The sequence below is a fragment of the Carcharodon carcharias genome, chromosome 27, assembly GCF_017639515.1.
Source record: "Carcharodon carcharias isolate sCarCar2 chromosome 27, sCarCar2.pri, whole genome shotgun sequence".
In the NCBI taxonomy this organism is placed as follows: domain Eukaryota; kingdom Metazoa; phylum Chordata; class Chondrichthyes; order Lamniformes; family Lamnidae; genus Carcharodon; species Carcharodon carcharias.
In genome coordinates, this window is record NC_054493.1 from 16,965,520 (window position 1) to 17,037,608 (window position 72,089).

The 72,089-nt window shown below is 44.5% G+C and overlaps 1 protein-coding gene and 1 non-coding gene across 2 annotated transcripts; one reads left to right on the forward strand and one right to left on the reverse strand.

Moving 5' to 3' along the window:
* Positions 1-19,663: 19,663 nt before the first annotated feature.
* On the reverse strand, positions 19,664-45,115 carry LOC121270210 (gastrula zinc finger protein XlCGF57.1-like). The gene is made up of 3 exons (XM_041175528.1): positions 45,056-45,115; positions 41,849-43,225; positions 19,664-22,486 (listed from the first exon to the last, which is right to left on the reverse strand). Exons 2-3 carry the CDS (start codon positions 42,862-42,864, stop codon positions 21,760-21,762), a joined length of 1,743 nt encoding a protein of 580 aa, XP_041031462.1. The 5' UTR covers positions 42,865-43,225; positions 45,056-45,115; the 3' UTR covers positions 19,664-21,759.
* Positions 45,116-51,001: 5,886 nt separating this feature from the next.
* On the forward strand, positions 51,002-51,166 carry LOC121270647. The gene has a single exon (XR_005941593.1). It is a non-coding gene; the product is annotated as a U1 spliceosomal RNA (small nuclear RNA).
* Positions 51,167-72,089: the final 20,923 nt, after the last annotated feature.

Consider the following 72,089-nt stretch of genomic DNA (forward strand, 5'->3'; position numbering starts at 1 on the left):
ACCCTGCAGCCCTGGAAGTTTATTTTCTTCAAGTGCCCATCCAATTTCATTTTGAAATCATTGATCAACTCTGCTTCCACCACGCTTGTAGGCAGAAAGTTCCAGGTCATGTCCGCTCACTGCCTAAATAAAGTACGTCCCCACATGCCCTATGTATCATGCAATACAGTACTTTATACTACATTAATTTTTGTCCAATAAATATATAGAATTTGTAAGCATGGATCTGACAATCAGCATGAATTAGCACCTTCAGGAGAACTGGGAGGGTGTATATTAGTACCAGCAGAGTGAGATTGGAGGGAGAGTTTGTGGGATCAAGATTTACAGCATTTTGGGGAATGAGAGAAGAAAAAATGATCCCTAGAAACTAGAATTGTGTGTTCTGAATTTCTATCCTGTACTGACAGTTATGACTTTTGTAAACTCCTTTTACTGGATATTAGAAGGGGAGGATTTGCAGACAGATTATCAAACCAAACCTCACATCAGAATCTGACAGTCACCTGATTCATCGGGAGCTGAATGTCTTTAGCTTTTGAAACAAGAAGCAGAAATGTTTATCTGTTCTGTGTGCTTCAGAAGGTTTTAAACTTGTGTGACTGTAAAAGCACTGACACACACACACACACACACACACACACACACACATGACTGTGAGTGTTCCAGTGCACTAATAGTGGAAAGAGCTTTAACTAGTTACACAGCCTGAAAAAACACACCATTCATAGTGGAGAGGGACCATACTCATGTTGTGTGTGTGGAAACGTTTTCAACTGAGCATCGAACCTGGGGAGATACAAGGACACTGTCACCATGGAGAAAGCATGGAAATGTTGGGAGTGTGCGAAGGGATTCCGTACCCCGTCTGCACTGGAAATTCATCGATGGATTCACTCAGGGGAGGAACCGTTCATCTGCTCCATGTGTGGAAAGGGATTCACACACTCATCTCACCTGTTTACACATCAGTGAATTCACACTGGGGAGAGGCCGTTCACCTGCACTGAGTGTGGGAAGGGATTCACTTGCTCATCCCACCTGCAGACACACCAGTGAGTTCACACTGGGGAGAGGCCATTCATCTGCTCTGTGTGCAAGAAGGGATTTACTTGGTTAACCAACATACTGCGACACCAAATGGCTCACACTGAAGAGAGGCCATTTACCTGCTCTGTGTGTGGGAAGGGATTCACTCAGTCAACAAGTCCACGGACACATCGACACGTTCACAATGGAGAGAGGCCATTCAGCTGCAAGGAGTGTGGGAAGGGATTCACACAAACATCCAGCCTGTGGAAACACCAGCGAGTTCACATCGGGGAGAGGCCTTTCACCTGCTGTCTGTGTGGGAAAGGATTCAGTGAGTCATCCCACCTGCTGAGACATCAGCGAGTTCACACCAGGGAGAGGTCATTCACCTGATTCATCCTGCCTGCGAAGGCACCAGCGATCTCATACAGAGGAGAGAGACTGTTCATCTGTTCTGAGTGTGGGAAAGGATTCACTGAATCAGCCAACTGGCTGAGATCCCATGGCGGTCACACTGATTAGAGACATTTTAGATACTCCGACTGCGGGTGTTAATTGTATCAATGGAGGTTAGGTATATTCAGATGGAGGGCCTGTTTGGCTGGTTACATGAGTGCAAATAGAGAGACACTTACTGACAGAGTATGGAGTGGAGTTAGGAGGTTAATGTTTCATTCTGTGAATAAATCTATACCAAGTAAGGATTGGTTCCAGTTTCTTCCTTCACCATAAGGCTGTCAGGATTATAACACGGTAACTGAGAATGATTGTCCAATGTTTGGCAACTCAAAGAAAATAAGATTTCAGATAGAGACTTACAATCTGAGCAGTTTTTGTGAGGAATGGCTGAAAGCAAGTGGAAGTTCTCAGGGCCTGATTACCCGCTGATGTTCTCAGAGCCTGAGCCATATGACCAGCGGAAGAATGAAGTGGATATGTGGACACGGGTTATGTCCCAACCAAGGAGGAAACAAAGTCTGGCCTTGGCATTGTCACTTCCTAACTAAAGTAAAATCAGAAGCAGAAGTATTTTGTGAGCTAGATACCCATCAGTTGGATAATAATGAAGGGTTAGCTCTACTATTGGGGTTCTGGAAGAGATTTACAAGAAAGATGATCAAATTGGATGCCAATGAAGCATAGTCAGACCTGGACAGATTTCGAATGAGGTTGAAAGCACCTTTAGCAGATCTGGATTGGAACAGTACTAATGGGTGAATGAACCCCAGGAATGACACTGGGAACAACTAACAGGTGTTAGAGGTCTGACTCAAGATATGATGATTATTATGCCACTGGACACAGAGTGAGATAAGGCAACTAACATTTTGGAAAGTCAGCAGATCTGCAGCCTATTCAAACAGGACATTATCATATCCCCTTAACAGTACCTGATGTTTCTAATCAGAGTGTTTGAGAAGGATTAATGGAATCAGGTGATAAGAATCAGAGAGAGAGAGAAAAAACAAATTGTCTTAAAGCTGCACAGACAATTTGCTCACCCTTCCTGTCAAAGATTAAAAATCCTTGTAAAGGATGCAAGGGTGGTTGATGAAGAGTATACGAGGCTCAGAAAAGAGATTAGTGCAAAGTGTGAGATGTGTAAAAAGTATCGGAGGACACCATCACATTCTATTGTAAACCTTCACTTGGCACGTGACTTTAACAACGTAGTTGCCATGGATCCAAAGGTGTGGGATAAAGACAGGAATGTTTTCATCCTACACTTTATAGACATGGTCACCCGATTTAGTCTTTCTCCAATAATACATGGCAAGGACAAAAGAGTGATTATAGACCAAATCATGGGAAATGGATAGGTACTGGACCTGGCCACCAGCTAAGTTTCTGACTGATAATGGAGGGGAATTTGCTAATGACAAATTTAGATATGAACATTATGGTCATGGACACCGCAGTTGACAGTCCTTTCAGCAATGGGCTCTGTGAAAGGAATCACTCAGTGATCCATGAAATGCTGCATAAAGTTTTAGCTGATCAGCCAAACTGCAAGTTGACAACTGAACTGGCATGGATGATTCATGTAAAGAATTCATTTCAGATGGTTGGAAGGTATAGTCCCTATCAATTGGTCTGTGGGACAAATCCCAAATTACCCTCTGTGTTGGGCGACAGCCCTCCTGCTTTACAAGGGACTACAAATAGTTCCAATTTTAATCATCAGTTATCGGATTGTTTCATGAAAGGAAGACCGCAAACGAGGAAATTATTGGGGATCCTAGAAAAGGGGTGTCTTATAAGGTAATGCTTTGTACAAAATAAGGAAAATTATCTTTTTTTCTTTTTCAACTTTTGAAATGTTGTTTGTGCGTGCTATGATCCCAGTCAAAACCGTTAAAGTTTAAAGAGAAATTGAAATGCCCAGTGATTAACTGAAAGAGTTATGTCACAAGATTCCATGTTTTTAAAGAAAACCAAACTTTACTCTACATAGAAAAGAATATTAAAAACCAGAACCATGAACTTAACACTATAGTTTATAAAGACTTATGCTGTAAACCCAGTTCTACTTTTTAACTTGCGCCCAAGAGTTTCCTTATACTGAACGATATCTTGAAGGTTCATTTACTTCTGTTCCTGCGACCATCCCAAAGGTATACCAAAGCTCTCCAGAATTCACTTTAATTCACCAAGCTCCAAGATTTTACGGTGGTCCTTCTATTAGCTTTTGACTAAACAACCCTCCAATTTTCCTTTAAGACCTCAAAACTCTGGATTCCTCAGTCCAAGTGTGGGCTTCACTGCTTTCCTGCTGAGGGATTTGAACATTAGGAACACCCCTAGTTCCTAATGACCCTTTAGGCTTCCAATCCCACAGCTGGTTCACAGCTCCTGGTCCCACAGCTGACTGCTTCCAAGCGAACTGCAGACTGCCTGCTTTCTGTGAAGAACACACAGAAATCCCAACCAAGGCTTCACCCTGAATCACTTATCTCCATGGTAACAGAGACCAGTTGGGATGTCCAACTGATATTTAAATTTATTAACTTTTAGTTTCAAAACCAAACCTTTTTTCCCTGAGGTCTGCATGAAGAATTCATCTCTCTAACAAAGACAGGACAATAATTCTCAGACCCAATGTTTCCTGGTCTCCAGATAAAAGACCCCATCTGCCATTTTACAGCTCTTACCCTTCGAGCTTTGGCTTCTTAAATCAACATGAGCCACACCTTGTGATTGTGAATTCCCTTAGGGTGTTTCTTTCAGATTCTCAACCCAGGTTTTCCATTTATCGTACATTTCAAAAACCAATACAATTCCTAAACTAAAAGTTATATTTCTAAAACATGAATTAAGAAACTAGATCTTCACAACATCTTCCCCAGGAAGAAATGAAAATGTCTCACCCTCGTAATATCCCATTTAGAATATTACAACTTACAACCTGCTGTATATCTTAACAACAGCCATGATCTTATCGAATGGTGGAGCAGGCTCGAGGGGCCAAGTGGCCGACTCCTGCTCCTGAGTCGTATGTTTCCCTATGTTCAACTATCTTATAACCTGCAATACACATAATAATCCCTGAAGGGTGACCTGATGGAAATATGAAAGATTCTGAAGCGGTTCAATTAGCCAATAGGGCTTTCATGAGAAATCTCTTTACCAAGTGAGTGGGAGAATGTGGAACTCGCTACCACAGTGCATGGTTGAGGTGAACAGCATGGATATATTTAAGGGGAAGCTAGGTACATACATGAAGGAGAAGGAATAGAAGGATATGCTGATGGAGTGGGGGGGGGGGGGTGGTGCAAGGAGAAGAAGAGGGGTGGGTGGAGGCTCATGTGGAGCATAAATACTGACATAGACTAATTGAGCTGACTGGCCTGGCCCATGCTGTAGACTCAATGGAACAGAGACAAATGTATTTAATTGAGATCTACCTGTAGTGGTAGGAAAATTACTATTTACTGTCCAGGATAAAATAAATGTACTTCATCAGCTTTTGTGGGTCATTTTTAAAAATTCATTCACGGCATGTGGGCTTCGCTGGCTGAGCCAGCATTTACTGCCCATCCCTAGTTGTCCTTGGGAAGGTGTTGGTGAGCTGCCTTCTTGAACCGCTGCAGTCCCTATGGTGCAGGTACATCCACAGTGCTGTTAGGGAGGGAGTTCCAGGATTTTGACCCAGTGACAATGAAGGAACGGCGAGATATTTCCAAATCAGGATGGCGAGTGAAATTTCAGTGGAAAAGTGCACTCCCACATTCAAAGGGCATCAGCTCACTGGAAGCAAAGTCATGAAACCGTCCAGTCCAGCAGAAAGAAACCCTCCAACCCTCCCACTTCACCAACTGTCAGAATGAACATGGTTCAGTCCTGGATGTGATTAACAGCAGCAAAAGCAGCAGAATCTAACCCCTGTAACTACTTGTGAACTCGCTGGTGTCTCAGCAAGCTGGATGACTGAGTGAATCCCTTCCCATACATGGAGCAGATGAATGACCCTTTGCAGATGTGAACTTGTCAGTGTGACAACAGGTGGGATGACTGAGCGAATCTGTTCCCACACTCAGGGCAGGTGAACGGCCTTTCCCCGGTGTGAACTTGCTGGTGTCTCAGCAGTGTGGATGAAGCACTGAATCCCTTCCCGTTTAGAGCAGCTGAATGGCCTCTCCTTGGTGTGAACTTGATGGTGTCGCAGCAGATTGGACAACTGAGTGAATCCCTTCTCACAGACAGGGCAGGTGCAGGGTTTCTCCCCTGTGTGAATTTGCTGGTGTGTCAGCAGATGGGAGGATTGAGTGAATCCTTTCCCGCAGTCAGAGCTGATGAATGGCCTCTCCCCAGTGTGGAGACGTTGATGTGTCTGCAGCGTGGATGAAGCATTGAATCCCTGCCCACACTCAGAGCAAGTGAACAATCTCTCTGCAGTGTGAGCTCGCTGGTGCTTCAGGAGGGTGGATGAATCAGTGAATCCTTTCCCACACTCAGAGCAGGTGAATGGCCTCTCCCCAGTGTGAACTTTCTGGTGTCGCAGGAGGTTGCATAACTGAGTGAATCCAACCCCACACTTGGAACAGGTGAATGGCTTCTCTTCTGTGTGAACTCACTGGTGTTGCTGGTGTTGCAGCAGTTTGGATGACTGAGTAAATCCCTTCCCACACTCAGAGCAGGTGAAAGGCCTCTCCACAGTGTGAATACGACAATGAGTTTCTAGCGCAGATGGGGAAGGGAATCCCTTCCCACAATCCCCACATTTCCATGGTTTCTCCAATGGTGTGGGTGTCCTTTTGTCTTTCCACGTTTGAGGATCAGTTGGAGCCTCGTCCATACACAGAACATGTGTACTGTCTCTCCACGCTGTGAATGGTGCCCTGTTTTTTCAGGCTGTGTACCTGGTTAAAGCTTTTTCTACAGTCAGTCCACTGGAGCACTGTAACCAGGGTGAGTGCATGTGTGTGTGCTTTTCCAGTTACAATGATATTCAAAACATTTAGAAGCTGACAGAACAGTCAAACGTTTCTCCTTCTAGATTCAAATTTCCAATGATATTCAGATCCTGATGAATCAAGTGACTGTCAGACGTTGACATGTTCTTCGGTTTGAGATTTCTGTCAGCAAGTCCTCCGCTTCTAATATCCTGTGTGAAAGGAGTTCACAAAAGCCATCACTGTCAGTCCAGGATCCTAGTTCCCAAGAAATAAACATTTATCTTGGCTTGATAAGCCAAGCTGTTCCAGTACAGCTACAGCACTGGTATCTACCCCACAATGTGGAAAATTGCCCAGGTATGTCCTGTTCACAAAACGTATGACAAATCCAATCTTGCCAATTACCGTCCATTCACTGGATAATTAGCAAAGTAATCAAAAGTGTCATTGAAAGTGCTATCAAATGGCATGTACTCAGCAATAACTTTTGAAAAGAACGAAAATGATAAGGCACAGAGTTAAAGTAATTGCTAAAAGAAGCAAAGGTGATGAGGAATTTTTTTCACAGAGTGTGGTTAAAGTCTGGAATGAGCTACCTGAGAGTTTGGAGGAGGCAGGTTCAATTGAGGCATTCAAAAGGGAATTAGACTGTTATCTGGAAAGAAATATTGTGCAGGGTTACGGGGAAGAGGCTGGAGAATGTTACGAAGTGATTTGTTCATTCGGAGAGCCGGTACAGACATGATGGGTCCAATGGCCTCCTGCATGGTACCAATTCTGTGATCTGTGAATCCTGGGCACTTCAGAAACTGCTCTTACTGCGGGTTGGCCAGGTGGATTGTGAATGCTCGGAGGGGCCTCGGGCCCTTGGTTTATTATAGAGCCAGAGAGACCTGCTGAGCTTTTCCAGTTTTTCCTTTCAGATTTCCATGGTTTTTCAGGACAATAGATTTCCTCAGTGAATTAATCAATCATCAAACTAGCTTTAAAATTCCACCTTTGAACCTATGTCCACAGAACATGATAAAAGCAAAAAACTGCGGAAGCTGGAAATCCAAAACAAAAACAAAAATAAAAATACCTGGAAAAACTCAGCAGGTCTGACAGCATCTGCAGAGAGGAATACAGTTAATGTTTCGAGTCCGTATGTCTCTTCAACAGAACTAAGGAAAAATAGAAGAGAGTTGAAATATAAGCTGGTTTAAGGGGGGTGGGACAGGTAGACCTGGATAGAGGGCCAGTGATAGGTGGAGATTGCCAAACCATGTCATAGACAAAAGGACAAAGAGGTATTGACGGTGGTGATAACAGCTAAGAAATAGGAGACATTAAGGGTAGAAAGCAGGACGAGCAAGGTACATATAGCCCTAGTGGGGGTGGGGTGGGGGGAAGGGATCGAAATAGGCTAAAACGTAGAGATAAAACAATGCATGGAAATACATTTTAAAATAATGGAAATAGGAAGGAAAAGAAAAATATATATAAATTATTGGAAAAAAGGGGGATCAGAAAGGGGGTGGGGATGGAGGAGAGAGTTCAGGATCTAAAATTGTTGAACTCAATATTCAGTCTGGAAGGCTGTAAAGTGCCTCGTCGGAAGATGAGGTGCTGTTCCTCCAGTTTGCATTGAGCTTCACTGGAACATTGCAGCAGCCCAAGGATGGACATATACTTAAAGTATATATTCATATACTTTTAATCTGCATGCTGTATAAAGTATAGTGGGAAGGGTCACTTTTTAAAAGGCTTACTTCCAGTAATGTAAACTACCATGAATGTGCTAAATCCCTGTAAAACAATTAGAAAATGAAAGTAATGTTTGTAGCTGGACTTTGTGTTTGGATTACTGTGGGAAATAAGGGACAGAGACATGATGGGTCTGAGCAGGATGTGTGAGGCAGTTTAGGGTTAGATGCTGATCACACTGCACTGCACAGGAACATCACAAACTTCCCTTCCTGGTGCATCTCAAGGACAGACACTGAAGTTACTGCACCCCAAGGGGACATCACAAACTGCCCCAGGGTTGGATGTTGAACAAACTGCCCCTCAGGGATATCCCAAACTGGTCCCACTCTGAGATAATCATTGCTGGAGGGACAGCAGTCAGGACATAGGAACAAGATGAGGCCATTCAGTCCCACAAGTCTGCTCCCCCATTCAATTAGATCATAGTTGATCTGCACCTCAGCTCCATTTTCCCATCTTCAATCCATTTTCTTTGAGATCTTTATTTAACAAGAATCTATTGATTCCCATCTTGAAAATTTCAATCGATCCCTGGCCTTTTGTGGAGATTGGTCCAGATTTGCATCACCTTTTATGTGAACAAGTTGTTTCTGATTTCACTGCATTGGTTGGGTATCAAACAATGACTCAATGTCTAACACAGGCACCATGGACACAAATCCAGTTACCCTGTGAGAATACATGCAGCTGGCCTGGCCTAAATAGCCAAGTGGTTATGGTACAGGGCTTGTAACCCCAAGATCAAGAGTTCAAATCTCACAATGGCAAACTATGAAACAATGTAACTTCATCTGAATAGGAACAGATGGAAACGTGTTTGTACTCGGAAGAGTTACATGCAGCTGGACAGGGGTCACTGAACTGACAAGCAAAACCAGGCTGAACATGAAGATAAGGCAGAAACACAAGCAGATGTGATAGTTCACAATTAACCAAACTGAATTAGAATGAACATTGGAGGAGCTTGATTAGATTCATAAACTGAGACAATTCATTTAAGGATAATGGAAAATCCTGGATAAAGATAGGAATGATTTCATTCTGAGAGGATAAGGAGAGGCTTGGTAGAGGATAGATAAGGATGTGGTTTCTGCAGCTACTGTAGTTAAGCATTTTCACAAGGAAGGAGGCGGTTAGATGAAGTAAGTGCCACTATTAAGCTGCAAGAGTAAAACAAAACTTAATTTGGACAATGAAGTGGACAGAAAAAGGAGAAGATCTGTTAGTTCGGTGGCAGTTGTAACTTTTAGGGTTATTAATAAAAAGTAACTTCGCATTCCGAAGCCTCTGTCAATCACTCGCCGGGTGTTGTGACCTGGAGCATGCGCTGTGCGGGTGATGTTCATGAACAGACACAGACGCTTGTTTGTCTCATCTTCAGGGGGAAGGAGGCGGAGAAGCGGAGGCAGCGTTAGGGGCAGTGGGTGGGAGGGGAGGCTTCACAAACACCCAGTGGAGGCCTCAACGCCATAAAGAAGAAGCTGCAGGTACTTTGGTTGCATTAACGGAGCGGTATCTTTCTCGGTGAAAGGCCCGGGTTAACGGCCGCCAGTGTCATGGGGGTGCGCATGCGCTGTCACCACTCTCCTTGTCAGCAGGAATGACAGAGACAGAGTGAAACTGGCACAGAAACAGCCCCTTCGGCCCATCGTGTCCGTGCCGGCCATCAAGCAGCCAGATTCCAACCACCCTCTGGGTGGAATTTTTTTGTCAAATCCCCTCTCAGCCTCCTGCCCCTTACCTTAAATCTACGCCCTCTGGTTATTGACACCTCCGCTAAAGGGAGAAGTTTCTTCCTATCTACCCTATCGATGCCCCTTATTATTTTGTATACCAATGTTGTCAATTTCTATCTCGGACTGACATGGATGGATTTTGGAAACTCCTTTTATAGTTGTTAAGAAGAGGGTTTTGAGACAAAAATCTCAAACCAAACATAACATTAAGTCTTGATTAATCAGAACCTGAATATTATCGGCCTTTGAGTTTAAGCACCAAGTTCCAGATCATTACCACTCACTGTGTAAAATAAGTTCTTACTCTCATTCCCCCTGTATCTCTTGCTTAAAATCTTCAATTTATGTTCATAATCCTTTTACAATCAGATAATGGGAACAATTTTTCTTTACCTACCTTATCTAAACCTCTTATAAGGTGTATATCTTGTACACCTCTATCAACTCTCTCCTCAACCTCCTTTGCATCAAGGAGAACAACCCCAGTTTCTCCAACCTAACATTGCAACTGAAGCCCCTCATCCCTGGAACCATTCTGGTAAATCTCCTCTGCACCCTCTCAAGGAACTTCACATCCTTCATAATGTGTGGTGACCACTGGTTTGCACAGACCCAGATGTTCTGTGTTCGTGTCTGTGATGTCATCACACACCGACAATTGCTCAGTGACATCACCCTGCTCCCCGGGTATTTCCTCAACTGGGAGATTTTTCTCTGACTCCAGTGCTTCTGATATATTTCCAGCTGCAGGAGATTTTAAGATTGAACACAGTGGATTTGTTACAGAGGGGAGTAATATTGAGCATGCATCTACAATTTAGAGCTTTTGGTGCTATGCTCTGTTATCAGTGAGAGATTCCATGGCTTAGGGCTGGTGTGACTCTTTTACTGTGGATCTGAATCCATGTCCATCCATTGCTCTTTTTCACCTCTGCCCTCACTGATCACCTCTCTGCTATTGTCAAACTAATGGGTGCATTTTAGTTTTGTTTAGTATTTTACTGTTACTTTTACTGATCATGTAAAAATGCATTTTCCATGGCCGCCCATCCCTCAACCATGTGCTGCCGGCTTATCAGTTTTATCTTTCAATCAGGAATTGTTATCCCTATTCTATAGTCCATTTCTCTTCCATTTCTGAGCTTATGTTGACCATCAAATTCGGCACCATTTTTATTCATTAACACACTGAAATGTTAACTCTGTTTCTCTCTCCACAGATATTGCCTGACCTGCCGAGTGTGCGTCGGCACATGGACAACAGAATTTTGAGTGTACTCAAGATTACAAGAAGATTGAATGTAGGAGGCCGGCTGGGAGCGTGTTAGGGGAGTTTAGTCTATAGGTAACAAAGGAATGGATGAGAATTTCAGCAGCAGATGAGCTGAGACTAGGGTGGAGTCAGGCGATGTTACTGAGTTGGAAATAGGCAGTCTTGGTGATAACACTGATATGTGATTAAAGCTCATTTTGGTGCTAATCAGTGGAACCTGTCAAATAGTGAATTTTAGATTTTGCAATGGCCAGTAAAAGTTCATAATTTGATTGTAAATAAGTTCCTGTTGAGAGTTCTTGAATTAAGGGGAAAGATCACAGATGGTGTTTTTAAAAAGGGTCACTGCAGTCTCAAAGATCAGTGACATCTCCAGAATTTTAAACTCCAGCCAGTTATAGGGGTTGTTACTAACAGCAGAAACAAACCTCATAATGTCAGACTATCAATTCTGGGTGTGATTAACAGCAGAATCCAACCCCAAGAATTACTCATAAACTCGCTGATGTGTTAGCAAGTACTGTGACTGAATGAATCCCTTCCCACACGTGGAGCAGGTGAATGACTTCTCCCCAGTGTGAGTGCGTTCATGTAAATGCAGGCTGCCAGACTGAGTGAATGCCTTCCCACACACACAGCAGGTGAATGGCTTCTAATGATTGTGAGTGCGCTCATTTAACAGATAAGAGCTCATGGTGTTAGAGGCAAGATAGCATAGATAGAAGATTAGTTGTCTGGCAGGAGGCAGAGAGTGGGGATAAGGGGGTCCTTCTCAGAATGGCAGCCAGTGACCAGTGGAGTTCTGCAAGGGTCAGTTTTGGGACCACAACTTTTCATTTTATACATTAATGATCTAGATGAAGGAACTGAGGGCATTCTGGCTAAGTTTGCAGATGATACAAAGATAGGTGGAGGGACAGGTGGTATTGAGGAGGTGGGGAGGCTGCAGAAGGATCTAGACAGATTAGGAGAATGGGCAAAGAAGTGGCAGATAGAATACCACATGGGGAATTGTGAGGTCATGCACTTTGGTAGGAAGAATAGAGGCATAGACTATTTTCTAAATGGGGAGAGAATTCAGAAATCTGGAGTGCAAAAGGACTTGGGAGTCCTAGTCCAGGATACTCTTAAGGTTAATTTTCAGGTTGAATCAGTAGTTAGGAAGGCAAATGCAATGTTGGCATTTATTTCGAGAGGACTAGAATATAAAAGCAGGGCTGTGCTGCTGAGGCTTTATAAGGCTCTGGTCAGACCACATTTAGAATATTGTGAGCAATTTTGGGCCCCGTATCTCAGGAAGGATGTTCTGGCCCTGGAGAGAGTCCAGAGGAGGTTCACGAGAATGATCCCAGGAATGAAAGGCTTAACATATGAGGAACATTTGAGGTCTGTGGGTCTATACTCGATGGAGTTTAGAAGGAGTTTGGAAGGGGGGAATCTGATTGAAACTTACAGAATACTGAAAGGCCTGGATAGAGTGGACATGGGGAAGATGTTTCCATTACTAGGGGAGACTTGGACCCAAGGGCACAACCTTAGAGTAAAGGAAAGACCTTTTAGAACAGAGATGTGGAGAAACTTCTTTAGCCAGAGAGTGGTGAATCTATGAAATTCATTGCCACAGAAGGATGTGGAGGCCAGGTCATTGAGTGTAATTAAGGCCAAGATAGATAGGTTCTTGATTGGTAAGGGGATCAAAGGTTATGGGGAGAAGGCAGGAGAATGGGATTGAGAAACTTAAAAGCCATGATTGAATGGTGGAGCAGACTCGATGGACTGAATGGCCTAATTTCTGCTCCTCGGTCTTATGGTCTTATGGACTGAGTGAATCCCTTGCCATACACAGAGCAGATGAGTGATCTCTCCCCAGTGTGTGTGCGTTGGTGAGCAGTGAGGGCAGATGACAGCCTGAAATTCTTCCCACATGAAGTGCAGCTGAATGGCTTCTCCTCAGTATGAATTCGCTGGTGTTTTAGAAGGTTGGATGAATTAGAGAATTCCTTCCCACACACAGAACAAGTGAACGGCCACTCCCCAGTATGAACTCGCTTATGTGAATTGAGGTTGGCTGAACACTTGAACCTCATTACACAGCAAGTGCAGCTGAACGGCTTCTCCCCAGTGTGAAGTCGCTGGTGTGACAGCCGGGTGGATAACTGAGTGAATCCCTTCCCACACTTGGAGCAGGTGAATGGCCTCTCCACAGTGTGAATTCGCTGGTGTGTCAGCAAGATGGATGACTGCCTGAACATCTTTCCACAATATGTGTAGCTGAACAGCATCTCATCAATGTGAATTGGCTGGTGTAATATGAGGCAGGATGACTTCATAAATCCCTTCCCACACATGGAACAGATGAATGGCTTCCCCCCAGTGTGACTGTGCCAATGGTTTTCCAGCAGGGATGGATAACTAAATCCTTTACCACAGTCTCCACATTTCCACAGTTCTCTCCATGTTGTGATACTTTTTCAGGCTGTGTAACTGGTCTTTCCACAGTCAGTTCACTGGAACACTCTGGGTGTGGTTAACAGCAGAATGCAATCCCAAGATTGTGGGTGTGTGTCAGTGCTTTTCCTGTCACACTGATGTTTGAAATCTTTTCCCAGAGACAGAACAGCAAACATTTCTCCTTCCATATTCAAAGGCCGATGGTATTCAGGTCCTGATGAATCGAGTGAGTCAGCCAGACTGTGATATGACATTTGGTTTGAATTTCACATCTGCAAATCCTTCCTTCGCGTATTCTGTAAAAGCAGTTTACAAAAGTCATCTCTGTCACTCCAGGATAGAAATTCAGAACAGAAAATTCTAGTTTCCATGGAACATTTTCCAGAACTCACAAGTGAACTCGCTGGTGTTTCAGTAGGGTGGATGACACAGTGAATCCCTTCCCACACACAGAACAGGTGAACGGCCTCTTCCCAGTGTGAATTCGCTGGTGGACGATGAGTTGAGATGATTGCCTGAACCCAGTTCCACAGTGAGAGCACCTGAATGGTCTCTCCTCAGTATGAACACGTTGATGTCGCATCAGTTCCCCGGAACTTTTATAGCACTTTCCACAGTCTGGACATTGAAAGGGTCTCGCGTCAGTGTGAACATGTTGGTGAGGTACAAGTTCCCTGGAACTTTTAAAGCACTTATCGCAGTCTGGACATTTAAAAGGTCACTCCTCAGTGTGAACACGTTGATGGGACATCAGTTCCCTGGAACTTTTATAGCACTTTCCACAGTGCAGACATTTAAAAGGTCTCTCGTCAGTGTGAACTCGCTGGTGTGTTACCAGGATGGATATCTGAGTAAATCCCTTTCCACATTCGGAGCAGGCGAATGGCCTCTCCCCAGTGTGAGCTCGATGGTGTCTCAGCAGAATTGATGACTGAGTAAATCCCTTCCCACAAACCGAGCAGGTGAACAGTCTTTCCCCGGTGTGACTGTGTCGATGAATTTTCAACTTTGACAGGTTATTGAATTCCTTCCCACAGTCCCCACATTTCCAAGGTGTCTGTCCAGTGTGACTGCATTTATGGTTTGTGAGCCCAGATGATTGGCTGAAGCCTCATCCACACACAGAACATATGTACGTTTTGTCCCCACTGTGAATGGTTTTTCCTTCCATGTTCAGAATCTGATGATATTCAGGTTACAATAAATTGGGTGGCTCTGTCAGATCCTGATGTGATGTTTGATGTGAGTTTCCCAAATTCAGATCCTCCGCTTCTAATACCCTGTGAAATTGATTTAAAATAGAAAAAAAGGATTGTGAAAGTAAGGCAGGTTGTGAGACTGAACTGAATGAATCTGATAATTCGTGGTCTGAGACTAGGAAAAAGTGAAAGCTGCCAGATGGTCACTGATGTCCTTCATTGAAGGGAACCTGCTACCCAGCCTGGACCTACACAAGACACTGCCCTCTATGGGAGGAGAGAGATACATGGAAGAGGCAGGAACGAAGGAGAGGGATGTTATATATCTACAACTCGGCCAGAACTTTGGCAGAATTTCCCAAACTCTGATCCTCCATCAGCTAAAGGACCAGGGTAGCAGGTGTAAGCAAATACCATTGCCTCCAAGTTCCTCTCCACGTCACACACCATCCTGACTTGTCTGACATCCAGTTCTGGGCGAACAGAAATTTCCTCCAATTAAATACTGAGAAGATGAAAAGCATTGTCTTCATTCACCGCTACGAACTCCACTCCCTGACCACTGACTCCATCCCTCTCCTCGGCAACTGTCTGAGGCTGAACCATGCTGTTTACAATCTCAGTGTCATGTTTCTCCAAACAGAGTTCTGACCACATATCTGCGTAAACACCAAGACCGTCCACTTTCATCTCAGTAACATCACCTGACTCTGTCCTTGTCTCTGCTCATCTGCTTCTGAAACACTCATCTATTCCTTTATTACTTCTGGGCTTAACTATTCTAAGGCACTCTTGGCCAGCCTCCCACATTTCGCTTCCTTGTAACCTTGAGGTCATGTAAATCACTGCTGCCTGTATCCTTACTCACACCAAGTATTGTTCACCCATCATGCCTGGGCTCACTGACCCACAAAGGTTCCTGTTTAAGCACCAAAATTTGAAAATTCACTTCCCTGTTTTCAAATCCCTACACCAGATGGACTGCAGTGGTTCATGGAGGAAGCTCACCCCCACCTTCAAAGGGCAATTAGGGATGGGAAATAAATGCTAGCCAGCCAGGGATGTCCACATCCCATGAATGAATTAAACAAAACTGGGGGATGGGCACCAGTGGAAACCTGATTTGGTAGAAATAACAGTAAATTACCAAATGGTTAAAATAAGCCCACTATTGGAGACAGAGGAAGTTAGACAATGACAGAGAGGTGATCAGGGAGGGTAGAGGTGAAGCAGAGCAATTGATGGACATGGATTCAGATTCACAGTAAAGGACCCACACCAGTCCCAGAGCCATGGAACCACAGCACAGCACTAAAAGCTCTAAAATGTACATGAATGTTCAATAATAGTCACTTCTGAACCTGTTGGAGCCTGCAGCTGAAAATATATCAGAAGCACTGGAGTCAGAGAAAAATCTCACAATCTTCTAACTCCTTGTAAAAGGAGATTACAAAAGTCATAAGTCTCAGTTGAGGTTAGAAATTCAGAAAGACAAACATTTCACTTGGTTTGAGTTTGCTGTGTGTAAACCCTCCCCTTCTAACCCCCTGTAAAAGGAGTTTCCAAAATCCATCCCTATCAGTCCAGGATAGAAATTCACAATGTCTCTCCTCCTGTTCCTGACCCAGGATTACTTGAGCAGGGACACATTTGCAATGAAAGCAGTTCAGAGAAGATTCATTTGGCTGATTCCTGGGGAAAGGATGAGCAGGTTGGATCTATACTTATAGGAGTTTAAAAGAACGAGGGGTGATCTCATTGAAACATGTAAGATTCTGAGGGTGCTTGACATGGTAGATGCTGAGAGGATGTTTCCCCTCAAGGAGGAATCTGGAACTAGAGAACACGGTTTAAAAACAAGGCATCTCCCATGTAAAACTGAGATGAAGAGAAATTTATTCTCTTCGCAAGGATGTGAATTTTCAAATTTTCGTGCTTAAACAGTAAACTTAAGAATTTTATGTCTTTGGAATTCTCTTCCCCAGTGAGCAGTGCAGACTGGGTCATTGTATTTATTCAAGGCTGTGTCAAAGAGAGTTTTGAGCTACAAGGAAATCAAGTATTATGGGGGTAGGGGGACGGCAGCAGAAATGTGGAATTAAGGCCATCAGATCAGCCATGATCTTATTGAATGGAGAAGGCTTGATGGGCCAAATGCTTACTGCTTATTCTGCTGCTTTTGTTCTCGTGCTTCAGACGACCGTGCAGGCTCCCTGCAACACCTTGCCCCTCTAAAGTTGACTGCCATTAACCCAAGCCTGTCACCAGCTCCTGTGTGCAGAATGAGAATGAAATCAATGATTCAATGATTTTCTCTCTCCTGGTCACCGGGACCCTGAAGACCACTCTGTTGCGTCACTAAGGTATTCGCGCATGCGCCATCCTACACGCAGAACCAAGATGGCGACGGTTAACCTGGGCCTGTTCCCGGTAATAAACCCCGTTGCTGCAAACGCGAGACTTGCAAGGTCACATTCAGGATTTGGGGCCGACATCAGTTATGTATAAAGTCTCCTCTTCCTCCCCATTCCTCCATCCAATTCCCGACTCCCTTCCTCTGTCCTGACTCTCATCCATGGCAAAAAGCGTCTCCAGCACTGGCAGAATTCTCATCAAACTGATACTGCGCATGTTCCAGATACTGTCCAGGACTGCGGCTGCGCAATAGGCCCCTATAGAGGGAATAGGGCATGTTCGCATCTGCAGGGAATGTTGGGTAAGGGCAGCGCCATTGCTGCTCCAAGTAAGAACCAGAAAAAAATACTATCAAATAGAGATAGATTAAAAGAAAGTACACACAAATCTCCACGCTCCATTTTTCGAATTGATTTAAACTGCTGCTCTCCTCTGGAAATACACGGAAATGTTAAAGATTTTCCCACTGTTTCTCCTCTCCCCTTTCCTGAAGGTGCTGCTGATTCTGGCTGAGTTCAATCCCACAGTCACTGGTTCCTCGCTCTCTCTCTGTATCCCCAATGCTGAATATTCACAATCATTGGCACCTGTATGACAGACTCCAGTTAAAACTGATTTAAAAAATTTTCAGGACCCTGATGTGACTCAGGTCAAAGAGGTCGTACAACGCAGGGAAGAATTCCCCTCATCCCTCACAGCAAGAAGGATTGATTCGTCCTACATGATGAGGTTTTCTATCACAAGGATAGAATTTGACTTCGATGCCTGCAAAAATAGTTATTTTTGTTTAGGGATCAAACTGGGGGAGTGTTTCTCATTCCAGCCCTTCACATGTTCATAATTGCTATTGATGGCTGAGAATGCACCAGGATGTTCGTCACTAGCCCTGTGAAATGAAAGTTCCCATTGGACATGTCCCATCTGAATGATGTCCCTGTGAAATATCGAAGATTGATTCTGCAATTTCCTGACTTTCACTAGAGTGGACATGGATACCGGAAGGAATATATCTCTTTATTTTCTGTTGGACCATTGTAAATAACATTTCATTTATTATCTTGGATTGTGGCTTTAAAACTACCAGTGCTGCAGGATGTGAAATATACAAAGTTGCGATTCCCAGGAACAGAGTGCCAGATTGGACAGTATGTAGCTGGAAAGGAGAACTGCCTAGCAACAATGTTTTAATTGGCTCCTGATCAGGTGATCAAGGTTTTGTATGAAAGCACAGTGAGCAGAGAGAATAGCTCCTAGCCTGCAAAGAGGACACGCCTGAAACCTCTCTCTCCTATTTGAAAGATTTCAGTAATTCTGCCATAACAGATAGCTGGCTTTTCTTAATATCCCTGTGACCTGATTGCTTTGAAAACCCCAAGCCAGATGGAAAGGAGGAAAATCACCAGTAGAGACAATGAAAAGCAAGTTTTCAACCAGTGAACGATAGTCAGAAAGTGATGGAAGATCATCTCGTGTCATTAACAATGAACTGCAAGGAATTTCTGAAGACATCATTCAAAATCAATCCATCTAATCCCATACTCCAGATTGGTGCCATTGAACTGTTTTTACCTCACCCTTAAAGCCCATGTTTTGTATGTCTTGTATGTGTACGTGTGTGTGTGTGTGTGTATAGGGGATAAGAAGGGGTCGAGTTTAAGTTATGGAGTTAAAAGCAGTTCATTTTTCTTCCTATTGCCACTGGTTACATATAATTTGTTTAATAAACAGTTGGTAATTTTACAAACTTGCTGCTCGTATTCTGTTAATCTAAATTAAATTACAGTTCAGTAAAATTGGGGCAATTTGGTGGTCTAATCAAACATCTCACCTTTGTCTCAGCTCAGGGACCAGTGGGGCTTGCTATTACAGTGAACTATCCCCAGTGAGTCGTGACAATACCAGGTTGATCTTTTCTATTGAACTGTACTCAGTGAGTCATTCCAATTCCCATTTGGTGTTGTGATTTTTCTCTTTTATTCTAAGTGCAGCATCCCATTAATTACCATTCCATCTCATTCAGGGATAGTGGAGGAATGTTACCGTCCAATGTAACATTCACATAATATGATGTTTTTACATCAGACACAGAAGCATTTGCAATCAGGTTGGAGATAACTCTCATTTCTCCTGTTCTCAAACACTTTGTCTTGAGAGATACAAATGGGAATAAGCCAAACCTTTAAAAGGCAAAGTCTTTAGTTCAAATTGTCACGATGCTGTCAGTGGAAAGGGGTAACTTCTCTGATTGTTTGCAAATGGTGGAAAAAACAGTCATAAATGCACAGAATTGTGTCAACTTTACGTAACTTCATTTTCAGATCAAAGATGAATCAAACACATTTTGAGCCTCGCTTTTCCAATTAATTTGCTTTTCTATTCAGCTTTGATTTTGTTTTTATTTTGCTCTTTCTTCAGACACCTTTTCAAATGGTAATGAAACTAAAGAAAAATAAAACTAAAAAAGTTAGCATTCACAGAAAAGGAGAAGCTTCAACCTTCTTAGATCTGTTATGATCCTACACACCAGAAACCCAAGTTGTTGGCAAGATCCAGTTAGAGAGAAATAATGTTTTGTTTAAAGTGGACAAGGTTTGATATTCAAGACAGTTGTCAGAGAATAAATCCATAAGATTCCATGGGTTTTGAACACACAAAAATACACTTTCAGAACAACCTATTTTGTACTTTAACAGTCAGAGTTAATATGAGGTACATGTGAATTAACAGGCAAATGGTGGTCGAACACACCACCCTACATAATAAATGGAAAATGTGACCAAAACAGAGTCCACCAATTTCTCAATATGCATCCAGATGTCAGTAAACACTCTTAAGTCAACCAATCTCATTGAAATTCTGTCTCTCTCACTGCTGTCTTTGTCTTCAAAGATCTCATTATGGAATTCTCTCCACAAGTCACTCCAACTCGGACAGCATCAATGGCAACCTCTCATGGTTTCAATATCATCTGCCAAGATTCTTTTCCCTTGGATTCCAGAGTCCTCACTCAAGCACCAACTCATAAGCACTACAGCTCTTTGGCTGTGATGAGAGAACACTACTGCTCCAAGGCCAGCAGCAAAGAGTCACCAACCTTCTACTGTCTTCTTGGATATTCAGGGCTTCTCCTGAGCACTCTTCATTAATGTCTCCTAACTTCAGCCCTTTTCCTATTTGGTGTCTCTTTCTCTGCTCTTCTCTTTCTATCTTAACTGGGACCTCTCCCTCTCCCCTGCCAGGGCACTTGTCATCAATGGTCTCCACTCCCATTCACATGACATGGGTTTTCGCACCTTATTCCTTTATGCACAGGTGCACTGGGCCGGTCCTTGGCCCAAAGAACTCAAAATGCCAAACTGCGCATGTGCAGCGCACTCCCAGCCTGCACATGTGCGGACACTCTGATGCCTGTTGGGACTTGGAGTTCCTGGCCCCAGCTCCCAACTCCAAGGTAAGTCTGACTTTCATAACAGACCCAAAAGAGATAAAGAGGGTGGAGCTTCCCACAGTTTCTGAGATAGGATCATAAACTCAAGACTGAAGCTTTTCTTCAGGGAATCAAACCTTCCAGTACTGTTTACAATTGTACAAATACATTGTAATTCATAGTTAAAAGATTTATTTTCACTCAGTAGTTAAAATGTTTCACTTTTCACAGCACAGAAGCTGGCAGCATTTTAGATTAAATACCAATCATACACTTCTCTTGTAGCTGACGTATGGAAAAGATCATGTCCACTGTAGATCTGCCAGCACAGAAACCACACTGTGCTTCTGGACACATTCAGTCTGCAAGTTTCTGAAGTCTTTTAAGCATGATCCCAGTGACACTGGGAAGTGAGATGTCCCCGTAGTTGTTTCAATCTCCTCTGTCACCTTTGTTTTTGTTTATTGTGATGATTGTTGTGTCACGCATCTCCTGTGGAACAGATCCCACCTCCTAACAGAGAAGGGCACGAGGTTGTGGCAGTAGATGGGACTTTCCAGGTTTGAGCAGCACAGCTGGAAATCCATCCTGGCCGGGTGCCTTTCTGCACGCTAAGCAATCAATGGACTTTGAGCTGAAATGATGAGGGTTCCTCATCAAACTCAGCCATGGCAGAAAGCTGCAGGAGAGCATGAAACAAGACTGGGAGATGTCCGTCCCATAGGAGTACAGCAGTGTGACATCTGTTTACTTCTGTCAGAGAGTACTTCACCATCTGCAAACTTCAGGGGGGCAACACTGGTGATGGTCGGACCAAGCGCCCTCTTAATCCCATCATACATTGCATGGAGACTTCTGTTATCATCGACAGTTTTGATTGCCTGAAGTTGGCTGATCTAATATTTATTTGCTCACCATCTTCCTGTCTTCTTCAGAATATTAAACTCCAGCCAGTTATAGGGATCGTTAACAATAGCAGAAATAAATCAAATGTTGTCAGACTATCAGTCCTGGATGTGATTAACAGCAGCAATAACAGCAGAATACAACCCCTGCAGTCACTTATAAATTTGCTGCTGTCTCAGCAGATATCATTACTGAGTGAATCCCTTCCCACACACTGAGTAGGTGATTGGTCTCTTCCAGTGTGAACTTGTTGGTGTGCACTGAACATGGATAACTTCCTGCACCTCTTTCCACTGGAAATGCAGCTGAATGGCTTCTCCTCAGTGTGACCTCGCTGGTGTCTCAGCAGGTTGGATGACTGGTTGAATCCCTTCCCACAGTCAGAGCAGGTGAATGGTCTCTCCTCAGTGTGAACTCGCTGGTGTGCCCTGAGATTAGATTGAGATTTGAGTCTCTTTCCACAGGAATTGCAACTGAATGGTCTCTCCTCAGAGTGGATTCTCTGGTGTAACTTGAGGCTGGCTGACTGAGTGAATCCCTTCCCACACACACAGCAGGTAAACGGCCTCTCACCAGTGTGAACTCGCTGGTGTGCAATGAGGGTGGAAGAATGCTTGAAACTCTTTCCACAGGAAGTGCAGCTGAATGGCCTCTCCTCGGTGTGAATTCGCTGGTGTGATATGAGGCAGGTTGTCTGAGCGAATCCCTTCCCACATACAGGGCAGATGAATGGTCTCTCCTCAGTGTGAATTTGCTGGTGTGTCAGCAGGTGGGATGAGCGAGTGAATCCTTTCCCGCACTTGGAGCAGGTGAACGGCCTCTCTCCAGTGTGAATTCGTTGATGTGTCAGCAGGTTGAATGACTGAGTAAATCCCTTCCCACAAACGGAGCAGGTGAATGGTCTCTCCTCAGTGTGAATTCGCTGGTGGGTCAGCAGGTTGAATGACTGAGTGAATCCCTTCCCGCACACGGAACAGGTGAAGGGTCTCTCTTCATTGTGAACTCGCTGGTGTCTCAGCAGATTAGATGATTGGTTGAATCCCTTCCTACACACAGGACAGGTGAATGGCTTCTCCCCAGTGTGAATCCGTTGATGAGTTTCCAGCTGGGATGGCGATCTGAATGCCTTCCCACAGCCCCTGCATTTCCAAGGTTTCTCCATAGTTTGGGTGTTCTTGTGTCCCTCCAGTTTGGATGATCAGTTGAAACCTCATCCACAGACAGAACATGTGTACAGTTTCTCCCAGCTGTGAATGGCCTGTTGTTTTTTCAGGCTGTTAAAGCTATTTCCACAGTCAGTGCACTGGAACAATCTCACTCCAATATATGTGTGTCTTGGTGCTTTTCCAGTCACACTGATGTTTGAAATGTTCTCCCACAGAACAAACAAACATTTCTCCTTCCACATTCAAAGGATGATGATTTTTAGACCCTGATGAATTGAGTGACTCTGTTAGATGTTGATGTGATGTTTGGTTCAGTTTTCCTGTCTGTAAGTCCTCCCCTTCTGATTACCCTGTAAAATGTATTTACAGAAGTTATCATTGTCGGCACAGCGTAGAAATTCAGAACAGACTATTCTAATTTCTATGGAACATTTCTTCTTTTCCATTTGCCCCAAAGCTGTCAATCCCCTTCCCACAAACGCTCCCCTTCAACATGCCGAGATCCAAACCCATCACATCGCTTCCACCCTCCACTCCCAGTTTTCACCCTCTTTCTACTCCTGCCCGAGTTTAGTTCCTCAGCCCCTGTGTGCAGAGTGCGACTAAAATTAATGAATCAACCATTTTCTCTCCTGATCACTGGGACCCTGAAGTCCCGCCCAATCCGTTACGTCGCCAAGATGGCGGCTATTGACTTCTGGGAAAAGCCCTGAAGCTGCAAACACGGGACCTGCAGGTTCTAATTCGGAGTTTGCGACCTTCACCGGGTTTTAATGAACCCTCTCCGCCCTCCCGCCGGTTCCTCGCCGCTGCCTCTGCCTAGCTGCCGAGTGACAATCCCCAGCGTTCGCTGCAATAAATGGAGAAATTGTTGGAAATACCGAGCAGTTCCGGCAGCATCTATACACAGAGAGAGAGAGAGTTAATGTTTCAGGTCTCTGACCTTCCGTAAGTCTGTAATAAACCCCCTCCCTCCAAGCCGCTTTCATTCAGCCCCAGGAGCGGCACTCGCTTCACTGAGGCTGCGCACGACCCCGCTCAGCCGGAACCGTAATGCGCATGCTCAGGGCAGTCAGGCGGGCTGTGGGTGGGGGCTTCTGGCGCTTGCGCGCTGCGGCCCTTCTGGTGGAGATGAGCCACATCCACATATGTGGTGTATTGTGGGTAGGACCGTCCGCCATTGATTGAATCAGCAGAAGAATATTAATCTGTCAGAATCATTGAAAAATAGCATTGGAGAAAACAGTGAACATTATCTACTCCCACTCTCCATCAGTCTCTCCAAATGAATATGTTACTACAAATAATTAATTTGATAATTATAAAAGGTGTTTTCCTTCATGTTTATCTAATTGTGTTCCTGCTAATTCATGGCCAGTTTATTTCTTCCTCCCAGCCCCTGAACGTGGAATATTGGTGAGTGGTGAACAATTGTCCTGGGAACCAACAGGAAATGGAATTCAGAGGCTGGAGGATCAATGGAGAAGCAGCTTCTGCGTAAAATTACAGGGCTTGACGGCTGGAACCTGAGTTTACGAGTTAAATGGGTCTGTATGAATACCGATAAACAAATTATCTTTTAAAAATTTATTCCAGATTTCTTTCATTAAAAAACAGCTTAACTGTTGTTGGTATTTTGTTTTTCTGGTGTCAGATTCTTCATCAATAGTTGGATCTGATGTTTAAAGATAATTCCTTTAAAGGTGATTCACCTTTCCATATTGCTGTTAATTAAAGATACGGGGATTCATTTGTCCCTCATTATGCATCCATATGTGATTTTAGAGGGATAATTTCTCACCTTTCTACATGTTTAGTCGTTACATAAGCATCCTTTCCATAATTAGTGATCCATATTCCGTATTGGGGGAGATGCATGGTGTCTTCAGCCTTTAAACTTCTTGTCCGTTTGTTTAATTCTCTCCATGACCTCACCCCTCCCTATCTCTGTGACGTCCTGGAGACTCCAACTCTCTTAATAAGGAACAACTAGTTCCAGTGTAAGAAGGATTGGTGAATAGTCAGCTCAGGTTTAAGTTAACATTGAAAAGAGCATGAGTGGATATGAGACATTATTACAGACATGATCTGGAATCCACTGCCTGAAATGATGGCGGAAATAAATTCAATAGTAACTTTCATAAAGTGATAAATTCTTGAATTGGAAAAAATTGCACATCAGCAGACAAAAGGCAGTAAAGTGGAGCCAGAATGAGCATGATGTGCTGGATGCCCTCTGTCTGAATTGTATCACTTTCTGAACTCATTGTTTCTCTAGTTCTGGTTTTTTACTCATAAAAAACCTACTCACTGATTCTCAGTTTCAGTTCCACCAGGGCCACAGTGCTCCAGCTCTCATTACAGCCCTTGGTAAAAACATGGACAAAAGAGTTGAATTCCAGACGTGAGGTGAGGGTGACTGCCTCTAACATTATAGCAGCATTTGACCAAGCGAGGCATCAAGAACCACAGTAAAATTGAACTCAATTGGAATCAGTGTGGAAAACTCTGCTTGGAAATATATATAGCACAAAGACAGATGATTATGTTTGTTGGAGGCCAATCATCTCAGTCTCAGAACACTTCTGCAGGAGTTCCTCAGGATGGTGTCCTAAGTCCAACCATCTTCAGCTGCTTCATCATAACCTTTCTCTTGTCAGAGTTCATTCCTTCACTGTCACTGCATGTACACCACATAGACTGCAGCAGTTCCAGAACTGGATCACGATTACCTTCCAAGGGCAATTAGAAATGGGCAACAAATATTGTCCTTGCCAGTGATGTCCACATCCCATGAACAAATTATAAAAATGAATTAAACTAGAATTGTCTGTTCTGAATTTCTATCCTGTACTGGCTTTTGTAAACACCTTTTAGAGGATATTTGAAAAGTAGGATTTCCCCACTAAGGCTGGAAATTCAACACAGTCAAAGTAGGGTGAGGCCATACACCAGCTCTGTGTTTGGGAAGGGATTCCCTAATTCATCATCCCTGCTGATGCACCAACGCATTCACACAAGGGAGAGTCCACTTGTCTGTTCCCCATATCAGGAGGGATTTAATTGACTATCCAGACTTTTGAAACACCTGTGCATTTACTCTGGGGAAAGTCTGTTCACCTACTTTGTCTGTGGGAAGAGATTTAATTGGCCATCCAAACTACTGACACACTAGCGAGTTCACATTGGGGAGAAGCCATTCGCCTGCTCTATGTGAAGGAAAGGGATTCAGTAATTCATATGACCTGCTGACACACCAGTGAATTCACACTGGGGAAAGGCCATTCACCTGCACTGCATGTGGAAAGGGACTCATTTGGTCATCCCACCTTCTGACACTTCAGCTTGTTAACACTGATAAAAGACCTTTTAAATATACTGACTGCGAGAAGACCTTTAAAACTAAAAAGGATCTCTACACACACCAGCGTGTTCACACAGTGGAGAGGCCGTTCACCTGCTCCTTGTGTGGGGAGGGATTCACTCAGTTAGGCTCCTGGCTGACACACCAGCGAGTTCACAAGTGGCTGTAGGGGTTGGATTCTGCATGCTTTGCTGCTGTTAATCATGATCAGGATTGAATTATTTTATTCTGACAGTTGGCTTTGTTTCTGCTGATGTTAATGAACCATATAAACGGGCCGCTCTTTAATATTGCAGATTGTTGTACATTTTTGTCTTTCCCATCTGAGTGTTTAGCCTCATCTGATTGGAACTCAGAAAGGACAATATGGGGGAGGATCATATGGCAGGAACAGAACTTCAGCCTGGACACAGTTCTTCAGGGTCACACTGAGAGGGACAAACGGCACTTCGATCTTTCTTATCTCGCTTCACTGACAGCAAAACCCAAAGGTGGGTGAATCCTGAGGTGTGTAAGAAATGTGTCCCAGACCTTTCTGTGCAGTATGTACAGTCTAAAGATGACAAAGGTCAGGCTGTGAGGAGTCCAAGGCCACATAGAAAAATGGATGGAAAAATACAAATTCCCTGTAAATCTAACCCTCTTTTTTTATATAACCATCGTGTTTCAAATCTCCGATGCACCGAGTAGAAGGCTGTTTTACAACTGTGGTTGTACAACCTGAATCAGGCAATCTGGAAACATGCCATTAAATCAGAGATTGATGTAAAACAGTGTCCTGTTCCTGACAGAAACTAAAGCGACAAGATTAAGTCACCAGTTTAAAAGTGACTGTGGTGATTATTCTGTGAAATTTTTAATGTGCTGTCCTGAGTCCACTACTTTAAGCCAATATTACCAACAACTTGTATTGCCATAGCAACTTTAAGTTAAATGTAGTTAAAAATAAGTAGTTTAAAGTCTGTATCAAAATAACACATGGAGAAGTTCACAGGTTCTGTTTAGCTGTTGGGACAATTACAAAATAGTCATTTACCTCTAAATAGAGAGGGACTTGCAGCAATTTCGAGAAATGTCTTATTTTAATGATGTTTACATGTTGGATACAAGGATTTTGTTGCAATTTTCTTCAGCATTAGCTGAATTTGATAATCAATTAATTAATAAATATATCACTTAATCACTTCCCGTGTCATTATTCAGTCTACTATTGAATTAAAGATTTAATGAACTGTGCTACAAAGTTTTGTTTCTTGGGAATTCTTATCTGCGATTTACTGTAATTCTGCTCCCAAATTTTTAAATTAGAGTTCCAACCAGGTCCACCCTTTTATCAGTCTGAGTAGCTACTCTTAACATCTTCTGTTTTCTGTTTTGTAACCAACTTGCTATCCACAACATTAAGTACAAAGTATTTTTCCTTAGTTCTGATAAACAGTCATTCAGACTTGAAACATTAACTGTATTCCTCCCGCAGATGCTGTCAGACCTGCTGAGTTTTTCCACGTACTTTTGTTTTTGTTTTGGATTTCCAGCATTCGCAGTTCTTTGCTTTTATTAAGTACAATCTACAAGATGGCCAAAATCAGGCCATGTGGAGTGAAGGGCCAGGGAGCAGAATGGATGGAAAGATGGCAACAAAACCGAAATCAGAGGGCTAGATTTACAGGGAGTTTGTAGCCATCTTTCCATCTATGGTGCTCTGTGGCCTGACCTTCAACCAGACCATCAATATAAGGGGAATTAGCATCATCTCTACTACCAGGAGGAAAGTAGAATCTGTAATTTATCCCGGAATGTTAACTGTATTTTTCACTATCTCCCGGGGGAGGGAGGGGGTGGTTGGGGGGCGGGGAGGATGGTGCTGATCACCCAGAGTGACAGCTCATTGTTAACGCTTTGTTATTGATTCTGTCCCAAATGTTGTTCACTGTAGATTTAAAGTTCAGAGAAAGGGATGGAACTGGATGGCCAAAACTGCTTGCAGTCCCTGCAGGGTAATGCTTAGTTGAATTTCTAGAATATTGTGGCCCATACCCCAATATCCGTCAGGTTGGTTGGTGTCAGGCAAAATGTTATCCGCCTGATCAGATAGGTAGTGTCCCACTGTATGTCTGTGAGTGTGTGCATGTGAGTGTTGTGTAAAACCTGATATCAATACAACCAGTCTCCATTTATTTTGTAATAACATGAAGTGTCTGCTGCTTTCCAGACCCCTTCCTTTCTCCTCAATATTATCCTCAGATAGTTCACAAATTCCTGTGTATGTCATCCTCCAACATGTCTATGGTCTCCATCGAGAGTTCCATCTGTCTTATCAACAGATAACAATGAGATTGGTGCTATCACAGGATTAGTTCTGACATACTGTCAGTCTGATTTTAAGGCTTTATGGATTAATACATTGATCCAGATCTTCCCATTTAACACTAATCCATATTCACATTTGAGTTCCAGTTTTTTTTTAACATGACTCTCTAATGTAGTAAATATTTAACCCCTTACAACCCGATTCAGCACACTCCCTCCACACATACTACATAAGATTTTCTTTGACGTAGTTATTTCTTCATAGTCTGTGTTCAGAATGATGACAGTATTAAGCTTCTCTCTAACCTTTTTTTTTGCAAAAATATACTTTATTCATAAAATATCTTCAACCATGTTCCAAACCATTTCAAAATCGCCATTACAAGGGTACAATCAGGTTCAACTTTTATAACATGTATCACAAGGTGTATCAGTACAAACAATTAATATTACTATCATTGGCAGACATTCATTTTAAGCTGTACAGCCTGAGGGGCTCTACACAGTTCCCAGTCCCTCAGTGCACTATGGCAGAAGGTCTTAGGCAGCGACCCTTCCCCATTGTGCCTTTGTGGCGGCTGTCCCAAGCTTAACTGTGTCCCTCAGCACGTAGTCCTGGACTTTGGAATGTGCCAGTCTGTGACACTCGGTCGGGGACAACTCTTTGCGCTGGAAAACCAAAAAGTTTCGGGCAGACCAAAGAGCATCTTTCACCAAGTCTGCAGTTGATGTTTGTCTCAGTGTGTGTCCCTGGGAACAGCCCGTAGAGCACAGAGTCCTGTGTCACAGAACTGCTCGGGATGAACCTCTGCATCTCTCTCCAGACCTTCTTTGCAAAGGCACAATCTACAAGGAGGTGAATGTGAACAACGGTCTCTTCCCCACCACAGCCACCTCGAGGGCAAAGTGTCGAGGGGGTGAGACTCTTTTTTTTGCAAAAATATACTTTATTCATAAATCTTCAACAACATTTCAAACCATTTCAAAATCACCATCACAAAAATACAATCAGGTTCAACTTTTACAACATGAATCGCAAGTTGTATCAGTACAAACAAAGGATACTACAATCATTGGCAGACATTCATTTTGAGCTGTACAGCCTGAGGGGCTCTTTACAGTTCCCAGCCCCTCGGTGCACTGTGGCGGAAAGGTCTTAGGCAGCGACCCTTCCCCATTGCGCCTTTGCGGCGGCTGCCCCAAACTTTAGTGCGTCCCTCAGTACATAGTCCTGGACTTTGGAATGTGCCAGTCCGCAACACTCGGTCGGGGACAACTCTTTGCGCTGGAAGACTAACAAGTTACGGGCAGACCAAAGAGCATCTTTTACTGAGTTAATGATCCTCCAGCTGCAGTTGATGTTTGTCTCGGTGTGTGTCCCTGGGAACAGCCTGTAGAGCACAGAGTCTTGTGTCACAGAACTGCTCGGGACGAACCTCTACGGAAACCACTGCATCTCTCTCCAGACCTTCTTTCCAAAGGCACAATCTACAAGGAGATGAACAACGGTCTCGTCCCCACCACAGCCACCTCGAGGGGAACGTGCCGAGGGGGTGAGACTCCTGGCGTGTAGGAAGGATCTGACAGGGAGGGCTTTTCTCACCACCAGCCAAGCTACATCTTGGTGCTTGTTGGAAAGTTCTGGTGATGAGGCATTCTGCCAAATGACTTTGTCAGTCTGCTCAGGGAACCATCCCACAGGATCCACCCTCTCCTTTTCCCTCAGGGCCTTTAAGACCACGTAAGACATTACGTGCCGACCACTGCCTGAGGGACTTGTGGTCAAAGGTGTTTCTCTGCATAAATTTTCCCTCGAGGGACAGGTGGTACGGCACGGTCCAACTACTTGGAGTGTTCCGCAGCAGCATGGCCAGACCCATCCTTCGCAACACCGGGGACAGGTAGAACCTCAGCATGTAGTGACACTTGGTGTTTGCATACTGAGGGTCTAAGCACCGCTTGATGCAGCCGCACACAAAGGTGGCCATGAGTATGAGGGCGATGTTGCGCACGTTTTTTCCCCCTTTATCTAGAGGCTTGTACATCGTGTCCCTGCGGACACGATCCATTTTCAACCTCCAGATAAAGCGGAAGATGGCTCGGGTGATCATCACCACACAGGAGTGTGAAATGGGCCAGACCAGCGCCATGTACAGCAACAGCGAGAGTGCCTCACACCTGATGACCAGGTTCTTACCCACAATGGAGAGGGAGCGTCGCTCCCACATGCCCAGTTTCCTTTTCACCATAGACACTCGCTCCTTCCAGTTTCTAACGTGTGCCCTGGTCCCTCCGAACCATATCCCCAGCACCTTCAGGCCATCAGCCCTGACAGTGAAGGGGACAAAGGATCGGTCAGCCCATTTCCCAAAGAACATGGCCTCTCTCTTCCCATGATTTACCTTGGCTCCCGAGGCCAGTTCGAACTGGTCACAGATGTGGATAAGTCTGTGCACCAACAGCGGATCTGAGCAGAAAACGGTGACATCATCCATGTACAGGGAGACTTTGATCTGAGTGCCTCCACTACCTGGGATCGTCACTCCTCTTATGCCCGGATCCTTCCTGATGGACTCAGCAAAGGGTTCTATGCAATACACAAACAGGACAGGGGAGAGAGGGCAGCCCTGCCTGACTCCAGATTTAATAGGAAAGCTATCTGATTCCCACCCATTGATTGAGACTGCACTACTGATGTTAGTGTAGAGCAGTTGGATCCAATTGCGAATTCCCTCCCCAAACCCCATTTTGGAGAGCACATCCACCATGTAGGTGTGTGATATTCTGTCAAAGGCCTTCTCCTGATCCAGGCTGATGAGGCAGGTGTCCACACCCCTGTCCTGCACATAGGAAAACATATCCCTGAGCAGTACGAGGCTGTCAGAGATCTTCCTGCCCGGCACAGTGCAGGTCTAGTCAGGGTAGATCACCAATTCCAGAGCGGATTTGACCCGATTGGCGATGACCTTGGACAGAATCTTATAGTCCACATTCAACAGTGAAATGGGTCGCCAATTTCTAATTTCCTCCCTTTCCCCCTTGTGCTTGTAGATGAGGGTGATAATGCCTTTCCTCATGGATTCTGACATACTGCCGGCCAGGAGCATACTCTCGTACACTTCTAGCAGGTCCGGGCCAAACCAGTCCTACAGAGCCAAATACAACTCCGCCGGCAAGCCGTCGTTTCCTGGTTTTACTCTTCTCGAAGGACACAAGGGCCTCAGTCAGTTCATCAGGAGTTAACGCTTTGTCCAGGCTTTCCCGTGTACTGTCGTCTAAGACCTCCGTGATAGACGACAGGAAGGACTGGGAGGCCGTGCTGTCTGTGGGCTTCACGTCATATAATCCGGCATAAAAGGATTTGCTGATCCTCAAAATGTCGGACTGTGATGACTTTACTGAGCCATCTTCTTCCTTCAGGCTGCTGATCATAGAGCTCTCTCTGTGTACCTTTTGGAAGAAGAAACGTGAGCATATCTCGTCCTGCTCCACGGAACGGACTCTGGAACGGAAGATGATCTTGGAGGCCTCCAAGGCAAAGAGCGAGGCTTGCTGGCTCTTCACCTCTTGGAGTTCCTCCTTGACATCGACACCCATCGACCACACCTGGAGCAGATTCTGCATGTTTTTCTGGAGTCGGGACATTTCCTTCTGTTCCTTTCTAGCTTTCTGGGTGCCTTTGAGGATGAAAAACCTCTTGATGTTTCTCTTGATTGCTTCCCTCCAGTGTGTCAATGACTCAAAGTGGGGTTTCATGGTTCTCCAACCTTTGTAATCCCTCTTGAGCTCCTCAATGTTCTCTGGGGTCAGCAGTTTCACGTTTAGCTTCCATGCCCCCCTGCCAACCCTCTGGTCTTCCTCGAAGTGACAGTCAGCCAGTAGGAGACAGTGGTCAGAGAAGAACACCGGCTTTACGTCGGTGGATCTGACTGTGAATGCATGGGACACAAACAGGAAATCTAACCTGGAACGGACGGACCCGTCAGGCCGCGACCAGGTGTATCTTTGCTGCGCTCCATCTGCAGGGTTGCTGAAGACGTCGTGCAGCTTGGCATCCTTTACTGTTTCCATCAGGGATCTGGACGTTGCGTCCAATCTGATGTCGGCCCTGCCGGATCATCCAGCCGCATCGATGATGCAGTTGAAGTCACCGCCCAGAATGACTGGCCTGGATGTTGCCAGCAGCAGTGGGAGCTACTGAAAAACCTCCAGCTGCTCAGCCCCTTGAGACGGGGCGTAGATGTTAATTAACTGGAGTGGAGCATTCTTGTACATTACATCTGCTACGAGCAGTAAGTAAGGTTTGGTAAGCGACTAACTGCTTTAAAATGGGTGTAAATATTGTATCCATAAATGTGCGTAGCATTAAATCTACTACACGATGTGTTGCGACCTTGGATTACCTTGCCAAGGTCAAAGCTGACCTGTTGTTTCTGCAGGAGTGTGCGATACCGCACCTCAGCTCCTACAGGCAATGGTCACGAGAGTGGTCCCACGGGCCATCAATCTGGTCGGGAGGAAACAACTCTCGTTCCTCCGGCCTGGGTATTCTGCTGCGGGGAGCCAACTTCACCGTCTCCCAGGTTAAGGAGGTGGTGGGCGGGCGCCTCCTCGTAGCAGACGTAATGTACAAGAATGCTCCACTCCGGTTAATTAACATCTACGCCCCGTCACAAGGGGCTGAGCGGGTGGAGGTTTTTCAGCAGCTCCCACTGCTGCTGGCAACCTCCAGGCCGGTCATTCTGGGCGGTGACTTCAACTGCATCATCGATGCGGCTGGACGATCCGGCAGGGCCGACAGCAGATTGGACGCTACATCCAGATCCCTGATGGAAACAGTAAAGGATGCCAAGCTGCACAACGTCTTCAGCAACCCTGCAGACGGAGCGCAGCGTAGATACACCGGGTCGCGGCCTGACGGGTCCATCTGTTCCAGGATAGATTTCCTGTTTGTGTCCCGTGCATTCGCAGTCAGATCCACCTACATCAAGCCTGTATTCTTCTCTGACCACTGCCTCCTACTGGCTGACTGTCACTTCGAGGAAGACCAGAGGGTTGGCGGGGGGCATGGAAGCTAAACGTGAAACTGCTGACCCCAGAGAACATTGAGGAGCTCAAGAGGGATTACAAAGGTTGGAGAACCATGAAACCCCACTTTGAGTCACTGACACACTGGTGGGAAGCGATCAAGGGAAATATCAAGAGGTTTTTCATCCTCAAAGGCACCCAGAAAGCTAGAAAGGAACAGAAGGAAATGTCCCGACTCCAGAAAAACATGCAGTATCTGCTCCTGCTGCAGTCGATGGGGGTCGATGTCAAGGAGGAACTCCAAGATGTGAAGAGCCAGCAAGCCTTGCTCTTTGCCTTGGAGGCCTCCAAGATCATCTTCCGTTCCAGAGTCCGCTCCGTGGAGCAGGATGAGACATGCTCACGTTTCTTCTTCCAAAAGGTACACAGAGAGAGCTCTATGATCAGCAGCCTGAAGGAAGAAGATGGCTCAGTAAAGTCATCACAGTCCAACATTTTGAGGACCAACAAATCCTTTTATGCCGGATTGTATGACGTGAAGCCCACAGACAGCACGGCCTCCCAGTCCTTCCTGTCCTCTGTCATGGAGGTCTTAGATGACAGTACACGGGAGAGCCTGGACAAAGCGCTAACTCCTGACGAACTGACTAAGGCCCTTGAGTCCTTCGAGAAGAGTAAAACTCCCAGAAGCGACGGCTTGCCGGCGGAGTTGTATTCGGCTCTGTAGGACATGATCGGACCGGACCTGCTAGAAGTGTACAAGAGTATGCTCCTGGCCGGCAGTATGTCAGAATCCATGAGGAAAGGCATTATCACCCTCATCTACAAGCACAAGGGGGAAAGGGAGGAAATTAGAAATTGGCGACCCATTTCACTGTTGAATGTGGACTATAAGATTCTGTCCAAGGTCATCGCCAGTCGGGTCAAATCCGCTCTGGAATTGGTGATTCACCCTGACCAGACCTGCACTGTGCTGGGCAGGAAGATCTCTGACAGCCTCGCGCTGCTCAGGGATACGATTACCTATGTACAGGACAGGGGTGTGGATACCTGCCTCATCAGCCTGGATCAGGAGAAGGCCTTTGACAGAATATCGCACACATACATGGTGGATGTGCTCTCCAAAATGGGGTTTGGGGAGGGAATTCGCAATTGGATCCAACTGCTCTACACTAACATCAGTGGTGCGGTCTCTATCAATGGGTGCGAATCAGATAGATTTCCTATTAAATCTGGAGTCAGAGAGGGCTGCCCTCTCTCGCCTGTTCTTTTCATGTGTTGCATAGAACCCTTTGCTGAGTCCATCAGGAAGGATCCGGGCATGAGGAGTGACGATTCCAGGCAGTGGAGGCACTCAGGTCAAAGCCTCCCTGTACATGGACGATGTCGCCGTCTTCTGCTCGGATCCGCTGTCGGTGCATAGACTGATCCACATCTGCGACCAGTTCGAACTGGCCTCGGGAGCCAAGGTAAATCATGGGAAGAGCGAGGCCATGTTCTTTGGGAACTGGGCTGAACGGTCCCCTTCACTGTCAGGGCTGACGGGATATGGTTCGGGGGGACCAGGGCACGCGTTAGAAACTGGATGGAGAGAGTGTCTATGGTGAAAAGGAAACTGGGCATGTGGGAGCGACGCTCCCTCTCCATTGAATTCAGACTTATTTGTGCATTGCTTCATCATGTTCCCACATTTCACTTAAGTATGTTGAAATGTTTGCTCCTCACCCACAGGGTTTCATCTGTTTAAAGCCACAAACAGAAATGTCCAGTTTTCTCCTGGAGTTTGAGACAAATCAGTTTTCAAAATGATGCACAGTTTCAGCCAATGAGGGAGATCCAGACTCAACCCCGCCTCTCGTTCATTCCATTTGATTGGAGGACCAGCCGCTCATGCTCGAGCCTCCAGTTCCTATTGGTGAAAGACAGCTGTCAATCAACCAGGCATCTTGAGCTGGAGCATGCGAGTGCCAATGGACACCAGCACGCAGGCGTAGTGTCAGGAGGTCTGGAGCATGCGCAGTGCGATTGATGGACTGGCGGGGAGAGGCCCCTGTTTGTCCAGGAGAAGCGGAGTCAGAGCGAGGCAGTGGGTGGGAGGGTTTGGAAACACTTTGTGGATCCACAGACCCTGAGGAATAATTGTCAGCTCCTGGTTTGCAGCTGCGGGTCTTCTCCCTCCCGGGAACAGGCCCAGGTTAACGGCCGCCATCCTGGGTCAGCGAGTGGAGGATGGTTCACATCAGAGGATGGGGGAGGGGGGGCAATAAATAAGAGGTTACACTTTGGGCTCAAATCAATGAGCAATCTGATCTGTAGGAAGGAAGGAAACCCTGGGAGGTGGGCGAGGAGGATTCAGAAACACCGCTGGAGGCCCCAAATCCCCAATAAGACTCATTGATTTTATTGTCAGTCTGCAGACATGAGCTGGAGAACTGAACCCAGGCAGAGGAGAGGGAGGGAGAAAACTGGGAGTGGAGGAAAGAAATGGTGGAGATGGTGAGATGGGTTTGGATTTCAGCTCAGGGAGGAGGGAGAGTGTGTGGGATGGGGATATACAGCTTTGAGGGAACAAGAGAGGAAAATATGTTCCATCGAAAATAGAATTGTCTTTTCTGAATTTCTGTCCTGGACTGATTGTGGTGATTTTTGCAAACTCCTTTTACAGGTTAGATGAGAGTTTGCAGATGGGAAACTCGAATCAAACATCACGTCAAATCTGACAAGAGTCACTCAATTGATTTGAACCTGAGCATCATCGGCCTTCGAATGTGGAAGGATAAATGTTTGTCTCTTCAGTCTGGGGGGGAAGGTTTCAAACATTTGTGTGACTAGAAAAGTAGCAAGACACACACACCCGAGTGAGAGTGTTCCAGTGCACTGACTGTGGAAAGATCTTTAACCGGTTACACAGCCTGAAAAAGCATCACATTGTAGTGGGGAGAAACCATAAACGTGTTCTTTGTGTGGATGAGACTTCAACTGATCATCCAGCCTCGAGAAATACAAGGACACCGGCACAATGGGGAAACCATGGAAATGTGGGGACTGTGGGAAGGGATTCAAATGCCCATCCACGCTAGAAACTCATCGACGCAGTCACACAGGGGAGAGACCATTCACCTGCTCTGTGTGCAGGAAGGGATTCACAGTATTATCCAGTCTCCAGTCACACCAACTCATTCACACTCAGGAGAAGCCATTCAGCTGCACTTTCTGTGGAAAGAGCTTCAGGCAGTCAGGCACTCTCATTACACACTGGCGAGTTCACACAGGTGAAAGGCCATTCACCTGCTCTGTGTGTGGGAAGGGATTCACTAAGTTATCCAACCTGCTGACACACCAGCGAATTCACACTGGGGAGAGACCATTCACCTGCACTGTGTGTAGGGAGGGATTCACACGGTCATCCCACCTGCTGATACACCAACAAGTTCACACTGGGGAGAGACCGTTCATTTGCTCCATATGTGGAAAAGGATTTACTAATTCATCCTGCCTCCTGTCACATCAACAAACTCACACTGAGGAGAGACTGTTCAGCTGCACTTATTGTGGAAAGAGGTTCAGGAGTTCATCACACCTCATTGCACATCGACGAGTTCATACTGGGGAGAGGCCGTTCACCTGCTCCGAGTGTGGGAAGGGATTCATTAATTCATCCAACCTTTTGGCACACCAGCGAGTTCACAAGTGACTTCAGGGACCGGATTATTCTGTTAATCACATCCAGGACTGAATCATTCTGACAGTTGAGGTTTGGTTCTGCTGATGTTAATACTCCCGGTAACTGGGCTTGAGCTTAATATTTGTAACTGTAGCTAATTGTGTTCTAGGGGCTGCAATTTTTAAGAACTGCTGTCGGAGACCTTCCCTGTAGTTCAGGAACTTGCATCAGTCATTAGTTCAGAATAATATTATGAATTTTTACTTCAATCCTAAATTGATATTTGGCAAGAACTCTACAATTCAGTGACTGATTAACATCTCCAATTAGAAAGTGCTGATTAATCCTTGCTGACAATTCTTACTGACATACATATTACACACAACTCTATTATCTATCAGAAAGAAGGGGAATGGGAATTGGTGGAGAATCAAGAGTCCCCAAATATTACCCCTCCCATCTGGTACAGAAATCCCTTGAGTGGGAATGGAGACAAGTCCAATCCATGTAACAGGCTGTAGGAAATCACCATCTATTAACCGTAAGAAATCTAAAGTAAGTTGTTGAATATTGTAGAAATAACTCTCTTTCTTATGAAGAAAAACTCCATAGCAGCTTGGTGCTGACAAGCAAGGATAGGGCTGTTGTCTAAGGACATGTCTCTAGCACAGGCCCTAAAGCAAGACATTTCTAACCCTGATACAACTGGATCCCATGATCCAGATGTAAAGCAGTTGTCTGTGGTTTTTTAAATTCAATTCATTCATAGGATGGAGACATTGCTGGCTCAGCCAGCATTTATTGCTCTTGTTCAGAGGGCATGTTAAGAATCAACCACATCACTGTGGGTCAGGTGTCACATGTAGGCCAGACCACGTAAGGACGGCAGATTTCCTTCCCTAAAGGACATTAGTGAACTAGATGGGTTTTTTATGACAATGATTTCATGGGCATCAGTTTTTTTTTTAATGAATTCAAATGTCACCATCTGCCATAGTGGGATTCAAACCCAGGTCCCCAGAGCATTAATCTGGCTCTCTGGAATACCAGTCCAGTGACTGTGTAAAGATTAACACAGATTCTTGAGAGGAAAAAAAAAATCTCTTTGACCAGGAAGAAAATTCCAAACTGATCCATATTGGCTCCAGTACAACACCCACACTTTGGTTCACACCAGCAAACTGTTCAGAAAAGACCACTGCCAAAAGCTACAGAGTCCAGCACTTACTCTGCATCATCCATCTGTTTGTTGTCTGGGACCAGTAAACTGTTCTCACTCCTTCAGTTTCAAGGGTCTTTTTCTGAAAGGTCTCCAGCCATGAGTCTGTAGCATGTGGGGTGTTTATGACATTATGACAATGACTTGGGACGAGTTGTTTCAACATTCCCATAGGTCCATGAACAGATCCGTGATAACTCCACTAGCACCCACGAAGAGAAAGACCCTTGCCTGGCCAGAAATCTGGACCATTCAGGAACTTGATGCCAGGAAGGGATGACTCGGTGCATTGTCCTAATTGTAACCGCCTGGGCCACTATGCCCGTCACCGTCATGATAAGTGCAGTGTGGAGACTGACAGTAACAGTGAGTCCTGCTTTCCCCCTCCCCCTGCACAGGAAAGTCCTGATCCTGTTGATCAGTGGATGGAAAGAATGGAGGCAGCGATAGAGATTAGGTGAATTAGTAATAGAGTTTTGCTGGCTGTCACGGTGTCTCAGGTACCCCAGGCACATATCTCTAGACTCCCAGTGACTTCAGCAGGGCTCCCACAGAGTTGTTTCCCCTCTCTGACACGATAATGGGAGACGGTATTCTGTACTATTGATAATGAAGGCCATCAATAATCCACGATCTTCCCCCCCCCGACCCCATGAAAGGTGTGCCCCAAGTTTTATCAGGCTTTGCAGAAGAGTACGAACCCGTCACCTCTGATGATCCTGAGGTCCGGGCAGTTCTCGAATCTGTGCCAGGTGCATTCACATGGTTGTGGAGACTTGACCAAACCGGAAGATATTAGCAGACTGATACATCCTCCCATGAAGCAGTGTCCTTACCCTGCTGAGAGTACACCATACATTTGAAACAACGTCCAGTCATTGTTAATGCAGGGCATCGCAACGCTCAAAGATTCATAAATTCTTTCAAGGAAGAAGCTAAAAAATTTGGAACCAATTGGCATTTAAGCGAAAATGCCACCAACTTCGGTGCTGAGAGAAGTGAAACGTTATAATTACAAATAAAAGTAAATCTTTAAGTACGAATTACTTGTACGATTGTAAAAGGCATTGAAAGGTTTGCTTCATGGAAGAAACACTTTAGGTTTCAGGTTATGTTTCAGAGTTGAAACATAACCAGTGGGAAGCTCCACCTCCTTTAACTCTTGTTGGTCTAAGAAGGTTGAATCTTTTGTTTAACAGTAAAAGCTAGCTTTTTAAATTTTATTTTTCCTCAGTTTTAACACAGTTATTTGGAAAAATACTTGAAGAGAGAATCAAACAAAAGAATAAAATTTGGGCAAAGATAAAAAACAAAATTAGAAAAATAAGTTTAAAATGGTAGTTTCATTCAGCTTTGATCTGGAGAAGTTATGTAACGTTTCCATGTGCACATTTGAGAATGTTTGCTCTGTGCTTTTGCAAACATGCAGAAAAGTTAACCCTTTCCAATGACGTGATGTTTTGAACTAAAAATCTGGCTTTATCCCATTTGTTATTTTAAAGACAAAGTACTTGAGAATGGGAGTTATCTCCAAACTGATTGCAAGTGCCTAGACTTCTTTCTCTGATCCAATGACACCATATTATGAGAATATTAAATTGGATGGCAAAGTTCCTCCATGGCTCATGAATGAGATAGAATGGTAATTAATGCGATGCCCCACTGAGAATAAAAGATAGAGTAAATTATACCACCAAATGGGAATTGGAATAACCCCCTCTCCCTACCTTGGGTATAGTTCAATAGAATAGATCAATCTGGTGGCCATGTACATTCTAATGAAACTCAGAGAAGGTCTGGCCACTACCCAAGGCATCAGAACCATAAGCAAAGATCTTCAGTCAGATTCTCCTTTTGATCCTTCAATAAGATCACTTGAAAGTTCAAGAGTAGTTTGTATCAGATGGAGCATATGTGGCATGATACTAGCATACCGATGTGAGTGTGCAGGTGTGATTTGTAACATTTGAAAAAATTCTGAGGAGCCTGTGATCTCCAGCCACGGAGATCAGCATCCCCCTGATCCGGGACCCGTAAACCATTCCGAGGAGACTGTCACCTCCAGCCATGGAGATCAACATCCCCCTGATCCAGGACCAGTAAACCATTCCGAGGAGACGGCCATCTCCAGCCACGGAGATCAGCATCCCCCTGATCTGGGGCCAGTAAACCATTCCGAGGAAACTGTCACCTCCAGCCACAGAGATCAGCATCCCCCTGATCCGGGACCCGTAAACCATTTCGAGGAGAGTGCCACCTCCAGCTATGGAGACAACATCCCACTGATCCAGGACCAGTAAACCATTCCGAGGAGACTGTCACCTCCAACCATGGAGATCAGGATCTCCCTGATCTGGGACCCATAAACCATTCCGAGGAGACTGTCACCTCCAGCCATGGAGAGCAGGTTCCCCCCCTGCATCTCCCCATCCATTTGTCCACACTGGGACCAGTAAACTATTCTCACCTGTTATGGGCTGTATGTTCTTTCTGCCTATTTAACTGATATATCATATCTAAACTGTTGCTTCTTAATAAAATGCTTTAAGATCACCTAGGACTTCGACCCACTTTTTGGGTAATCTGTGACTCCCAGAGTAAAATCTTCCACTCGTCCATGAAGGTAACCGAAGGTATGAGGACTGAAATAATCTGGAGTAATGATGAGGTGTTAGTTGTGGCTCAGTGATTGTATTTTTATATATGAGTCAGGGGGTTGTGGGTTCAAATCCAGAAACATGAGCATAAAATCCAGGTTGATATTTTGATGTAGTTCTGAGGGAGGACTGCATTGTTAGAGGTCCCATCTTCCAGATGGGACATTCAACAACGGCTCCATCTGTCCTCTCAGTTGGTGTAAAAGTTCCAATAGTGTTATTCCAAAGAGCAGGGGAGTTCTCCCCTGGTGTACTGCTTCATATTTATCCCTCAACAAACATCACTGAACAGATTACTTGGTCAAAGTCACATTTCTATTAGTGGGATCTTGGTGTGCATAATTTGGCGACTGCACTTTCTCCATTACAGCAGTGATTACGCTTCAAAAGAACTCAGTTGGCTGCAAAGCACTTTGGGACATCCTGAAGTTGTGAAAGGTGCTACATAAATACAAGTCTCCATTAACAAAGGAGAAAAGGCCCAAAAAATGGAACAGTCGGTAACGGGATATCAATCAGTCTCCTCTTAGAGAAATCAAGGACTCGAACACTGTGTTTGACACAAAGCTGATTTATTTAACCTATATCCAGAATATTAAACTCCAACCTAGTTACAGAGATTATTAACATCAACTGAAACAAACTCCACTGTCAGAATGAACATGTAATAACAGCAGAACCCAACTCCTGCAGTCACTTATGAACTTGCTGGTGTCTCAGCAGGTACGATGAACAAGTGAATCCCTTCCCACAGACGGAGCAGGTGAACGGTCTCTCCCCAGTGTGAGTGTGTTGGTGTCTCTGCAGGTGAGATAACTGAGTGAATCCCTTTGCACACACGGAGCAGGTGAATGGCCTCTCCCCAGTGTGAATTCGCTGGTGATTCAGCAGGGTAGATGACTGAGTGAATCCCTTCCCACAGGCGGAGCAGGTGAATGGCCTATCTCCAGTGTGAGTGCGCTGGTGAATCTGCAGATCCAACTTGCCTTTAAAGCTCTTCCCACAGTCGGAACATTTAAAAGGTCTCGTGTCAGAGTGAACTCGCTGGTGTCTCAGCAGGTGGGCTGAAATGGTGAATCCTTTCCCACACTCAGAGCAGGCGAATGGTCTCTCCCCATTATGAGTTCTCCGGTGTTTCAGCAGGCTGGATGACTGAGTGAATCCCTTTGCACACACGGAGCAGGTGAATGGCCTCTCCCCAGTGTGAATTCGCTGGTGATTCAGCAGGGTAGATGACTGAGTGAATCCCTTCCCACAGGCGGAGCAGGTGAATGGCCTATCTCCAGTGTGAGTGCGCTGGTGAATCTGCAGATCCAACTTGCCTTTAAAGCTCTTCCCACAGTCGGAACATTTAAAAGGTCTCCTGTCAGAGTGAACTCGCCGGTGTCTCAGCAGGTGGGCTGAAATGGTGAATCCTTTCCCACACTCAGAGCAGGCGAATGGTCTCTCCCCAGTATGAGTTCTCTGGTGTTTCAGCAGGCTGGATGACTGAGTGAATCCCTTCCCACACACGGAGCAGGTGAATGGCCTCTCCTTGGTGTGAATTTGTTGGTGCATCAGCAAAACCTTTTTGCTTTTAAAACTCTTCTCACAGTCAGCACATTTGAAAGGTCTCACGTCAGAATGAATAAGATGGTGTGATGTGAGGTCAGTTACTTGACTGAATCCCTTCCCACACTCGGAGCAGGTGAATGGTTTCTCCCCAGTGTGAGTTCTCTGGTGTTTTTGTAAGCTGGATGACTGAGTGAATCCCTTCCCACATACAGAGCAGGTGAACGGTCTCTCCCCGGTGTGACTGCGTCGATGAATTTCCAGCACGGATGGGGATCTGAAGCCCTTCCCACAGTCGCCACATTTCCACGGTTTCTCCATGGTGCCAGTGTCCTCGTGTCTCTCTAGGTTGAATGATCAATGGAAGCCTCGTCCACACATAGAACACGTGCACGTTTTCTCCCCGCTGTGAATGGTGTGATTTTTTTTTCAGGCTGTGGAGCTGGTCAAAGCTCTTTCCATGGTCTGTGCACTTGGACACTCACGCGGATGTGTGTGTGTCTTGGTACTTTTCCAGTCACGCTGATGGTTGAAGTCTTTTCCGACAGACAGAACAGACAAACATTTCTCCTTCCACATTCAATGGCCAATGATATTCAGGTCCTGATGAACCGAGTGACTGTCAGATCTTGAGGATGTTTGATTTGAAAGTTCTCTCTGCAAGTCCTCCCATTCTAATATCCTGTAAAAGGAGTTTACGAAAGTCATCACTGTCAGTGCAGGATAGAAATTCAGAACAGATTATTTTAGTTTCTATGGAACATTTTTCCTCTTCCTTGTTTCCTCCAAGCATGTTGCCCAATCAAACTAAAAGAAACCAAAATCAGCAAAAAAGTCCCAACAAAAGCAAAGGGAACTTTCCCAGCTAAACCAGAATGTTGTTTCCAGTGTCTGAGACACTCTGTACCCTGAGGTGCCCACCAGTTGTGGAATGTACCAAGCGTACCAGTGGACATTGTTCCCTCTCCAGGGCCACCTGGGCACAGCCAAGACCACGGAAAATAGGTTGGTGGCCAGAGTGATTCCCCTCCACCGCCCTCCCCATGGGACTCATCCATCCTGGATCTACAAATGACTGTTTTAACCAGGTCCAGGACGTCACTCAGTACAAGCATGAGATATTGGATATTAGAGACTGTAAGATCATACTTTGTGAAACTGGCCACAAAACTCTGTTAAGATGGCTGCAACTTAACATGAAACTACGGACATTAAACTGTGGACAGCGTTCGATTCCATGGCCAATATTTAATTAAACATGGACCTGAATAAGGGAACTTCACAGGCACCTGTGAAGTTTAAACATCTCACTGTGTAAGGATGAACAGGCATGTGGGAATATGAAGTCTCTATACTGTCGGTCTCTGGGTGCCATATCAAACAAAGGAGGATATTTGAGCTCAAGGATGGGCAGAGATAAGAGTGAATGACCATTATCAACTTCTTTTGTTTCATGGTGGTCTGGACCCCAGAAGTGTTCACCCTGCAGTCTTGCGACTGGAATTAACTGTCAGTGACTTAAGTATAATACAACCTCAACAAAGCAAATCTGTGTCTGAAAGACATCTGAAGCACCAGGAAACATCTGAAACAACTGAACCATCATAGCTGAAATCTACCAATGCAGCCAAAGTACTGTACTTGTTCCAGCTTCCAAATCTACCTGAGAACCAATCTCCTGGCTGTTCATTGACAAAAGGATGCACAGTTTGATGAGAATTATTTGCTTCTAAAAGACCTTCGCTCCAACTAAATGATCAGTTCAGCCAAGAAGACAACAGGCCCATATTGATATAAAGACTGAGTTATAAATTCCATTTTTATAATTACAGCTTTAATTTCATCTGTATCTAACTTGTGTGTGTGAGATACTGTGAGTGAGAAGAGTGATTGAGATGTTGCATTTAAACATCCAGGGCAAGAGTGTGACAATAAATAACCTATTTTACTTTTAAAAATCACCAGAAAGCCTGCTGCTGGAATTTATTTTAAATTAAGAAAAATCACTCAGAAGGTAAGGAGATGACACACAAACATCCTGATTATGGACTGGAAGGGACCACCTGAATTCTGTCTGTAACAATGAGAAGATCCTCTGACTTACCCACCCGCACCCCTCCACACTGGGCAGTCAAAGATTAGAAGCCTGGGGCTGAAGTGTAACCAAAAGTTGTGTTTAATCATTGCAGTAACAATACGGGGACTGCAGCCTCTCACACTGAACATGTCCATGCTCCTTACAACGCAATTAGCATTAGGACCCGGTTGGGAGCACAAAGTCTGAAACCCCGCCCACTTTATTACATCACCAAGATGGCCGCGCATTCACTCTGCCCCCTTGAATTAAGATGGCGGCCGTTAACCTGGACTTGTTCTCGGGAAATAGTCTAAAAGCTGCAAACGCGGGAGCTGCAGGTCCGTATTCCAGATTTGAGGGCTTCACCAGGCGTTTAAAAACCCTCCCTGTCCACCCGCCGACTCCACCGCTGCCTCTGCGTTTCCGTATTCTTACCGGCTGCAGATGAGAAGAAGTATCTCTCCCCATCGCCATCCCTCGTGTTGCGCATGCTCCTGACACTGCGCCTGCGCACCGCTCTCCTGAGGCGTGGATAGGGGACAATCATTAACGCTCGGAATGCTGGGTATAGACCCAGCCTTCGAAAATCAAATAAGCGAATAGTAATTTTTCGCTGTGATGTCGAGATTGGGGCAGGTTATCGCAATAACATTCGGATCAAATCCCACTGCATTTCTGTCTCTGGCCACCGCATCTTTCCATCTGGTCTTAGACCTTCCTCTTCTTCCTGACAGTCCCATGTCCATTACTCGCCTCACCACATTTCCTCTCTGTCTCTCCACAATGGATGACCAGACCATTTCAATCTCTTCTCAGCGAATTCCTTTGATGTTTCCACAATCTTTACTGACCCCCTGATGTACTGGTTCCTGATTTTATCCTTTCTTGTCACTCCACACATCCATCTCAGTATCTTTAACTCATTAGTATCCAGGCATTGTTCGTCTCTTCTTGAGATTGCCCAAGTTTCAGCCCTGTATAACAAGGCCGGTCTCACAACTGCCCTGTAGCTTCTTCTTTTTCAATTTCAGTGACAATTTTCTATCAAATCACACTGCAATCACACTGCACTGCACTCCTTCCAATTACTCCAACCAGAGCTAATCCAGTTTCTAATGTCCATACTTCCATCTCCTGCCATCACTGACCCAGATACTTGAAGCTATTCACATTCTCCAAGCCTTTGCCCCTAATGTTACACCTTCACTCTGATTCTCTTCCCTAGACTCGAACTGACAGCCCATAGATAAAAACAAAATACTGCCGATGTTGGAAATCTGAAACAAAAATAGAAAATGCTGGAAAACTCAGCAAGTCTAGCAGCATCTGTGAAGAGAGAAACAGAGTTAATGTTTCAAGTCCGAATGACCCTTCTTCAGAGCTCTTCTGACAGACCATATATTGGGTCTTTGGTTCACTCATGTCCTTTAGGAAAGAAAATCTGCTGTCCTTACCCAGTTTGGCTTACATGTGACTCCAGTCCCACAGCAATGTGGTTGACTCTTAACTGCCCTCTGCAATGACCGAGCAAGTCAGTCAGATCAAAGGCAATTAGAGATGGGCAACAAATGCTGGTCTTGTCAGCGACTCCCACATCCCGTGAAAGAATAAAAATGAAACTAATCATCATAGCTGTGTCTTCCAGTGCATTTCTCCAGTTCTCCAGATATTGATACAAACATGTGAATTAGGGGCAGGAGTAGGCCACTTAGCCCATCGAGACTGCTCTGCCATTCAAAAAGATTTTGGCTGATCTGAATGTAACCTCACCTCCACATTCCCACCTAGAACCCCCCGCCTCCCAAGATAACCTGTCACCCCCTTGTTAATCAAGAATCTATCTAACTCTGCCTTAAACATATTCCACTGCATTTAGAGGAAGAGCATTCCAAAGATTCACTACCCTCTAAAAGAAAAAAAATTCTCCTTATCTCTGACTTAAATGAGCGACCCCTTATTTTTAAACAGTGACCCCTAGTTTTGATTCTCCCACAAGAGAAAACATCCTTCTACATCCATCCTGTCAACACCCCTCAGGATCCTGTATGTTTCAGTCAAGTCACCTCTTACTCTTTTACACTCCAGTGGATACAAGCTCACTCTGTCCAATCTTTCCTTATAAGATGACCTGTCCATTCCTCATATTAGTCCAGTAAACCTCCTTTGTACTGCTTCAATTTACATCTTTCCTTAAAAAGGAGACCAATACTACACACAGTACTCAAGATGTGGTATCCCCAGTGCCCTGTATAATTGGACAATAACCTCCTTACTTTTGTATTCAATTCCCCACACAATAAACAATAACATTCTATTAGCTTTCCTAATTGCTTGGTGTACCTGCTTATTAACCTTCACTGTTTTATATTCGGGTCGGGGTATAATGTTCACCGTTTTATTTTGGGTCTGGGGTATAATGTTCACCGTTTTATATTCGGGTCTGGGGATAATGTTCACTGTTTTATATTCGGGTCTGGGGGATAATGGTCACTGTTTTATATTCGGGTCTGGGGTATAATGTTCACTGTTTTATATTCGGGTTTGGGGGATAATGTTCAGTGTTTTATATTCTAGCTTGGGGGATAATGTTCACTGTTTTATATTCGGGTCTGGGGGATAATGTTCACTGTTTTATATTCGGGTCTGGGGGATAATGTTCACTGTTTTATATTCGGGTCTGGGGGATAATGTTCACTGTTTTATATTCGGGTCTGGGGGTAACGTTCACTGTTTTATATTTGGGCCTGGGGCGATAATATTCACTGATTTATATTCGGACCTGGGGAGATAACATTCACTGTTTTATATTCAGGTCCGGGAATAATGTTCACTGTTTTATATTCGGCTCTGGGGGATAATGTTCTTTGTTTTATATTTGGGTCTGGGGATAACATTCACTGTTTTATATTCGGGTCTGTGGGGTGGGGGATGGATGGATGGATACCTGGTTCGTATTTACACAAAAGCTTTGCAGTTAACGATTCCCTGCTGCATTCTCCAAGGCAATGCCTCTGCCAATCAGAGTCCATTTGCCAACCTCAGCACTCTCTGCTCATGCAGTATAAATTTTTGTTCCCTTTACTATTGGTTTTCTTGCAAATCTGTCCTGATGAGCAGAAAACGAAAAGCTTCAACAGCATGTCTCCTTTTTCAGCAATATTCCCTGGACAGTACTTTACGTTCCTCCGCCGATGGTTTGTAGTCAGGACTCACCATCATGTTTCTCTGTTTCTCAGATAGTCTTCCCACCAGTCTCCCACCCAATCCGACCTCTCGCCCTATCCGACCTCTCCACAATTTTATGCTTGGACTGACGAGGCCCAGGCTGGCCTGCCTGCCCTTACATCTATTGAGGCCCTTAAATGGCCAATTATGGACCATTTGAGAGCCTTTTCCTGCACAGCCTCAACTATCAGGCTGGTGGGCGGTGTTCAGAGGTGAGGGGCAAGCCTGAAAATGAACCATTTTCGGTTCTTGGGTGGGAAGGTGCAGGGGGTCACCTCCATCAGCAGCCCCCTTCTAACATTGGCTGCCCGCTCAAAAGGTCTGACTCTGTGGGGCTTCCCTCCCCAACTGGCTTCTATACCAAGACCTGCACCCTCCCCCCTCAGCTCCCCTTGGTCTGAACTTCCCCTCCCCACCCTGAGACACCACATTTACCTTGTCCCGAACTCCTGGGACTTTGACTCCAGGAACAGCATGCAGTCCCAATCTTGTCCACTGCAGCTTCATACGCTGAAGGCTCAGGAGAGCTGCTGGCCACAGATTAGTCTCTGTGGCGGGACTTTCTCCCTAGTGAGGGGCAGAAGTTCCGTCTCCAGCTAATTAACACATGTTAGAGCGTGGAATCACTGCAGGGCAGGCAGTATAGCGGGGATGTGTTCTCCAGCGACTTTTCGGTTGGAGGTAGGGAAACTGGGGAGAAGCGGAAAATGAAGTTGAACACAGATAAATGTGAGGTAGTAGATTTTGGTCAGAAGAATGAGGAGGTAATTTATTACTTGGAAGGTGTGAGTTTGGGTGGAAAAGAGGTACAAAGAGATCTCTGAGTATAATTGTATCATTCAGAGCAAGGCCATAAAATGAGCAAATTGAGCACTAGGTTTTATTTCTTGAGGAATGGAATTGGAATGTAGGGAAGTTCTGCTAAAGCTGCCTGGAACCCTGGTCAAACCACACTGAGAGTAATGAGTACAGCTCTGGTCACCATTTTATAAAACGAATAAAGAGACATTAGAGATGGAGCAGAGAAGATTTACAAGGATGATACCAGAAATACATATGAGGAAAGGATTGACAGACTGGGTCTCTTCTCTCTGAAAAAAAGCAGGCTGAAGGGTGACCTAATAGAGATGTTTTAAATTGTGAAAGATTTCGATAGAGAGGAAACAGAGAGAATGTTTTCTCTCATGGGATAGAGAATAACCGGAGGTCTTCAACAGAAGATGGTGTAAAATTATTAACACTGAACTCTGTTAAAACTCCTTTTGTGTTATAGTGAGGAAGGAAAATTGAGAAATAGGGCAGAATATAAATTAATTCCAAGGGAGAAAGATTCTGGGAAATAATGACAATCTTTAAAACACTTACTGCAGCTAAAAGCTAAAGTTCTTGAAGATTGTTTGTGTGAGTCAAAGGCAGGAATGTAGGGGCCTCTCTGAGATAAGTGGCAACAGGATGTAGCAGCCTGCAGATACGAGGAAATAGAAGCATGGTGAATACATGGAATATTATATGATTAACCAAGGCTAACATTCCTGACATGAACTGTGAATACAATAAATTTAGGTGATTAACTAAGGCTAACATTGCTGACATGAACTATACCTGATTGGTTAAGAGAAACATTCTCAGGGCATGATCACCACAGGGATGAATATTGATTAGGAAGGGGCAGAGGTTAATTGGATAAGAGGCAACATGAAAGAGATCCTCTTGAGCAAGGCCATATGGAGGAGAAGAAGCTGAGACCAGCAGCCAAGAGGAGGAGAAGCAGAGAAGAAACAGATTTGACACAGGTAGAATAACCCACATTAAACTGTAAATCACTGCCAGAGCTTGTTGCTGTAGTTTACATGAAACTTGATAAACTTGTCCTGACTTTGTCTCCATAAAGTTGTTTCACAATTGAACTTTGTTACTATTTCTGTTTCTGTTGATAAATGAGGAATTAAAACCTCCCAAAAGCACAGATTGAGTCATTGTTTATATTAAAATAGACTGTATCGGTATTTTTGTTGAAGTAGAATGTATCTCTGATTACATTACTGAAGACACTGTCTCAGATTCTTGCAGTAAGCCAATGTCACTGTTTATATTACACCAGGCCCTGTCTTAGTTATAACTGCACGAGCCCCTGAATCTGTATATGTTAAATTAGACTCCTCTGTCCGTTATTTTTACAATTCAGCATGATTATATTTAAATTAACAAGGCAATCTCTGTTTATATTACAATATACCCTTCCTCAGTTGTTAATGCATTACACCATGTCTCTATTTATAACATACTAGGATCTACCTCAGTTATTACAGCATTGTACCATATTTCTCCTTATATTACAATAGGCTATATTCAAGATATTACTGCACTAGACCCTATCTGATTATAACCAGACTCGACCATGTCTCTCTTTATATTACACATTACTCTGCCTCAGTTCACAAAACTGTTACGGTGCAGAAAGAGGCCATTTGGCCCATCGTGTCTGCACCGGCTCTCTGAGCATTGTAACTTGGTGCCACTCTCCTGCCTTTTCCCCGTAACCCTGCACATTGTTTCTATATAAAGAATCATCTATTGACCTCTTGAATGCCTCAGTTGAACCTGCCTCCACCACACTTCCAGGCAGTGCATTCCCGACTCGAACCAGTCGCTGTGTGAAAAAGTTTTTTTTCTTTTACTTAGACCATAAGACATAGGAGCAGAAATTAGGCCATTCGGCCCATCGAGTCTGCTCCGCCATTCAATCATGGCTATAAGTTTCTCAACCTCCTCTGCACTTTCTCCAATGCGATCACATCCTTCCTATAATGTGGCGCCAAGAACTGTACACAATATTCCAGCTGAGGCCGAACGAGTATCTCTTTTTGAGGGAACAGCGCCACTAATTGGAGAATATCCATATTACAGCCAGTGGCCCAGGAAGGCCATTTGTCTCCTTTTAAGGCATTATGCAAATATAAATGGAGGACAGTATATCAGCTTCCTTTGCTCCATCTAGAGGGACATTTAAGCATATTCTACAATAGATGAGAAAAACGGAGCTATTTAATGGAAAAATGTAATGAACAGATTGACGTTATAATTTTTAAAAATGAGTGTATGTGACTATGAGAGGTAGTGCTTGATGCCGGCTGGCAGCATATGAGAGTTTTGAACATATTTTCCTGATAGGGCAGAGACAATGTTGTTGGAGGCTGTTTTCTCAAGAATGAGGTTATCACATTGCTCTTTACGTCCGCTGATGCTTGCGATGTTTTCATATGTGGGTTACTCGCCTGCAAAAGTTATAGTAGTGGAGGACTGTGTTCGCGCTTTCCCTTAATTAACTATTGGAAAAATAGATTCCAGCGTATATTTTCGTCAAAGATCTTTATTATGCCTTATCCAATACAAGGAATATATAGGCCACAAAATATTCTTCCCAAATCGAGACATTTTTGCTTTCCCTCCCGCAACTATCCAGCCCCATCACAAGGGGCTGAGCGGCTGGAGGTTTTTCAGCAGCTCCCAATGCTTCTGGCAACCTCCAGGCCGGTCATTCTGGGTGGTGACTTGAACTGCATCATCGATGCGGCTGGACGATCCGGCAGGGCCGAAAGCAGATTGGACGCTACCCTTTTCCTCACTTATAACCCCACCAGCCTCCGCATTCAAAGGATCATCCTCCGCCATTTCCGCCAACTCCAGCATGATGCCACTACCAAACACATCTTCCCTTCACCCCTCCGGGACACCCTGGTCCACTCCTCCATCACCCCCTACTCCCCAACCCCATCCTATGGCACCACCCCATGCCCACGCAAAAGATGTAACACCTGCCCCTTCACTTCTTCTCTCCTCACCGTCCAAGGGCCCAAACACTCCTTTCAAGTGAAGCAACATTTCACTTGCATTTCCCCCAACTTAGTCTACTGCATTTGTTGCTCCCAATGCGGTCTCCTCTACATTGGAGAGACCAAACGTAAACTGGGCGACCGCTTTGCAGAACACCTGCGGTCTGTCCGCAAGAATGACCCAAACCTCCATGTCACTTGCCATTTCAACACTCCACCCTGCTCGCTTGCCCACATGTCTGTCCTTGGCTTGCTGCATTGTTCCAGTGAAGCCCAATGCAAACTGGAGGAACAACACCTCATCTTCCGACTAGGCACTTTACAGCCTTCCGGACTGAATATTGAATTCAACAACTTTAGGTCTTGAGCTCCCTCCCCCATCCCCACCCCCTTTCTGTTTCCCCCTTCCTTTTTTTGCCAATAATTTATATAGATTTTTCTTTTCCCACCTATTTCCATTATTTTAAAATATTTTTAACTCTTTTATGCTCTCCCCACCCCCACTAGAGCTATACCTTGAGTGCCCTACCATCCATTCTTAATTAGCACATTCGTTTAGATAATATCACCAACTTTAACACCTATGTGTTCTTTTGTTCTATTGTTGTTGACATCTTTTGATGATCTGCTTCTATCACTGCTTGTTTGTCCCTACAACCACACCAACACCCTCCACTTCTCTTTCTCTCTCTCTCTCCGCCACCACCTCCCCCCCCCCCCACCCCCCACCCACCACACACACACCTTAAACCAGCTTATATTTCAACTCTTTCTTGGACTCGAACTCAAGTTCTGTCGAAGGGTCATGAGGACTCGAAACGTCAACTCTTCTTCTCCGCCGATGCTGCCAGACCTGCTGAGTTTTTCCAGGTAATTCTGTTTTTGTTTTGGATTTCCAGCATCCGCAGTTTTTTTGTTTTTATCTTTTTTTTTTGTTTTTTTATTTATTATTTTAAACAGTATGTTGTTTACTGTCGACTTGGGAACGATGTGTTCCCTGTGTGCTTTCCTGATAATAATGGTCGTGCTGCCCCGTGAGCCTGAGCTAACATCCCCTGTCTGTGTTTCATGGTTTATATTTGCTCACAGATTTTTGACACATTCCATGTGCTGTTTCAGGAACAAGTGGCCAAGATTCAGTTACCCAGGACCCACCTGAATTAACGCTTCAGGAAGGACTGACGGTAATATTGAACTCTAGTTACAGAGCAAAATACCCTTCAGCGACTCTCTTCTGGCACATCCAGCATCCTGGAGAAGCTTCGAGATATTTACTGAAGAAATACAGCACGGGGAAGGAGAATAGTCTCCAGATTTCCCTGACCGGCTTTCTGCTGATTTGAACCAAGGCAAGAAAACAGTTCCTTTAATTATCGCCGGGGCTCGTGTGTCTGACTCTGCCGTGTATCACTGTGCACTGAGTCCCACACTGTTACAAAGACGCAGTCAGTCTGTTCAAAAAGCAGAAGGCAATCTCACCTCCTTGTACTAAATTCGATGGGTGGTCTGTATTGTGAACCGCTAATATAACCAAAACCTCATTATGCAGGCCAACTTTCCCGAATGATCACCTTCTGTGATACTAAATTTGTGTCACTCTATGAAAAATTCCTCTTTACAGTAATTTTCATGGTCTGCAAGCAGCTCTCCGAATGGGAGACTCTGGCACTGTTACCTAAACAACATGAACTATTACCCTTCACCGTCTCATCTCAAAGACTGACTCCGTTAAAGGAACAAAATACATTTTAATTCCAGTCCTACTATTATTGACTACCTCAGAGAGTAGTTGTTGTTCAGCAGCTGAGTTTCTTGAAGGGCGGTGTAGATAGATTTGCGTGCATATGGGGAGAGATTTGTGGATAGTGCCAGAAGGTAGATGTGAGAGAGATCATCCATGGTCTTATTGAATGGCGGAGCAGGTTCGAAGGACTAATTGATCTACTCCAGCTCCTATTTCTTATTCTGTTATGTTCTTCAGCTCAGCTTGCTATTGTGAATGGTTTCAAGTGGTTCAATGCTCCTCGCTCTGACGTCATGGATTGGCGAACTAAGGAACTACGATCTCATTGGATGAAGTGAGGAGCCGTGAGCTGATTTGTTGTCACATGTTAATTTTGTTAGGAACGAACCAATTGGGCGGATATGAGTCAAAATCTTGTCAAGTGAAACAATTCAGCTTTAACTCATTGCATTCAAATCCACCATGAGCTCTGCAAACATGTTGGCTGTTACCTTTTACACAATCCTCACAGCTACGGCTCTCTTAAATGATAAGTTCCACAATTTTTACCTTGTTGGAGATACTGACATACTAATCTTCCAGTTAACTTTGTTTCCGTTATATTTTCCATTACCTTGATAGCTTTGATTATAATAAAACAATCTTAAAAAATGAAAGTTCTGTATTTTTGAATTTCTGCAGGTGTCCGTGCTGCAGGTTCTCACAGGACCCAGTTACAGCGATAGAGTTTGTAAGAGACTCGGGGACCTTTAATTTCACCTATTCGACCACAGCTTTTACCTATTCCATACAACTATACCGTCATGACCGGGACCAGGCTGCCAATTTTTTGATCTTCATCCATTCTGCTGAGGATGTTTTCCGAGCAGAGGGTGCGGGGGCTCGATTTTCTGCATCTCTGGACACTTCGAAGAGTGAGGGTAATTTCACCATCCGTGACCTGTGGCTGTCTGACAGCGCGTTGTTTTACTGCGGGCTGAGAGACACAGTGACAGGAACCAGAGGGAACCCCGTACAAAAGCATTGCCGCAATGTGACAAAGTGAACGGAAATTTGGGCAGGGTGTGCTAACTTAAATAAACCAAATTATTACCAAGTCGAGAGCAGCAGGTGCAGCACTGGGGAAAGTTTCCTCTGTTCCTTTAACATGAAAACATGTTGAACATAATGGAAAAATGTGTTCAGGGAATTTATATCATTTTGTAAAATGAAGATATTGTGTCAGAAAAGCTGCCCAAAATATTTGATACTGTGTTGCAGCCGTTACAGGAGGTACACACAATGCAGCAGCAGGTATGTAACACTGCGGGATGCACATGAAAAAGAACAAAGGCTTTGTATTTGCTTAAAGACTTACCCGGTGTGATTTTAATTTTCACTTTCTGATTCTATTTTCAATTAGGCTTTTGTATTCAGTCGGGTTTGTTGCTGTGCCTCGATCACACCAACCTATCCTTACTGATTATTTACTGTTTATCGTTGTTCATCAGCTTCTAGTCATGTCTTGAAACTAACGTTTTTGTAGCTGTTTATATTATTGATTCTTAGTTTGAATATAAGTGAGTTCAACATTGGGAAGTGTTTAATCAGGTTATTATAATTGTTAAGATTTTTCTCAGCTGGTGGGCTTCGCTTTACCCTATTTTTCAAACCGAAAATTATTTGTTGCTTTGAGGCGAGTTCTTTCCGAAACAGCGGTGTCCGGATAAATCTAGTTCCAGGCCAACTGCAGGGGTTTGTATTCTGAGTGGGAGTGGCGAGTTCCCAGAGACCCTCAACTAAGCAGCTGACAATTCTTCCCCCAAACAGTTAATACATCTTACAGGCGGAATCAATATTCAATGTGAGTGATTTTAGATGCTGTTGTTGTGGATTGTGCTCGGGGTTTGTGCGCACAGGAATAGATTCACGCGTCATTGTCTGATCCGCTGTTACAAACAATCCTCAGCAGACAGCAGCTGTGAACCAGAAACCTGCGGCTGTACGAGGCTTTCACTCATTTCCCTCACTGTGAGACTCTGTGCACAGGAATAGACCGCGGCGACAGACAGCCGCAGATTCGAAATAGTCAATCGCCACGACCCTTGATTGAGGACTTGCTTGGCCATTTCAGAGTAAATCACGCACGTTGCTGTGGGTCCGGAGTCACATGTAGGCCAGACCAGGTAAGGAGAGCAGATTTCCTGAAGGGCACTAGTGAATCAGATGGGTTTTTAACTACAATCGATGGTCAATAATTTCTGTTGTTGTCTCAACGAACTGCTGATGAGTGTGCCGAGTCAAAATATAAACACCCTTTCCTGCTTAGTGTGTCATAAAACTTCACCCCTTCCGGTTTTTCTGATAACATTTTGCGACATGAGTAAAGAATGAGTTTATTGCAGCTGTTGACAACTCTATTCACTTCATCTTCCCCACCAGGGAAACCAACAGGCCGCTTTCCAAAGGAACTGATCATCATCTCTTTACCCATTGCTGCCCTTCAGCTTACTGACATTACAGACAGGTTTTTCACACAAAATGGTTTGTTTGGTTAACCTTTGGTTACCTGCCATTGAGCCCGGGCCGTGATGATAAAAGCATTGACTCCGAACCACCTGGGTCCACCATCACCGTCTCAGTGCTGCCTTGCTCATTATTCTTTTTGTCAGTTAATCCATCCTGCTGGATTGTCGCTGAAAACTGGTTCCAAGCGAAATTCGACTTGAAGACCTTCGCTCTTGCGCCTCCGAACTGCAAACTCGGGCTGTCTGCCTAGGTATTGGCGGTACCAGAATAAGTAATAAGTATCGTCGATATAGGCGCAGGTTAAAGTGAGATCTTTTCACTCCGTGTTGTTCTTAATTGATTCACGGGATGTGGGCATCGCTGGAGAGGCCAGCATTCATTGCGCATCCCTAGTTGCCCTTGAAAATATGGTGGTGAGCTGCCTTCTTGAACCGCTGCTTTGTTCTGGATGGTGTCAAGCTTCTTGAATGTTGTTGGAGCTGCACTCACCTAGGCAAGTGGAGAGTATTCCATCACACTCCTGAACTGTGGCTTTTCAATGGTGGGACGGGCTTTGGGGAGTCAGGAGGTGAGTAACTCGTCGCAGGATTCCAAGCCTCTGACCTGCTCCTGTCGCCACAGTATTTATATGGCTAGTCCAGTTCAGTTTCTCGTCATTGGTAGCCCCCAGGGCGTTGATAATGATTCAGTGATGGCAATTCCATTGAAGGTCAAGGTGCGATAGTTAGATTCTCTCTTTTTGGAGATGGTCATTGCCTGGCACTTGTGTGGCACAAATGTTACTTGCCTCTCGTCAGCCCAAACCTGGATATTTTCCAGGTCTTGCTTCATTTGGACATGGACTGCACTGGTATCTGAGGAGTGACGAATGGTGTTGAATATCAGCGACATCCACACTTCTGACCTTATGATGGAAGGAAGGTCATTGATGAGGCAGCTGAAGTTGGTTGGGCATAGGACACTATCCTGCGGAACTCCTGCAGTGATGTCCTGGAGCTGAGATGACTGACTGCTAATAACAAGAACCATTTTGCTTTGTGCTTGGTACGATTCCAACCAGCAGGGAGTTTCCCCCCTGATTCCCATTGATTCCAGTTTTTCTAGGGCTCCTTGATGCCACCCTCGGTCAAATGCTGCTTTGATGTCAAGGGCAGTTACTCTCACCTCACCTCTGAAGTTCAGCTCTTTTGTCCATGTTTGAACCAAGGCTGTAATGAGGTCAGGAGTTGAATGACCCTGGCGAACCCAAACTGGGTGTTAGTGAGCAGGCTATTGCTAAGCTTGATAGCACTGTTGATAACCCCTTCCATTACTTTATTGATGATTGAGAGTAGACTAATGGGGTGGTGATTGGCCGGGTTGGATGTGTACAGGACATAGCTGGGCAATTTTCCACATAGCCTGGTAGAGTCCAGTACTGGAACAGCTTGACAAGGGGTGCAGCAACTTTTTTAGTACTATTTCCGGAATATTGTCAGCGCCCTTGGCCTTTGCAGTATCCAGTCCCTTCAGCCTTTTCATGATATCACGTGGAGTCAATTTAATTTGCTGAAGATTGGCATCTGTGATGCTAGTGACCCCTGGAAGAGGCTGAGATGAAACAACCACTCGGCACCTCTGGCTGAAAATTGTAGCAAATGCTTCAGCTTTATTTTTTGCACTGATGTGCTGGGCTCCTCCATCTTTGAGGATAGGGATATTTGTGGAGCTTCCTCCTCCAGCAAGTTGTTTAATTGCCCAACACCTTTCACAACTGAATGTGGCAGGACTGCAGGGGTTACGTATGATCCGTTGGTTGTGGGATCCCTTTTCCCTGTCTATAACATGCTGCTTGTGTTGTTTGGCATGCACGTAAACTTGTGTTATAGCTTCACCAGGTTGACATCCATTTTTAGGTATGCCTGGTGCTGCTTCTGGCATGCCCTCCTGCATTCTTCATTGACCCAGGATTGATCTTCTCGCTTGATGGGAATGGTAGGGTGGGGATATGCCGGGCCATGAGATTGTGTTCGAGTACAATTCTGCTGCTGCTGATGGTCCACAGTGCCTCATGGATGCCCAGTCTTCAGTTGCTAGATGTATTCGAAATCTATCCCATTTAGCACGGGGGTAGTGCCACACAACACGATGGAGGGTATTCTCCATGTGAAGGAGGGGCTTCGTTCCCTCGGTGACTGAGAGGTGGTTACTCTGACTGATACTGTCATGGACAGATGCATCGCGGCAGGTAGGTAGGTGAGGATGAGGTCAAGTATGTTTATGAGTCACCACCTGCCACAGAACCAGTCTTGCAGATACATAATTTAGGACTTGGCCAGTAGTGGTGTTACCGAGCCATTCTTGGTAATGGGCATTGAAATTCCCTATCCAGAGCACATTCTGTACCTTGCCACCCTCAGCGCTTCTTCCAAGCGGTGTTCAACATGGAAGAAGGGGGTGGGGGGGGGGGGGGGGGTGTGGGGGTGGGTGGGTGGCTGTGGTGTGGTGCGAAACATCGTAACTAACAGGAGGATTCCTTGCCTATGTTCGACTTGATGCCATGAGACTTCTTGGGGTCTGGAGTCTATGTTGAGGACTCCCAGGACAAATCCCCCTCAACTATATACCACTGTGCCACCACCTCTGCTGGTTCTGCCCTGCTTGTGGGACAGCACATACCCAGGGATGGTGATGGTGGTGTCTGGGACATTATCTGTACATATGGTTCCATGAAGATGATGATGTCTGGCTGTTTCTTGACCAGTTTGTGAGACAGCTCTCCCAATTTTGGCAGTAGTCTCCAGATGTCAGTAAGGAGGACTTTGCGGGGTCTGCAAAACTGAGTTTGCCATTGTCGTTTTCGGTGCCTAGGTCGACGCCCACTGGTCAGTCCAGTTTCTTACCTTTTTTCAGGCTTTGTAAAGGTTTGATACAACTAGGCCAATTCAGAGGGCATTTGGATCTGGAGTCACATCCCTAAATTGCATTATTTACCCAGGTTTTTTTTTACAACAATCTGTGATGGTTTCATAGTTATCAATAGACTTCTAATTCCAGATTTTTATTGAATTCAAATTCCACCAACTACCGTGGCGGGACTCGAACCCAGGTACCCAGAGAATTGCTCTGGTTTTGTAGATGACTGGTCCAACGACAATGCTATCGTTTCCCCCTTCTACCCTTTTAAAAATCAGAACAAACTGAGACGTCAGATGGAAACCAATATTCTCTCCATGTATTCAGGGATTTGAAGTCTGATTCATGCATGCCTGGTTGCTTCAGTCAGTGGAGCATGAGCCTCTTAATCTCAGGATCCTGCTTTCGAGCTCCACTTAGATATTATTAATTTTAAACATTGCTGTTGTTTTCAGGAATGAAGCTTTCCATTCCTCTGCTAGCGTCACTGCATTTAAGCGGAGTCTGTCTCCATCCCACTTTGTTAACATCATAATTGTTGGACTATGAGTGGAAACTGCCCACTGCTTCAACAGAAATGTGGGAGACCAGTTTGTAGGTGCCGGTCTAATGTGCAATGAATGATGACACTTTAAAAGTGGCAAATTCCACTCACGCCCCTGTACTAACTGCTCGGAGTCACTGAAATAGAATGGTCGCTTCCTGAAAAACTGATAACATCGGGTCCACATCCGGTGGTACCCAGATGAGAATGGTCTAATTCATAAGATTACAGGAGGGAAGTTAGGGAACTGCGTCTGAACATTATCCAAGTCACAATGAAGGTTTTTCTTCCTGTGTGACTTGGTTCAATGAAATGCTTATTCCAGTAGGGGAAGGATCGAGAGTTTTAAGTGTGGGACAGAAGTAAGAGAGATTGATGCAGTAATTGCTCTCCCCTTACCTGCTTCTTTAGTTGCTTCATTAACATCTCCTCTGCCTTCATCCTTTTTGTGTGTTCATTATTCATTCATGGAATGTGGGTGGTGTTAGCTGGGCTAATATTTTAGCCATTCCCAACGACCCTTGATTGAGGACTTGCTTGGCCATTTCAGAGTAAATCACGCACGTTGCTGTGGGTCCGGAGTCACATGTAGGCCAGACCAGGTAAGGAAAGCAGATTTCCTGAAGGGCACTAGTGAATCAGATGGGTTTTTAACTACAATTGATGGTGACTTTTAATTCCAGAATTTTATTAAATTCAAACTTGGCTATCTGTTGTGGTGGGATTCGAACATCATCCTGTATCTCTGGAGTATTAACCCACTACACCACTATCTCCACCTCTTCTGTTTTCCATCCTATCACAGACCTTCCGTTTTGCTCTTTCCTCCTCTCCCCCTTTCTCTGTCTCTGTATTTGTTTCAAACCTGTTACATCTCGAACATCTACCAGTTCTGATGGAAGGTCATCGATCAGAGAAATTAACTCTGTTTCTCTCTCCACAGATGCTGCCTGACCTGTTGAGCTTTTCCAGAATTTTCTGATTGTAAAATCAGGAGTCAGTCCGTACAAAGAACAAAAGGGAAGGTCTGTGATAGTGAAGGCAGGATGGATTAGCTGACAAAAAGAATAATGAGCAAGGCAGCACTGAGACGGTGATGGTGGACCCAGGTGGTTCGGAGTCAATGCTTTTATCATCACGGCCCGGGCTCAATGGCAGGTAACCAAAGGTTAACCAAACAAACCATTTTGTGTGAAAAACCTGTCTGTAATGTCAGTAAGCTGAAGGGCAGCAATGGGTAAAGAGATGATGATCAGTTCCTTTGGAAAGCGGCCTGTTGGTTTCCCTGGTGGGGAAGATGAAGTGAATATAGTTGTCAACAGCTGCATTCATTCTTTACTCATGTCGCAAAATGTTATCAGAAAAACCGGAAGGGGTGAAGTTTCATGACACACTAAGCAGGAAAGGGTGTTTATATTTTGACTCGGCACACACATCAGCAGTTTGTTCAGTCAACAACAGAAATTATTGGGTTTACAGGTGCAGATTAACATAGTGACTCACCTCCTCAAAGATGTCTAATGGTAACTTGTGCTCATTAAGACAGATGCAAGCGATGCTGTAATTCTGCCAGAGGGAATAGCAGAGATGTCACAGAATCACTTTCTATTGGCCTCCATAATAGAGGAATAGAAAAAAAAACACTCAGCGAGACAAGGAAACCGAGGATCAGTGCAGATCTGTTGAAGCCTCTCATTTCTTATTCATGAACGGGATTTGAGCACCAGATGGTTTCAGATCTAGAACAAAGAACTTCAAATTCAATTAGCACCTCCATCTCTTCCATTTTGTTTAAAAGCAGCCTGATGTGAATGTCAAAATGAACACCAAGGGATTTATATTGCTCAGTGACTCGCTTTCCTTCGTTTGCCATTTGGCCCTCGAGCATGTTCCGCTATTTATTAAGATCATGGCTCATCTGATGGTAACCTCAAATCTGCATCCCGCCGATCCCCAATATCCTACCACCCTCTTGCTTACCAAGAATCTATCCACCTCTGCCTTAAAATATTCACAGAATCTGCCTCCACCACCTTTTCAGGAAGAGAGTCCCCAAGACTCAGGACCCTCCGAGAGAAAAAGAAATCACGTCATCTCCATTTCAAATGTGTGACCCCTTATTTTTAAGAAGTGGCCCTAGTTCCAGATTCTCCCACAAGAGGAAACATCCTCTTGACATCCAATAATGAACTAACTAATCCACAGAGTTAAAGTGGAGGATTGAAATGACTGATTACCTGGTTCTTAACGCTGACCTCTCAGTCCCCGGCCTCCTGTAGTGTTTGAAAGAACCTCAACTGACACTCGAGGAACAAAACCTCATCATTCAACTGGGCTCTTTACAGCCTTCACACTCAGACTGAGCTCAACAGCTTCACACTGTAAATGCTGCCCCCATTTTGTTTCCTCCACACTGCAGATTTGCGTTTTACCTCGTTTACACTTGTTTGTTTTTAATTTAAGGACGGCAGTTGATCATCAATCTGCCATTGACAGCTCCTCCAGACACATATTTTGTTTCTTTGTTTCTTCCATTGCCCTTATAGAGAGCTGACAGAGACTCGACCATCCGAATGGCCTCATTCTGTGGTGTAATCATTCTCTGATTCTGTGTTTACCTCACCCTGAGGCCATGCACCACAAATTCTTTTTTCATTTCCTTGCTCCTGATTTCCACCCTCCAAAGCCCTTTCCCGTTGTTATGTTTCCTCCCTGTTCGATTTCACCTGTTTAAAACTTCCCACATTTCTAACCCCTCCCGGTTACAATGAATGGTCTTGGAGGCCAAAGATGCTGCCTGACATGCTGGGTTTTTCCAGCTTTTTCAGTTTTCGCCGCATGTCTCATCGGCTTTGGATGGCAGTAAAATTATCTTCTCAATGAGTTGCCAGCTTCCTGCTGGCTCGTTGGTCTAGGAGTATGATTCTCGCTTCGGGTGTTTTAATCCGTAGTATGCAAGAGGTCCCGGGTTCAAATCCTGGATGAACCCATTTATGTTGTTCCCTACCAGCCAAATGCCAGGTTGTGTTTTCTTCATTTCTTTGCGGTGCAGATGGCGGGATTGGTTTGTCCGGGGTTTGGCTTCAAGAATGTGAGCACAAGCTGCAGCGCCACGGGCAAAAAAAAAATAAGATACATTTTCAAAAGGCCTGACCATGTAAATGGACGTTCACTTTCTCCCTATTCACCAGTTCAGGTGACATCAAGCTGGTGGGTTCAGACAGCTGGCTGTATGTCTCCAATTGTAATCCTGTCTGAGACAACAGGAGGACTGACAGAGCTGGAAACCCACAGCTTCCTCTCATTGACCAGAGTTTATCTGTATTCTAGGAGTTACACTCAACAGAGCGTGAGTCATTTCATCCATTTCAGCATTCAACTTAATAGGGAATTAAGGCTCAGGAAAGTCATACAGGATTTAATCCAATTGCTGGGCAGCAAGTATTAAAATGCCAGAGACTTTGATGAATTTATGTTGGAGTGGAAATTTGCTAGGAGAGATAGTGTCTGAGTTTGTTTGGATAGAATTGATGCCCAAGATCTACGTTAACTTCATAGGGACGTGAAACAACTAATCCACAGAATCAAAGTGGAGAATTGAAATGACCAGTGACCTGGATCTTAACGCTGACCTCTCGGTCCTCGGCCTCCTGCAGTGTTTGAAAGAAACTCAACCTGCACTCGAGGAACAGAACCTCTTCATTTACCAATTTTCGGACGGCAGTTGTTCATCAATCTGCCATTGACATCCCCTACAGACATATATTTTATTTATTTGTTTTTTCCGTTCCTCTTACAGACCGGACGGTCCGAATCGCCTGATTCCGTAGTGTAATCATTCTATCAGCCTGTGCTTACCTAACTCTGAGACCATGCACCCGGAATCTTTTCTCATTTAATCTCTTCGGACTTCCACCCGAACAGAGCGCTTTCCTCCCACCTCCTTTTCACTTGTTTCAAACTTCCTACATTTCTAGCCTTTCCCTGTTTTATTAAAAGGCTCTGGAGGTGATAGATGAGCTTTGATTCTCTGTCCACAAATGCTGCCTCACATGCTGAGCTTTTCCAGTTTTTTCCTATCCTGCCGCGGGTGTCTTACAAAACTGTCCTGATGAGCGCAAAATGAAAAACTTCGACATCTCTTTTTTCAGCAATACTCAAGTTCTGTACTAACAAATTACTATTTGTAAACCTGAGACAGGGATGAGGGTCTTTTATGTGAACAGACGGTAGAAACTGTGTTTGTTTACGTGATACGAAAGGAGTTAATGGAAATATTTAAGTTGCTCAAAATTTTCAGTGGTTTGATCGAATAGGTCACAGGAAGAGAACTGGAAAATACAATCACCAAGAATAATAGAAAAAAACATAAAGAAACGTTTATGACCCGGCCGATTTTTAAAAACCTGGAATACACTGCCGAAAACGGTGGAGGAGAAAGATGAAAGAGCAATTTTTAAAAGGAAGTTGCTATAACTGGAAATCGTGAAAATACGGATTATGTGGAAATGCGGGAGCCGAAAGACCAATCGGATTGTTCCTTCAAGGAGGCACAGGCTCTTGAGAGGCCGAATGGCCTCATTCCGTGCTCTATGATTCCATGATTCTCAATCGCTTGAACAGTGAGCAGAACAAGATGGCCAACGACTCTTAAAAATTTAACCCTCGCTATTTCAACTCCATAGTTCATAATTTGAACTCCGATACTTTCTATTACTCTAAACCAGACAGTCAATGTTCCTTACTTATAATAATTTTCTTCCCGTCCGTTGGGTATATACTTAAATAGTCCGTGTCTTTTCCCAGGATCCTATTTACTCTGATTTTTGAAATTTTCTGCATTTACATTTTAGGAACTAGTGGTTTGGATAGATTGTTCCAGGTTTAGCCTGAATTAACTGCTATCCAAGGACAGAGCACAACAGTGATTGATAACATAGACTGCCCAACTCTTTTCTGCCACTCCTCCATCCCGGGGAACCTCCGAGATATTTACCTAACAACTATAGCTCAGGGACGTGAGTTAAGTCTCCAGATTTCCTACACGGGTTCTCTCCTGGTTTGCACAAAGGAAACGAAAAGGTCCATTTAAATATCACTGGTTTCCTTGTCTCTCCGACACCACCGTGTAATCCTGTGTCATGGAGCCCACACGACTGCAGAGATGTAGCGGACACAGTCCAAAAACTCACACTGGGAGTTCCAGTTGGTGACCACCAGGGGACGCTCTCATGCTGCTAATCGGAAGCGATAATGTATCCACAGATTCACAGGGACCTTCCCAAAAGATCATAGAACAAAACATTTAACAAGAATAAACGAGGGGTAATTGGGGATTAAATTAGTTGATTTCAACTTGCATTTGCACTCAAAATGATCAGCGTAAGTTTACTTGCAGAGCACAAATAAATTTTTGCCCTTTGAGCCCTTTCCGTCCCTGCCTGTGACATTGAGCAGCTCTGTCCCCATCTCCCCTGTTACCTTCCCACAGCCTTTTACCTCGGCCTGGTCAGAGTGTGCTATTAGGTCAGAGACAGTTAATGAAAAGTGGACAGATTTCATAAGCCCCAAACACAGAGTCCTCCATTGTCCTCTGCTTCAGGATGTCTCCTTAATGTTGGAATATTTCCTATCTCCATGAAGAACCCTGAGCTCGCTGGTGATAATTAGCAAACAAGGATTTAATTCCCTACCCAGGTCTGGTCTCTAAAAGCGCAACGACTCCCCTTTCAATACTGTACCTCAGCTCGGGATGTTTCCATTCACTTAACACGCAGCTCAGCACTGCCACTGGGATCACCAGGAAGTAAAATGGGGGCTTCCTGAGACACGACAACAGGTTATTAAGGATTAGAATTGGAGTCAACAAATATGATTTTGTGCTGAATCGGTCCGATTGGATTCTGCAGTTTGTTTTGTCGACGGCTCCTGGAAGCAGTTTTATGGCAGTTTAAATCGATGTTAATTTGATTTCCCCTCGGCTTGTGTTTGAGAGTCTGACAGCGCCGCTGAACATCGTGGCTGCATCAGCCCGAGATTCTACACAAACACCAACAGACAGGAGATCCAACCCACAACCCTGTACAGGGGTCAGGCTGCTTTCCATCACTGTGAGTGTGAGAGCGCAGTAACACACGGCAGCGTCAGTCAGCCGCAGACACGAGATGGTTAACCTGGTGAATTTATTCGAGGTCTGGAACTCTCCAGAGAAACGGCATTTTGGCAAAAACAGCTTTTTCTTCATTACCGCCTGAATATTTCCTCAATATAAACTCGGGCTGCGAGGCTGCGTGTTGCCGGTACCAGAATAAATTATGGCTGTTTTTATAGTATCATAGGTACAGCTTAAAGTCATCGCTTCTCCTTCTGTCTTAACATATGAGGATAGCGGCTGAGTGACATAATCTCCATGACTCAGATCTGAAAAACATGTTCAAACGGAAAAAGGCCAGACCAGCGGCTGGTTAAGATTCAAAACGTGTTTGGAAAGTTAGAGATAAGATTAAATATACTGGATCGCAATTACCCGTCATAAATGCTCCCCATACAACCCAGATGCTGAGTAGCCGCATTGTCGCTGTCCGCTCTATAAAAGGGAAGTTGGATATTTGAAGACACCCGTTCTAATCCCCACTCTCAATAATCTGCTGTCGTGTGTCAGGATATTCCCACCTCACTACCTGTGCCCCCAGTGGTGTTTTGAGAGCGTTAGATAGTGAGCTGCCTTTCAATAACTAGAAACACTCGAAGTTGGACTACAGTCAATGTCTTGATAGGGGGAATGGCTCAGATTTAGAGACCGGGGGGCAGGGATGAAAGCCGTGGCTGTTTATTGTAACCGGGAGACACAAGATTAGTCTGATTGTCAGGAGACCGGGAACAGTGACTGCAGTGAGATTTCTATAAAGTGTTAGTTCACTATTGTGCTAAGACTGATTCTGTATTTTGTCTCAGTGATTTTTAGATCTGTGATATTATAACGAGATATCTGTTATTACTGACCAAACCTAGAGAAACAGCTCTTCCTCTAATTTAAACAATGTTTCGAGAGCCGAACCCGACTGAGGTTTGCATTTAAAACTGTGTTTAGAACCATGTGGTGAGCTCTGTCCTTCTTTGTGACAGTCAGGGTATATTTAAACAGCCAGCATCCTCAGACCTTGGATTTATAAGAGGCAGAAAAGAGATTGTGCCACATCGATTCTCTGCAGCTGTTTACACTCCTCTGTTTAACAGAGCGCGGGAAGCGGGCTCAACGCCCCCAGGGTGAGGTACAGGGAGAATGTACACTGACAAGGGTTTAAGGCCAGCAGTTCTTGAAATACTGGCCTTACAATTCTCATTCAGATGAGGTAAAGGTGTGGTGCAGGGGAAGAAACAAAATAAGGAGGAATTGTCCTTGGCTCCTTGATAACCCATATCAAGTCTCCGTGCGGTAAATGCCTTCAGTAACCAGGTCTCAGGGTGCATCTTTCCTGCACAGTTTAGTATCCCTTTCCCAATCTCCCAAACCTTTCAATCACTCGCCTTTCCCAGTGATTAGTACCAGAATTCAATCTTCCAATATGACTTTGAGGATCATTCAGGAAGAGCGGCAGTGGAGATAGAAACAGAGAGATTGTTGAGAGTGATTCGTAAAGTAGAGGAGAAACAATCACCTTTAGGAGGAGGAAAGAAAATCTACAATAATAATATAGTGCCTTGGATTAGATTTTCTCTGCCACACTCTTGTAGATTTCCCAGATCACATCTGGATTGAAGACAATGAGAAAGAGACAGACAACCTCTGGACGACCGTTTCTAAATTCATCATCCCGTTCCTCTTCATTATTTCCCACAGGACTGCCGTCACTCTGGTGAAAGTGAGAAGATTCAATCCACTCACATTTCAATCTGGCTGAAGCAGTTGGAAAATTCCCCAAACGTTTCGTGGACAAAACCCTGAGATAAATTCCCCAGGCCATAAAACTTTGCTTCATCCCTTTATCACATGACGCGTTGAATGGACAACATCGTTCATTTCCCACATCCGTTTATTAGGATCACTATGTTATGAAAATAAAAATGAAATATGTCCTCTTGACGATCCTCAAAGTAAAATGTCTTCAGTTAACAGAGGAAAACAATAAAAATGCAATTTAGTCTTTCTGTTTGAAGCCTGTGAGATGGCTGTGGCTGTAATAGAAATGTATCTTAGATTTTCATCATTGTTTGAATATTCCAGATGTCCACGAGTAAAGTGTTCCTTGTTTTATTCTCAATTGTTCCCTTCTCTCTATGTTGAACCTTGTTTTTCTCTGTTCCCATGTGCTTATTTTCTCAAGGTGATGTCCAGTTGTTATAAACACTTCGTGTCAATTATTAGAAAAATATTCCAAAATACTTCCTGTGAAATTGCTGACAAATGTTGAATGCCGATGGACTAATTGGACTTTGATGAATTATTTCCTCCTAGGCTCCATCTCAGCGCTGCACTTTCCTAATGCGTTTACCTTTCCCTGAAGGTTTCTTCAGTTCTCATAGCTGGTTTGCGTTTAAACTCAAGGCCCTTGGATGAAGGAGCCATTGCGTCATCCAGTGTCACTTCAGAATAAAAGGACTTTTACCTCTGTCCCTTTCTGTCATACCCCAGAGGCAGAATTCACAGCGACCAGAGAATCCTGGCAAGTCTCTCTCATATTATATGTCAGGTTCATTTAAAGAACTGAACTCTGCTCTACCACGGCCCGAAACAGTACAGTACGTGGAAGAATAAACCTCCATCTACATTGCTGTTTGTTATTGTTTGCCATTGTTTCCCATTATTCCCTTCAGCGTCATCCCAATTTTCCTTATTAAAATCCGCGGGTTTCTCCAATTTTCATGTTTCCTGGTGTCACTGAGGATTCTGCAGGCCGTGCGCGCGTCCCAGAACTTCAGTCAGTGTTAGTCTCTCTTGTGCATCTGTATTACACAGAGCAGTGATGATCGCTTCACCGCAGTTCACTGCACCAAGGGCCATATGATACTGGTTCCGTGCATAGGTTCACCTGCATTAAAGAATATTATAATTGGGATAAAAAGAACAAGAAGAACGCGGCATAATTAAGCGAGAACATCATTCAGTAATTTGAGAATTCAACGAACTGCAAGGAAAAGGCCAATTGCCACACATCACCACAAGAGGGAGCGCACACATCGTGTTTGTGCACTGCAGCAGGTACGGGTCCGCGAATTCAGTGGTTATGTTACCAGAATGGTTATCTGAGACAACTGATTGAATAATCCGACTCCTTGATTTGTATTCCGGCCACGGCACTTGAGGAATTTAAATTCTACTAATAAAATAAACACCTGGAATAAAAGCTGGCACTGGTGGTGACATGACACTGTTGGATGGTCATAAAGTCCCAGCTGGTTCGATAATATTTTTGAGGAAAAGAAACCCAGCGTCTTTGCCCGTTCTGCCTATCAATAGAAATATAGGTGACTCTTAACCACCCTTTGTAAAAGCCGTTTCATGAAAACTGCTATGAAAGCCATAAACCAAATATAGACAGCGGATGTTCAATCGTGATTCAACTCTATCTCTCCCTCAAATTTTCGCTCCGAGTCTCAATCTGTTTCTCCCCCAAATCTCCCTCACGGGTTTAAAAACAACTCTTTAGGCCAATGCGGAGCCAGGTGTTGCTCTGGTCCATAATGTGCAGCCAATGCAAACAGCACAAGTCGTTCATACCTGGGCCCAAATACAAAAAAAGGCTTCAAACACCTCGCAACATAGTAAGGCCTTCGTTTCCAAAACCAAAAGCGGACTTTACTCATTTTATGTGCTCGATTAAGTACAAGAGAAATCTGAATATTAAACCCACTGATGTGCTTAGTGCTCATCACAAATAATTAATGTCCACTCTTTCTCTACCCACTGGTTTCCAACCCAATCATCGAGGGGGAAAGGTCAGTGTTTGACCCGCTGCCACACCCTGTAACCGACCATCACCCTCTTCCTGGCCTGGATTTGACCCAGGTCCCACATGGATGAAAGTCAGCGTCTGACCCGCTGCCAATTCATAAGGTCACAGAGAGAGAATGCGGCCTTAATGTATCAGTTCTCTGTAATAAACACCGACTCGTGACTGATGGAGTCACATCAGACCGATCAGATTCACTGATTTCAGCTCTTTCGATCCCATATCCTCAGGAAGCGACCTCAGATCCGCCTCAGCCAATTGACTCACCTTTTTCTTGTCCGACCTTCTGCAGGTTCCTGAGACACAAAACTTACCCCGGAACAGCAGCAATGCGGCTCTCCGTTCTCGCTGTGGTCTGGGTGGCATTCGTTGCTGGTAAGAAGTTTAAAACTTGAAAAGAGGTTGAATTTCTGTGGAAATAAATTTGAAAAGCTGCAAATTCATGTTAACCATGTTTCGGATCTTGATCTGTCCACACTTGTATTTATTGTGAAATGATCTGGTCTTTTATAAAACGAATACAGGCCACAAAAGAAAACGAAAAAACAACGAATTACAATGATGGTATTAGACTTCAGCTGAGGTTTGCTGAGGGAGTGACATGAAGAGTGGGGGGGGTTGTGGGGGTCAGGAGGATGCCCTTCGGGGTTGGAAACACGGAATTGGACCATTTGGGTCGAATGAGCTGTTGTGTCATCGAAATTATTTTTAATTTTATGTCTCACTGACTGTGAATTTTCACTGTCAGTTCAGTTCAGTTGAAGTTTTAATCGCTGATTTCCTCTTTCTTTAACCGTGTGTACCAGGTCTGAGCGATGGAGATTTTGTTACTCAGCGGGAACCCTCACTCACACAGACAGAGGGAGAAGATGTCGCTTTAAACTGCACCTATACCGACGATGCTTATTACTTATTCTGGTACCGCCAGTACCCAGACAGACAGCCGGAGTTTGCGGTCCGGAGGCTCACGAGCGGTAGTTCTGAATTTAAGGCGGATTTCGCTCAGAGCCGGTTTTCTGATACAGTCCAGCAGTCAGACAGGTCGTACCGATTGACAATCACGGAGCTGCGGCTGTCTGACGCCGCGGTCTATTACTGTGCACAGAGTCTCACAGTGATGGGAACGAGTGAAAGCCTCATACAATAAATGCTGCAGTTTTCTGGGTCACAGCTGCTGTTTATAACAGCGGGTCAGACACTGACACGTGAATACATTCTTCTGAGCGCAGACAATCCACAGAAACACCATTTAAAATCACTCACATTTAATATTGATTCAGTCTGATTATTGTATTAACTGTGTGGGGCAGAATCCTGCTGTTTATTTGGGAATGTCTGAGAACTCACCACGGCCATTGAGAATACAACACATGAAAGTGGCCTGGGTCTATTTATATCCGTGCACTGTTGTTCATGAAAGAACTCGCGGCAAAGGAACACATGTTTCTTTTTTGGTTTGAAATTGTCAATAAGGCCACCAGGTGAGGAAAATCCGAATATAAATATTTGGTGAACTGATTAAATATCCCTCGATGCTAAAGATACTTCCATACATTGAAATTAAGAATCCATAATATAAACAGGCACAAAGCGGTTATTTGCAAGATATGATTGGAAGCAGATGAACAATCATTCAACAAGGACAGGCTGATGTGTTCTAGGCATCGGGCAAGTTGACCAGAAAACCAACTGAATACAAAAGCTTAATTTTTAAAAAAAGTGTTAGAAAGTTTGAGCACTGGAAGTATTTTGGGAAATCTGAACATACGCGCGCGCACACACACACACACACACCCAATCTCTTGGGCACATCTCAAATATGCTAGCTCGCAAAAAATAAATTCTTCGTGTTTAGAAAACGACAGGCAGAAATCGATTTCTGTGTGTTCTTGTTTTTAAAATGTTCCATTTTATATGTTCCATTCAAATGTTTCTTTTTAAACATTTTCAAACAGACAAAATTACTGCAAGGAGCCAAAGGAATAAGACTGACGAGCTGAGGGCACAGATAGGCACGTGGGAGTATGATATCATAGCTACTACTGAGCCTTGACTAAAAGAAGGCAGGATTGTCAGCTCAACATTCCTGGTTATAGAGTATTCAGACGAGATAGAGAGGGGGTTAGAAGAGGGCGGGGGTTGCAATGTTGACCAAGGAATCGATTATAGCAGTGAGCAGGAATAATATCTGGGAAGGGTCATCGAATGAGGCCATATGGGTAGAAGTAAAAAAAACACAAAAGGGGAAAACGCACTGTTGAGTGTGTACCTTATGTCCCCAAATAACTAGGGAGAGATAGAGGATCAAATATGTAATCAAAGGTTGTTTTCCTTGGAGCAACGAAAGTTGAGAGGGGACCTGATGGATGTGTATAAGATTATAAGGGGCATAGGTAGGGTGGATACGAAGGCACTTTTTCCATTAGTAGGGGAGGGGGGGTGCGGTGTCAATAACCAGTGGGCAGATATTTAAGGTAAGAGGTAGAAGGCTAAGCGGAGAGTTGAGGAGAATTCTTTTCATCCAGACCCTGGTGGGAGTCTGGAACTCACTGCCTGAAAGGTTGGTTGAACCAGAAACTCTCGTAAAATTTATGAAGTGTTTAGATATTCACTTGCATTGCCATAGCCACCAGGGCTATGGGCCAAGTACTGGAAAATGGGATTAATGTGATCAGATCATTATTGATCAGCACAGACACGATGGGCCGAATAGCCTCCTTCTGTGCTGTAAACGGCTATGAGTTTATGGGTCTATGAGTCTATGAGGTGA

Coding starts and splice junctions, on each gene's coding strand:
- LOC121270210 (XM_041175528.1), bottom strand. CDS start 42,864: ATGGAGAAACCGTGGAAATGTGGCGACTGTGGGAAGGGCTTCAGATCC. Junction 22,487..41,848: donor CGAATTCACACTGGGGAGAG/GCCATTCACCTG, acceptor CACTGAGGAGAG/ACCATTCACCTGCTCCGTTT.